Here is a 62,461-nt window from a genome sequence, read left to right as displayed (position 1 = left end):
CTCGAGTGTCTTGTCGGTTGCCAATGACATAAATTAATTTATTTTTCTAACGATCAATTACACACCCTGCTTTTTCTTGATGCTTAATATGAGGATTATGACAGAACAAATTTTTAAAGCATTTTTATTGCTCCTTCCAGCTGTATGAAAATTGTGATTTTAAGGCTCAGCACTGTGGCAAAGAGGAAGCAAAAAAGCTGATTCCCTCCTCCCCCCCCCTTGCCTCGGCAAAGCACGCACACACTTGATTCATTGAGTCTCAAGAAAGAAGTAGTGAATCTTAGACTCCAAGAGCTCAGAAAGTGGAATCTGGATGATCCGCTGGGATCATCTGCAATCTTGGCAGGGTTACCACAGATCGTGCAAAGCATTATCAGTTGCTAATTTAACTATATAACATCTTCTGTCTTGTGCAGAACAACTGAGCATGTTTTCAAGATCACAGATAAAAAGCCCACCTTTACTTTTCTCAGAGGCTTAGTGTGGGCAACAGGCTAGGCAAAACATCATTCTTGCAGGTTCTTCTTGCCCTTGTGCCTGCAGCCGCACATGGTAAAGCACATCCAGCTTTTGAATACTGCTGGAGGGGAGAAAAAAAACAATATTTGACACTGGACAGCCCCCACCGCAAACAGGATTATTCTGAGTAGAGCAGTGGAATCCAACAGAAGTAGAAGTAATTCCCGTTGTGTTCAATATAGCTCATGCCCTCAGTGCTCTTGCAGTGCAATCCTAAACAGAGTTGCACCTTTCTAAGTTCATCAAAGGCTTAGGGAACAGTCCTAAGATTTCAATGAGACTTACCCCTAAGAAAGTGGGAGCCTTAGAAGTGTAATACACAATTTGGTCTCGTCGCTTTGAGGGCTTTTTTCGTTCAGCTGTGCCAGCTGCTACTGTATACCAGGGCTATGACTAGGGTAGCCAGGTCCCTCTTTGCCACTGGCGGGAGGTTTTGGGGATGGAGCCTAAGGAGGGTGGGGTTTGTGGAGGGGAGGGAATTCAATGCCATAGAGTCCAATGGCCAAAGAGGCCATTATCTGCAGGTGAATTGGTCTCTATCGGCTGGAGATCAGTTGTAATAGCAGGAGATCTCCAGCTAGTACCTGGAGGTACCCAAAAACCTCCCGCTGGTGGCGAAGAGGGACCTGGCAACCCTAGGGTGCCATGAAACCCCAGATATTTGGATAAGCTGAAAAAGGGCCTCACCTCCATATGCCACTTACAAGTGTCCTAGATTTCATGGGCTAGATCTAAACTAAATTTTCCATTGGCAGAACAGAACTTTGCAGCTTCCCTCCTCCCTCTGCAGCCCACTGATCTGTACAAACTGCTGCTGCTGGGGGCCAGGGGGTTCTGAGGAATGACACAAGGGCTGTTTGTTTGTTTACATTATTTATAGTCTGTCTTTCTCACAAGCACTCAAGGCAGATTACATATAGGACACTTTCACACAGCCCAAATAATGCACTTTCAGTCCACTTTCACTGCACCTTAACGATCGTTTGCAAGTGGATTTTGCCAGTTCACACAGTAAAATCCACCTTCGAAGTGCATTGAAAGTGGATTGAAAGTGCATTATTTGGGCTGTGTGAAAGTGCCCTATAGTTTTTGGCTGCACAAAGAGGGAATTGGTGGAAATGTCCAGTTTAGTCAGGATCCACCCCCATGACTTAGCCTGGAGAGGAGAAGACAGAGGTGATATGATTAACCATTTTCAAGTACTTGAAGGGCTGCCATATAGAGGATGGTGCCGAGTTGTTTTCTGTTGCCCCAAAAGGTCGGACCAGAACCAACAGGTTGAAATTAAATCAAAAGAGTTTCCGTCTAAACATTAGGAAGAACTTTCTAACAGTTAGAGCGGTTCCTCAGTGGAACAGGCTTCCTCGGGAGGTGGTGAGCTCTCCTTCCCTGGAGGTTTTTAAGCAGAGGCTAGATGGCCATCTGTCAGCAATGCTGATTCTATGACCTTAGGCAGATCATGAGAGGGGGGGCATCTTGGCCATCTTCTGGGCATGGAGTAAGGGTCACTGGCAGGGTGGGGAGGAGGTAGTTGTGAATTTCCTGCATTGTGCAGGGGGTTGGACTAGATGACCCTGGTGGTTCCTTCCTACTCTAAGATTCTATGACTTGAAGCACAATGCTATATAGACATGAATAATTTTTTAAAACATTTGATTCAGGAAATTGGTTCTTACACTGAAGATTTCTACAAAGGCCGAGTCAGCATGGGTGAATTGGGGGAATACAGGTTGTTGTTTTTTGCAGTGGGGAGGGGGGGCAGCAAAGGGAATCCGCTAAGCTGCCTATAGCTCCATCTGCAGAGTGCATTTTCAAAGGAACCCTAAGCGGCCAGACTTCTCTTCCCCCTCCCTGCCCAGCTCCCCCCCAACACATTGTTCAAATTAGCATCTCAACGAAAAGTATATTGTTGGTTCCTGTGCGGAGATAATAACCTCTGGTAGCGCCGGGAATTTCACCCATGCAGAGAGAATTTACCAAACTATTTCGGCCCTTGCTCCGTAGCCCTTGCACAGGGATCCATTTACTCTGCGGCCCAAACAACTTAATGGAAACAAACTCACCACCAGGAAGTACGAATTTAGGGTGGAATGTTGCTATAATTGCTAAAAGCCCATGTTTCCGCAAATCGAAAACGGGCAGCCGTTCCTATTCCAAGTCTATAGCTACAAAGTAAACATTGCCGGGCCAAGCCAGAAGATCTCGATTCCCACCTCGACCCCTTAAGAATAAAACAGGCACATAGGGAGGGGAGAAAATGAGGACGGAGGAATCAGAAAACAAAACACAATTAAAGGAAAATGTAGGGCACTGGAGATCTGCCTTCATTTGGCAGGTTTTTCCTCTGGTAGCACTCCCATGCCTTTAATAGGTGTATAACAGGCAAATGTTTAACAGACGAACTTATCTGGATTGAGTCATATGGCTCCATTCAGCAGTCTGAAGCCTTCCTGCAGTTTAAGAAGTCCACCAGAGGAAGGATACGTAGGCTGGAGGATGGCTTCAAACTTTGCTGATACGGGATACAGGCCACTGTGGATCCATCCGTGCAACCTGAGACATTTAGGGTGAAAATACACGCTACATGTGACACAGGTCAGGTCACAGGTGCCAAGGTGACTTGTAGCCACATGTCTGATCAGGGGAACTGGTAGGGTTGCCAACCTCCAGGTAGTAGCTGGAGTTTTTCCGCTATTACAACTGATCTCCAGGCAGCAGAGATCAGTTCCCTGGAGAAAATGGCTGCTTTGGCAATTGGACTGTATGGCATTGAAGTTCCTCCCATCTCCAAACCCAGCCCTCAGGCTCCAGTGTGGAGAGCCGATGTAGTGTTTAGGAGCAGTGGACTCTAATCTGGAGAACCGGGTTGGTTTCCCCACTCCTACACATGAAGCAAGCTGGGTGACCTTGGGCTGGTCACAGTTCTCTTCGAACTCTCTCAGCCCCACCTACCTCACAAGGTGTCTGTTGCGGGGAGAGGAAGGGAAGGAGATTGTAAACCGTTTTAATTCTCCTTAAAAGGTAGAGAAAATCAGCATATAAAAACCAACTCTTCTTCCTCTTCTTCCACCCCCAAAATCTCCAGGTATTTTCCAACCCGGAGCTGGCAACCCTAACACTTGTTGGGTTTTTGGACTTAGTTTTGGTATTTTCCAAGGATACCACTGCGCTGCCTTTTTTATTTGTTAGGGTTTGAAAGATTCGGCAGCCCATTTCCCCGTTGCTTGGTTTTTTCTGCTGACTTTCATTTTTTACAGTTCTTTAAGATTCACAGATGCGGGTCACAATGCCTTGTTGAGGCAAAGCTACCTTAATAAACCTGCTCGATCGTCTTTCATGCCCCTGATCAGACCACAACATTCTTGTAAAAGTAAAGCTCTAAAGAACTGGCGTTGTCAGACTGGAAGAGTGACTCGGCAATTTTAGGCAGTGGGGTGGCTTATAAACCCAACCTCATGGTGCCTTGAAAGACTTATTTGCTATTCAAGCCCCAGGTGCTTTTCCTGCCTCCTGCAAATAAATGAACTTGCTGTTGGACACACACACACACACACACACACACAAAATGAAATTAACCCATGATATCCCATGTTAAAGCTGGAAATACTGCTGCTGTTACTGCTACTAACCAGTAACCTGAACACAAGTACTGGGCCAGGATCTATACAGAACACAACATTGCTCAGAGGGTGTAGAATCATAAACAAGATGGCCAGGCAGTAGTGATGTCAGGATTCAAAACTGGATAATGGTAAGGTGGTTGATGGGAATCGTAGTTCTGGACAGGGGTTGTGGGCTGTCTAACAGATGTCTCAGGACTCTTGCAAAACGACAACTCCCAGTGAAGTGCCCTGGTTGTCTTATAGAGTCCAATGAAGACAACTAGGAGGAGGTTAAAAAGAGCAACAGTTCTTTATTTAGCTAAACAGAGACCCTGGGGTGAAATAACCCACAAATAAGATGCAGAGTTACCCGAGAAACAAAGGAAAGTCAGTGTCATTTATGCATTCGCATGGGGCAGGCCCATGGCTGCTGACAAGCAGATTGATACACAAAAGCACCAACACAAATTAAGTGTCTACTTCACTCTAAGTAGCATAGCCATAGATATTGGCCAAGGCGTCACTTAGTGAGTGCCTGATCTTGTGAGCTCGGTAACCAGAAACCACATTCCTGAAGATGAACGTAATTCAGAGCTCTCTACTGGTGAGAGGCCGTACCAGGCACAGAGAGCATGATTTGTTGGTTCATGGCTCCCGGATGCCAACTGCCCAAAGCTTCCATGTGTGTGCGTATGAATACATAGTGTTCTAAACCAGCCCTTATATCTGGGCATTACACCAGCAGGTTGCCAGGTGACCACCTGGAGATTCCTTCTATACGTGTAGTGTATTTATTGCATGCATTACAATGAAACAGCCTGTTGCCCCCTTTAGCATTTGTGTGTGTTGGTTTAGTCCCATGTGGTGGAGTCTTTGCACATTTGTTAGTTAGAATTGCAGACTGCATGACAGTGTTGCCAATTTTAGGTTTGGAATTTCCTGGAGAATTGGGGGTGGAGACTGGGGAGGGCAGAGTTTGGGGTGTTTAAAACATTTTCTGCTATTTTATTTATTAAAACATTCAAGCCCCACCTTTCTCCAAGAACTCAAGGAGTTTTACAGATGGAACACAAGATTGCAAAGAGAGAGAAAATCAGCAACATACATAATAATTTAAAACAGCACCTAATACTCATCAACCCTTTGTAAACTTCTATTAAAAAAACTTTTAAACAAGACTCTCCAAGGTAGAGAACTGTGTATGCCGGAAATCAGATGCATCCGCTACTACCCCTTCTAGGTAGGGTTGCTAGGTCCCTCTTCACCACTGGCAGGAGGATTTTGGGGTGGGGAGGGACTTCAGCGCCATAGAGTCCAACTGCCAAAGCGGCCATTTTCTGCAGGCGAACTGTTCTCTATCGACTGGAGATCAATTGTAGGAGCAGGAGATCTCTAGCTAGTACCTGGAGGTTGGCAACCCTACTTCTAGGGACCACAGACTGGTAATAGACTTAGGGTTCCCAGGTCCCTCTTTGCAACCGGTGGGAGATTTTGGGGGCTGAGCCTGAAGAGGGCGGGGTTTGGGGAGGGGAGGGACTTCAATGCCATAGAGTTCAATTTCCAAAGCGGCCATTTTTCTCCAGGTGAACTGATCTCTATTGGCTGGAGATCAGTTGAATTAGCAGGAAATCTCCTGCTACTACCTGGCAGTTGGCAACCCTAAATAGACTCCTGATGAACTCTGAGATCTCACACTAGCAACACAATTTCAAAAGACATCCCTGTTAAGGGGAAATGGAGCAAAACAAAGACAGGTGCCTGAAAGAGACTGTCCTTGATAAATTGGGACAGATGGAATTAAGGCAATATCCATAGGGCTTTCCTTTGGTATCTTCACACGAACCCTGCAAGGAAGGTCCAGAGGACCTTGGAGGCTAAGCAAGACCACTCTCAGCACACTGCGAGGGTCCAGATGTCTCTCCTCACTATTCCTAATGGGAAATAAGTGTGTGTATGCATGTGCGTGTGCAAACCGAGGAGATCCTGGTGTTTATCTTCCGTTGTCCCTGTTTATTTTTACAGAGAAGCCAAGCACCAGGTTCATTATTCAAGGGGATGGGGGAGACGACCACGCTATGCTTTAGAAAGTACCCTGAGGCAAAATTGCCTGGGACAAGGTATACTCAGCTCCCAGGCCACATTCCTCAAAGATCAACTTGCTTGTGAAAGTTGTTATTCTATTTTATTCTTCTCGACAAACATTCAATAAGAAAGGATTTGCAGGGATATTTTGTATCATCCCGTTATTGAAAGGCCTTGTTACGTGTGTTTTTTGGGTGCATGGACGCATTGGGGAAGGGACACTGCTGAAACAGAATACACAAATACAGAGCCGTTAACTGTGGACTGGGGTGGGTGTAGGATTGCCAACCTCCAGGTATTAGCTGGAGATCTCCTGCTATTACAACTGATCACCAGCCGATAGAGATCAGTTCACCTGGAGAAAATGGCCGCTTTGGCAATTGGACTCTATGGCATTGAAGTCCCTCCCCTCCCCTCCCCTCCCCAATCCCTGCCTTCTTCAGGCTCTGCCCCCAAAACCTCCCGCCGATGGCGAAGAGGGACCTGGCAATCCTGGGTGGGTGGGGTGTCCGCCGCCATGTTGTATCATTCAACCTTTTCAGACCAACAGTTTGATTATCATTCGGTCTTCAGACTATGTTGAGTTGACCCTTGTAACTAGGGTTGCCAACCTCCAGGTAGTAGCTGAAGATCTCCCGCTTTTACCACTTATCTCCAGCCGATAGAGATCAGTTTGTTGGATGCAAAAGCCAGACCCCGTTCAATGGCCCAGACCCACCAAGAACGGGGACGACTCAGGTTATTTTTTTTGGAAGCAAGAGGTAATTTATTATGCCAGCAGGAAGAGTCTGTCTCATGACAGCCAATAACACTCTTCAAAGATAACATGCAACACATGGGAGTATTTATACATTTTTGAGTTCTTTGTCTATCTTGCTGCTCTTTGCGCATGCCCCATGATCTCACCTGGATGCTTCTACGCATGCTCCATGATGTCACCTTACCAATTAGCTTAATTGGTGCAACTCTTTGGCCTTATCTCTACCACATCTTCATTTCTGTGCCAGCCTCTATACATTTGAAACTGGCCAAATACCCATACTTAGCTCATCTTGCTTTAGATACGTGAGGCCTACCTTCCACCCTCAATTTGGCATGCCTTTCCCAATTAAGCTGTTATCTTGGCATGCCTTCACCGTGTGTTCTAATCCTTGGAGTGGCTTCTAAACTTCTATTTTTCTAACGAACTCCTGTATTTGTGCTGATCTCTACCTTTTCTATGAGGCAAGCCAGACCCCTTCTGCCTATGTAGGTATATCTAAGGCTTATACATACATTCTCTTAAGTGTTCCATAGATTTCTAACATATCTCAGTGAAGTAGTAATAGCTATACAGTGATATCTCCATAGTATGGGTGCTCATAAAGTCTGAATAACATATGGTTGCACTATGGTGAATAACTTGTCTTTCCTACAAACTAGGTTTTTAGCTTGTGCTTACTAGATTCTAACTTATGTGCTTACTAACCTCATAACTGTTGTGATACACGGTGTAAGCCAAACATATTGAGATTTTACACTTCCTTCAAGTTCACCTGGAGAAAAAGGGCGCTTTGGCAATTGGACTCTATAGCATTGAAGTCCCTCCCCTCCCCGAACCCTGCCCTCCTCAGGCTCCGCCCCCCCCGAAATCTCCAGGTATTTCCCAATCCAGAGCTGGCAACCCGTCTTGTGACTCTCTGTCCAGTTGTAACACTGTTGTGTTAAAGGGAAGCTTGTAAATTCACTTGTAAGGTAAATATTGTTTTCAAAAGCTGTAGGGGGAGAGACTTTCCCACCCTCACTCTCACCTCTCTCTCTGTCTTTTTAATGTAACACCTCAGCAGAAAGTTACCTGATAAACAATGAGACAGTTATTTGTTTAGAACACTGGTTTCCAAACCAGGGGTCCGCGGACCCCCAGGGGTCTGCAAGAACTAAATTAAGGTCCGCGAAACAAAGTTATAAACCCATAAAAAATTAATATTTTCAATTAAAAGCTCTCTATTATAAAAATATATTCAAATATTATTCTAAGTTTAATGTTTAACTAACAGTTATGATTAAAAATTTATTTTCAAATTCTCGGAATTTTTATTTTGAACCTTGGGGTCCCTGCACCGAACAAAAAAGTCGTAGTGGTCCCTGGTCAAAAAAAGGTTGGGAACCACTGGTTTAGAACATTTATCTGCTAGGATTGCCAATCTCCCAGGATTATTACTGACCCCCAGACAACAGAGATCATTTCCCCTGGAGACAATGGCTGCTTTGGAGGGTGGGCTCTATGAAATGGTATCTAGGGCAGTACCTGTCGAGGGGGGAGTTTGGAGGCGGATTTCACTTAGAATCCGTGGTATATGATTAGGGTTTCCAGGCACAGCCTGGCAACCAGCAGGAGTCAAGGAGGGGACGGGGACATGGGGGCCAGTAGTGGCATGGTGCGACATCACTTTCAGGGAAAACTGAAAGTAAAGTCATGCCTCTTTAGGAACTGTCAGAAACTCTATGGTTTTCCATAAATAGCCCAACAGCCATTTTTTGGGCAGGAAACGAGAGCCAGGGATAAGAGATCCCCCGCTCATGGCAGGAAGATGGTAGACCTATATAGAGTTTGCTCTCTCTAGCTGCCATTTTCTCCAGGGGAACTGATCTCTGTAGTCTGGAGATCAGTTGTAATTCCAGAAGACCCCTAAGCCCCCCATGGAGGCTGGCAACCCTAGTCCTTTTTTTGTTTTGTTTTTTGCTGCCTTATGGTGACCCCATAGGGTTTTCAAGGAAAGAGACATTCAGAGGTGGTTTGCCATTGCCTGTCTCTGGGTAGTGACCCTGATATTCCTTGGCGGTCTTCCATCCAAGTACTGACCAGGGCTGACCCTGCTTAGCTTCCCAGATCTGACAAGATCGGGCTAGCCTGGGCTATCCAGGTCAGGGCAACCATAGTCCTTCTGCCTCCTCAAATCTATTGCTAGAGAACATTTGTCTTCTTCTGGATTTTTATCCATGCTGCTCTTGTCTTTAGATAGACTGATAATCTTTATTACGGTCAATGACCAGCACAAGTAATCCTATAAAAGCACCAGTTTACATAAATATATAATATCTGTATATCAGAATAAAACATGCTGATTCACTTATTAACATAAATACAATCACTTCAGTAAAAGGGGAACACATATCATTAGAGCTGTCACCCCTCATTTCAGAACGGTGGATTGGCGCGGCCCCACCTCCGCTGTGCATCCATTGCAGCAGCACAAAATCTAGCCACTGAGTATGTTATATCGGAGTTTACGTCTTGTAACAAGAGTCGGAATATAGGTATGTTCCTCATATCCAGAGAATTTGTGAATTATTGGCGAGAACTCTTGTCTCTAAAAGGACTGAATCTTGTCTATCCACATGACTAGATTTCCCACCTCTTCTTGCCTTCCTTGAGCAGACAACATTAGGCATTTATTTTTTCTAAAAATGGAGTTATAAAGGGAAAGATTCACATAAGTCATCCCCACTCCCCTCCCCTCTGCGTCAGCAATTGTAAACTCGAAAGAGATGCCGTACAGCTGAAGAATTCTGATTTTTTAAAAGTGGCTGTGCCCCAGATCTCTTATCCCGGAGGGGGAAAGAGTTAAGATTTAACTACATCCTGAAAGAAACATTCTTCCTTCTCATGGGGAGAGGCCACGCGATATGTCCAGAGATGATTTATAACTTCATCAGGCAGCCTGAAGAATTCCTTCACTGCCTTGTATTCTCGCCCATCGCCTCCAGTTCCTCTGGCTGGGTGGTTCCCTTCTGTACCTTCTCCCTCACAGACAACAGGGGTGGGGAATAAAGACCCATATTTTCGCCCCTGTGTCCTGGGAGGCCATATTATGGTCAGAAGTGGACACATTCAATGTGACTCAGCAACATGAGGGGGTTCTTGGTGGGTGATTTGCCTTCTGAACAGACCCTTCATGCGCTGGAGCACTTCTATTACCACACACCTAGCAAGTTGGACGTCTGGGCATATTTGCCTAAGGTAGCAGCTTGCAGAAAGCTCCAGACCAGGCCACGTAATATTGTGATTTGAGAAATGGGATCTGTAACTGAAGGCCCTTTACCCAAATCTCTAGTCCCTGACAACTGCTGCCAAAACTCCCAGTTTGTAACCAAGGCTGTTTTCATATGAAGATTTCAATTTTGAATGAGTGCCCAACTATATATAGTGGCTAGGGTTGCCAGCCTCCAGGTACTAACTGGAGATCTCCTGCTATTACAACTAGGGTTGCCAACTGCCAGGTAGTAGCAGGAGATCTCCTGCTAATTCAATTGATCTCCAGCTGATAGAGATCAGATCACCTGGAGAAAAATGGCCGCTTTGGCAACCGAACTCTATGGCATTGAAGTCCCTCCCCTCCTTAAACACCGCCCTCCTTAGGTTCCGCCCCAAAAATCTCCCACCAGTGGTGAAGAGGGACCTGGCAACCCTAATTACAACTGATCTCCAGCCAATAGTGATCAGTTCCCCTGGAGAAAATGGCCGCTTTGGCTATTGGACTCTATGGCATTGAAGCATTGAAGTCCCTCCTCTATCCAAACCCCACCCTCCTCAGGCTCTGCCCCAAAAAACTCCTGCCGGTGGCATGGAGGGACCTTGCAACCCTAAATATGCTTCTGCATCCATGCAAAACCAGCATAGGACTGAGTGTTTTTCAGCTCCCTGAGAATCTCAACGTACATTTTTCCTTTAAAAGGCAAGGTTGTAGTTCTTAATGAGACTGTTTGTGACCAATGACCAGCCTGGAATCTCAGAAGCCAGTGAGGAGGCACAGTGAAACTTCTGGTGCCTAAGGTAAGCTGGCTGTGCCCTGTAGCTAGGGATGCCAACTCTGAGTTGGGAAATTCCTAATAGTGGCAGGTACCCTACCACTCCGCTCAGCCAGTGATGAAGCCTCCCTCCCATTTGAGTGGCTCTTTTGCCTGAGGAATAGCGATTTAAGTGGGAGGAGACAGACTTCAAACTTTGATGTACAGAGTAGTAAGATACAGGCCACCATAACTTCAACCCTGACTGGTCCACAACTGGTCTCACAGATGCCAAAAACTTCCTACCATGAACATGGGGGATTTCTGAAACTCTTTCCTACGCTTTGAGGTATTCATTACAGAATCCAAATAGGCACATGGTCCCTGGAAGCATCCACAGAATTAGGCTTTCAGGAAACTAAATTTAGGAGATATAAAAACGTGAAGGCGATTTTGGATTCGGAGATCTTTTCTCTTCAAGTTTTATCCCCTTTGGAATGGACAGATGTACCTACTTCCTGCTCTAAAGATTTAAGGAGCTGAGGAATCCACTTTTCCTTTTTGTTCTTCCATAGCAATCAGACAGTCACCAGGAAGCTTTGGAGCCAAGGATCTTTCTCCCAGCTGTTTGTCTGCTCCCTAATAGCGTCTCTGCTTTTTGCAAGTGGGCATATCACCATTTTTATGATGTCTTTAAAAGCCAGATATTCTGACTTAATTGGCAAAACTGGCCTGTTGCAGGCATGGGGCTGCCCATTGGTCATGTTCTTACTGGACACTGATTGGCAGCCGTCCCAGCGGCTCTGTGGATGTGTTAATTTGGGTTGGGCTAAATTATATAGAAGGGGGATGCCTGATTATCATCTTGCCTTGGAGAACCAGTGGGCTCAGAGCAGAGGAATTCCATTAAAGCTCCAGGAGGCTCCAACATCCAGCTGTGCATCAATGGATTGGTTTCAGGCCATGTAAAAAATGGTCATGTGAATCAGCCTTCATTTGGAAAAGTTACAGAACTTCAGATAAAGAAAGGCCTGGAACAGAGAGGTCCATCAGTTGGAATGCAGCTTGAATCCTATAGAGGATTTCTATGGATGGAAGGGGATTGGTTCCCCTCCTCCTGCCGCAGACCACCGACTTCCCTAAGCTATTCCTGGGGATCCCCTGTGGTCTCCTCTGCGGACAGTAGTAGTAGAAGAGTTGGTTTTTATATGCCGACTTTCTCTACCACTTAAGGAAGAATCAAACCAGCTTACAATCACCTTCCCCTCCCCACAACAGACACCCTGTGAGGTAGGTGGGGTTGAGAGAGCTGTGACTAGCCCAAGGTCACCCAGCTGGCTTCATGTGGAGGAGCGGGGAAACCAACCCAGTTCACCAAATTATCCTGCCCCGCTCATGTGGAGGAGTGGGGAATCAAACCCGGTTCTCCAGATCAGACTCCATCGCTCTGAACCACCGCTCTTAACCACGACACCACCCTTCTATCAGCAGAAATCTTCATGAATTCGACATGACCCAGGTAGTGATGTACTGAAACCTTCAAATGTTCAGGAGTACTATTCCTGTTTGCATTTTGGCCATCTTCCCTTTCCCCAGAAATTTTCAGATATTTTAAGAAGTTGTATTAGATGTAGGGTTGAGCTTCCTATAGATGGCCAATTTCCTGATACTGATAAAATTGATGTACTTGAAAACAGGTATGTGGGATCATGCAGGAACGGATAGCTCCTCAACATGACTTGAATAGTTTCTTAACATGATTTCAATTGTTTCTCTACACAACTGCTTTATGGGCCAGGTGGTAATGTTGAAATCCTGCAATTCTTTATCCAAGCATGTCACTTAGCTCCTAATGGAGAGCTTTGTTGATTTGCTCACTGCCATACCCTGCTTTTGGTGAGCAGCAGAAAGTGAGAAGCAGAAAGATCCCAGTTCGAATTGTACCCCTACCGCATGAACACATGAAGCTGCCTTATACTGAATGAGACCCTTGGTCCATCAAAGTCAGTATTGTCTACTCAGACCGGTAGCGGCTCTCCAGGGTCTCAGGCAGAGGTCTTTCACATCACCTACTTGCCTAGTCCCTGTAACTGGAGATGCCGGGGATTGAACCTGGGACCTTCTGCATGCCAAGCAGATGCTCTACCACTGAGCCACGGCCCCTAGATGGTCTTGAGTAGCTACTGTCCTCTTATTCAGCCTTACTGCTTTGAAAGCTCTATTGTGCTCGGTTATCGCAAAGTGTGTCTTTTATTATTATGCATCCCTCATTACTTAACACAGAGCGTGTCTCCTACGGTTCATTTGGGAGGCCCATGTCAGGCACTCAGTGCCAAATCGGTTAGGTGGCACAAAGGGAAGAAATTGTATCCCATCTTTTTGCCAAATTGCCCAGATTGAGGGACAGCAGTGGCTCTGGGAGTTTTATATCCGCCAGTACCTCCAGATTGACCTGACTTCCCAAACCCAGAGGATTATGGGCTACAGCAGGGGCACCATTGTGGCGCTCATGAGTGCCATGGTGCCCACCAACACCTTTTCTGATGCCCACCAAGTGTTTTTAGGAAGTGGGTGGGACAGGTAGGGCTTTTGCCCAGCAAGACTTCTGATTGACTATTGGAGATTTGATTGACTGTGCAGATTTTTTTTTTTAGAACGTTGCTTTGGCAGCAACTGCCACCACAGCACAAAGATCTACATTGTGTTAACTGAAGTAAAGCTGTGGCAATTATTTTGTGGCTGGCTCCGCCTCCTGTGGATGCTATTTTGTTGCTGTGCCAACCATGTTGTGGCAGAATTTCAAATGTGCCCACAGGCTCAAAAAGGTTGGGGACCAATGGGCATGAATGTACCAAATGGCTCTGTAAGGCCCTCTTTTATTGTGCAGGAAGCCATTTAGACTATCTACAAGTAGGGTTGTCAACCTTCAAGTGGTGGCTGGAGAGCTCCCTCTATTACAACTGATCTCCAGGCGATAGAAATCAGTTCTCCTGGAGAAAAAGGCCGCTTTGGCAATTGGACTCTATGGCACTGAAGTCCCTCCCCTCTCCAAACCCTGCCCTCCGCAGGCTCCACCCTCAAAATCTCCAGGTATTTCCCAACCTGGAGTGGGCAACTTTATCTACAAGGCTTCCCATTTGGACCTGGTTGGTGCTGGACAATCTGGTTGATGCATATTATTATTATTATTATTAGCATCAGTAGTAGTAGTAGTAGCGATAGTAGTTGTAGACAGATCAAAATTTCAAGAAAACCCCATCAATAGCCTCCCTGAGATGCTTCCATCAGTGATGATCTTTGAAGGGTGGAATTTCCCCCCTCTCTCCTTGCCCCTGTGTTGTGGCTTTTAGTTAGTGGGCACTGTTATGCATCATGTCTTGGGCTTTTAATGGTTGAGAAATGGAAAGAATGTGATTAAGGAAAACATTAAAGGGAAAATGACTGTCATTTATCCTGCTGATTTGGCTCCCTGAACCCAGAGGTTCCCTGCTGTCTCTCTCTCTCTCTCTGCAGGGCACTGGAACTGTAGAAGAAGAAGAAGAGTTGGTTTTTATATGCCGACTTTCTCTACCACTTAAGGGAGACTCAAACCGGCTTACTTTACAGGGGCATAGTAGTAGAAGTGACATGAGCGTCGACATACCCATGTTTGCTTGCTTTTATTTTATCCCAATTACGTCCTCTCTTCCTAGGTGTCCCAGCTAGTGGGGAGCACTTGAATTACACATCTGCTTAGCCTTTAAGACCCACTGTGAAAGGTGCGTGCGTAGAGAGAGAGAGAAAAAAACATCACTTGCAGTTGTAGTATTTATGCCAATCCTGCAGAGATATAAAGAGAAAATGTGCAGACAGTATTCTGTCATGCTGCTCAGTAAAACTGGTCCCACCTTCTGGCCAATGAGTACAAGTAAGAGGGTGATTGTCAAGCAATTCGGTATGTTCCCCCCCCAACCTGGAATTTTTGCAATATATTAAAATCTTCCAATTAAACTGTTTAAAACGTTATTTAACAACTTTCATTCGGAACAGGGACGTTCTGCTCTGACTTGCCCTGTGCCTCTGCTCTTTCCAGTGTATTCTTAGCCCCTTCCTTGCAGAAGTCCTCGCTGTGGGCTTGAAGCTGCTTGATAGCAGTGAATGAGTGAAACGCCTCCTGTTCCCTGCTCTATCTTTATGGACAATAATCAGGAAGTAGAAGCCCAGGTGCTTGCACAGGCGGGAGAAGCCCAACCAGGCAGCAGATCTCTTAGGAAAGGATTCTAACTGGCCTCCGACATCTCTTGGTAAGGGGAAAAGAAGCTTCTCAGGGGTTTGGTGATCATGTTCAAGGCAAGAGAGTCAGAGGGAAATGCGTATTTGGGCATCTGCTTTTAATTTGAGTAGCCTGCATCAGCAAAGGCTCCTGGAGTCTTAAGCGGCAGGCGGAGGCCCCGGCGGCTATGGAATCCCAAACAGGGGCCCTCCTTGGTCCCCGGTCCGTAGCGGTCCAAAACATCTGCTCCTGGTAGAGTGTGCAGGCAGAAAGCTGAAGAGGCTGAGGTTGTGGCTGCTTCCTGCTCTAGGAGTAAGGGCATCCTGTGGGAAAAGATCCCCCCCCCACAACCGGCTGTACATTTTCAGTGTTGTAGCACCCAGGGAGAAGCACGAGCAGCTGTCAATGCACCAGGTTTGGTCTGTGCCCACATAGCTTGGTGTAATGGTTAAGCCAGTGAGGTGTAGTGGTTAAGAGCGGTGGACTCTATTCTGGAGAACCGGGTTTGTTTCCCCATTCCTACATGTGAAGTCTGCTGGGTGACCTTGGGCTAGTCACAGTTCTCTCTGAACTCTCTCAGCCCCACCTACCTCACAGGGTGTCTGTTGTGGGGAGGGGAAGGGAAGGTGATTGTAAGCCGCTTTGAGACTCCTTAAAGGTAGAGAAAAATGGGGTATAAAAACCAACTCTTCTTCTTCTTCCTGGTCTGATGGAAGACTGGGAAACTGCGCCTCATCTTTCCAATTAGGGTTGCCAGGTCCCTCTTCGCCACCAGCGGGGTTTTTTTGGGTGGAGCCTGAAGAGTGCGGGGTTTGGGGAGGGGAGAGACTTCAATGCCATAGAGCCCAAATGCCAAAGTGGCCATTTTCTCCAGGTGAACTGATCTCTATCTGCTGGAGATCAGTTGTAACAGCAGGTGATCTCCAGCTAGTGCCTGGAGGTTGGCAACCCAGGATTGCAGCCCTCCTATGCCCCTGCTCCCAACCTTTCCAGTGGCACTGGCAGCACAGCCTGGCAACCCTAGAAAACACAAATGTTGTAGTATTATTGGGACAGAAACATCATACATTCACAATAGGTTTAACAGCATATTTGGATATCAAATTAAATATTCTAAATTGAAAACACTGAACTCTAATAGCGTATAGTGTTTTCACCATACACATTGTAGCCTATTGTGGACAAAATTAGTTACACTTAATAAGAATATTCTTGAAAATATTGCAACATCCATGTATACACAATAATTATCATTATGTAATGCTGTCAACTGCCTTACACAAACGTCTTCATACCGCACATTCTGAGTAAATCAAACCTTATTTTAAAAAGCATCCCACTCAATCTCAAAGAGATAATTTTTAAAGAACTTCCTCAAATTTCCAATTTTTCCCTTGGAAAAAAACAGAAAGAAAAAGGTCCTCAAGGGGGGCGGGAGTGGGTTTCTCCCCCTATTCATTTCCAGGGTCTTCATATCTCTATTCTACTACAAAATTTCACTTTTCCATGCCCACCATGGTCTCTGCTTAAGTAATGTCAGGATTTGAACCCACAGCAGGTCTTGAGCTGTTGACTATGGAGACATCAGGTAGGGATTCAGCCTTTCCGTTGGCACCACACAGTTCAGACCTGCCAAGGATTTCCTTCGACCAGCAGGCCAGAGTGGATCATATGATACTCCTCGGACCCAATTAATTTTTCCAAGGCAAGCTGGGTCAGTGGTCCAAGCAACTCGGAGAACTAGTTTTCCTGGCTACATATCACATTGGAGATGTTCTGCATCTTCACAGGAGCTGAGTCTAGCCAGTGATTTAGTTTGGGGGGCGGGGTTGTTGTAGCATTTTAAGCTTTATTTGTTTATATTTATTTAGTAAATATATATGTTCCTTTTCCATGACAGGCAGGTCCAAAGATAATAGAAATCTTTTTTTAAAAAAACCATTAAACACCATAAAATAGTATTAGTGCAACAAGCCCCCATTTATATTCCTCTCTTTTATGGGCTCACCAATCATGTTCCATCCATAATAATTGTTTCTTGTATGCAAATAGTGCCTTCATTCATGCAGTGAAGATCTTTGAGGTGTGGTGGTAGCTGCGCCCAAAGCAATATTTTTTTTAAAAAAATCTGCACAGCCAATCAGATCTCCAATGGCCAATCACAAGCCCTACTAGGCAAAAGCCCCATCTGACCCCACCTACTTTCTGAAAACACTTGAGGGTCCCCAAGTAGGGTTGCCAAGTCCCTCTTCGCCGCCGGTGGGAGATTTTGGGGGCAGAGCCTGAGGAGGGCAGGGTTTGGGGAGGGGAGGGACTTCAATGCCATAGAGTTCAATTGCCAAAGCAACAATTTTTTTCCAGGTGATCTGATCTCTATTGGCTGGAGATCAGTTGAATTAGCAGGAGATCTCCTGCTACTACCTGGCAGTTGGCAACCCTATCCCCAAGAAAGGTGTTGGTGGGTGCCACGTTGTCACCCACAGGCACCATGTTGGGGAGCCTTGATCTGTTGGGAGGGTTCTGTGGATATTACCATATTTTTTCATCCTGTTCAAATATTGCATGCTGTGTGAATAGGGTTGCCAGCTCCGAGTTGGGAAATACCTGGAGATTTGGGGGGTGGAACCTGGGGAAGGCAGGATTTGGGGAGGGGAGGGATTTCAATGGGGTATAATGCCATAGAGTCCACCTTCCAAAGCAGCCATTTTATCCAGGTGAACTGATCTCTGCCTCCTGGAGATCAGTTGTAGTAGTGGGCCCGCCTCCAGCGGCCACCTGGAAGTTGGCAACCCTGCGTGTGCATTATGTCAATTCTTGCGCAAACCTATAGCCACATTTTTTGTGTAATGATGAGGGGACAAGGATAGGCATTCATTACGTCATTGTAAACCAGCAAGGATGAAAAGACTACAAAACATTTAACTCCTGCAAACTGCAAAACATTTAGTTTTAATCAAATTTAAAATATCTGAGCTGTGGAACTCATCATTCAGAATACTGAAAGGAAGGGGGCTGGTCTCTACATGCATCACTGGTGGCTTTTATCTGTCTGTCTGTCTGTCTGTCTGTCTGGGCCCCCATTTCAGATGGTACATAACTAGGGTTGCCAACCTCCAGGTGCTAGAAGGCGATCTCCTGCAATTATATATAGGGTTATGTATTTGCAGCATTTTTAAAAATGCTGCAAATTCAAGGAAGGGGGCTGGTTTCTACATGCATCACTGGTGGCTTTTGTCTGTCTGTCTATCTGTCTGTCTATCTATCTATCTATCTATCTATCTATCTATCTATCTATCTATCTATCTATCTATCTATCTATCTATCTATCTATCTATCTATTCCCACTTTCAATCCCCAGCCGCAGCCAGGTTCAGGGTGGCTAACAATGTATTCAGATACAATAAATATAAAATATAATAAAATTACAATAAAACAATGTATTCAGATACAATAAATATAAAATATAATAAAATTACAATAAAACAATGTATTCAGATACAATGTATTCAGATACAATAAATATAATAAACAATGTATTCACATACAGTAAATATAAAATATAATAATAAAACAATATAACTCCATAAAATCAACAAGTGGCACTCCTTTATGAGCACAGGGTCCGCTATAGGGCTGAGGAGGCAGTCAGGGCCCACATCTCAGGTGGTACATAACTAGGGTTGCCAACCTCCAGGTGCTAGCAGGCGATCTCCTGCAATTATATATAGGGTTATGTATAGGGTTGCCAGGTCACACTTCGCCACTGGCAGGAGATTTTTAGGGTGGAGCCTGAGGAAGGCGGGGTTTGGGGAGGGGAGGGACTTCAATGCCATAGAGTCCAATTGCCAAAGTGGCCATTTTCTCCAGGTGAACTGATCTCTGTCGGCTGGAGATCAGTTGTAATAGCAGGAGATCTCTAGCTACTACCTGGAGTTTGGCAAACCTATTTGGGCCGGAGATCACTAGTAGATTGCTATTTGCTGTGTGCAAAGTTCTCTGAGGGGTGTACCAAGAGAGGTGGTCCCACCCTCCTCACCTTTGGCCCCTTGGTCATACATCAGATATTAGCTTCCAAAACCAGTCATGCCACTGATAAGGTTGACCAAGAGGGGTGGGAAAGTGGGAGTCCAATGGAAATCAAAAATCAAATGCAGAGGCAGACTGGTCTTTTAACTTACTGGGAAAGATCCTGGGAGGCTGCTCCCCTCAAGAGCGACTAGCAGCCAGTATAGGGTTGCCAACCTCCAGTTACTAGTCGGAGATCTCCCACTATTACAACAGAGATCAGTTCACCGGGAGAAAATGGCCGCTTTGGCAATTGGACTCTATGGCATTGAAGTCCCTCCCCTCCCCAAATCCCACCCTCCTCAGGCTCCGCCCCAAAAATCTCCAGGTAATTCCCAATCCAGAGCTGGCAACCCAAGGCCAGGAGCACGCTGTGCTAAGTGGCCTCTGGGGTGGTGGCAGCACCACAGGGCCCGTTAAGCTCACACCTGGTCTACAACGACAACGGCGGCAGGTGCCGGCTTGCCTGGGGCTGCTCGGCTCAGTTTGCTCCGGGGCTGTTTTAATGCCCCAGTCCTACCCTGGTCATGCCGAGCAAACTTAGTAGAACACACAGCTGAGGAATCGTGCTTTCGCTCCCTTGCTCAGGAACAGCATTGACTCAACTGAAGCGTGGAGCTCGTCCCCTCCCCTCCCCCCTCCCCTTTCAATTTCCTAAACAATTTCCTAATCAGACTTTTCTGTCTGGAGTATATTAGCGATTCACAGAGCAAGAGGAAATGGTGGGTTTTTTTCTTTTCTTTCTTGGACTGTGTGCTAATGGAAGGGAAGGAGCTGCCCTCCAAGTCCTTCTTTTGTAGCGGAGCGGCAGATAAAACCACAGCGGAAATCTCTAAAGGACACCAGGCCTTCTTCTTGGCAAGCAGCATCTGCTGGAGTCCAGACAAATCTTCCATTCTATCCTTCCACTTTTTTTTTTATTTTTTTTAGGAAGACAGGGAGTTAAGAAAGCAAAGAACACAACGGAATCATCTCTTTTGACCAGGTCACTTAATACCAAAAAAAATAGTTGTTTTTGTAATCTGACTTTACCAAAATGGAGAGTTGGCTCCTTGCAGGGCTGTGGGGTACCATGCTTAGGGTTGCCAACCTCCAGGTACTAGCTGGAGATCTCCTGCTATTACAACTGATCTCCAGCCGATAGAGATTAGTTCACCTGGAGAAAATGGCCGCTTTGGCAATTGGACTCTATGGCACTGAAGTCTCTCCCCTCCCCAACCCCCCCCTTAGGCTCTGCCCCCAAAACTTCCCACCAGTGGCGAAGAGGGACCTAGCAACCCTAAACATGCTTCTGCATCCATGCAAAACCAGCATAGGACTGAGTGTAATTTTCAACTCCCTGAGAATCTCAACGTACATTTTTCCTTTAAAAGCCAAGGTTGTAGCTCTTAATGAGACTGTTTGTGACCAATGACCAGCCTGGAATCTCAGAAGCCAGTGAGGAGGCACAGTGAAACATCTGGTGCCTAAGGTAAGCTGGCTGTGCCCTGTAGCTAGGGATGCCAACTCTGAGCTGGGAAATTCCTGGAGATTTGGAATTGGAACCTGGGAAAGGTGGCATCTGGAGAGGGAACGGACCTCAATGGGGTATAATGGCACAGACACCACCCTCTGGAGCTGCCATTTTATCCAGGGGAACTGATCTTTGTTGCCAGGAGATCAGTTGTAATTCTGGCAGATCTGCAGGTCCCACCTGGAAACTGGCAACCCTATCTGATTGCCCTTCATAGGCCTACTGGCAGTTGAATTAATGTAGGCTTATACAGATAAATACAGAATAAAGTTTAAGAGGAAGTTTGTTTCTACAACAACATTTTTGTTTCAATGTACATGCAAGGATGATTTTTAATATTTTGTGTTTTTGGTATTTGTCAGTACAGATTAAAAAGGAATGTGTCATGTTTCATTCAGTCTCTCCTACTCTGTCCCAGCATGAGTAGAATAATTTGGGGGGGGGGGAATGAGCACCAAGGTGGTGGGATGTATCCTGCAAACTTAAGAAGAAGAAAAAGAGTTGGTTTTTATATGCCAACTTTTTCGACCCCCACAACAGACACCTTGTGAGGTACATGGGGCTGAGAGAGTTCTGAGAGAACTGTGACTAGCCCAAGGTCACCTTGCAGGCTTCATGTGGAGGAGTGGGGAATCAAACCCGGTTCTCTAGATTAGAGTCCGCCACTCTTAACCACTACACCATGCTGGCTCTCTAGGAGGGAAGTAGGGTGGCCAGATGTCCTCTTTTTCAGAGGATGCTCCTCCAAAATATCCAAGCTGTGCTTCTGTCCAGCAAACATCACATGAGCTGGCTGATTAGGCTTGATTCCTCAACAGCTATGGGGGTCCTAGAATGACCTGCCATTGGAAGAAGGATTGCTCATCCTAACCAGAATTCACATGGGGTGAATTCTAAAGGCTGGTTCTTAAGGAGGGAGAGCAGGAGGGGTCTTGAGAAGTTCTGCAGCCACAGTGAACACATTGAGACCAGACAGAGTTGGCACTTTGGGGGAACTGTATATTTATTTTAAGGATAGTAATTAGCTGTATGCTCTGATCTGTATGCCCTAGTCTTCTCAGATCTCAGATCTCAGAAGCTACATAGGGTTAGTACTTGGATGGGACACGAGCAAGGAATCATAGAGTTGGAAGGGTCCATACAGGCCATCTAGTCCAACCCCCTGCTCAAGGCAGGCTCAGCCTAGAGCATCCCTGACAAGTGCTTGTCCAGCCTCTGCTTAAAGACTGCCAGTGAGGGGGGAGCTCACCTCTTCCCTAGGTAACTGATTCCACTGTCGAACAACTCTTACTGTAAACATTTTCCCCCTAATATCCAGCAGGTACCTTTCTGCCCTCAATTTAAACTTATTATTGCGAGTGCTGCCAACGTTAACAGCTCCCTGCCCTTCTCTAAGTGACAGCCCTTCACATACTTAATGAGAGCAATCATGTCCCCCCTCAACCTCTTCTTCTCCAGACAAAATATTCCCAGCTCCCTCAGCCTTTCCTCGTAGGGCTTGGTCTCCAGGCCCCTGATTATCCTCCTCGCTCTCCTCTGCACCCACTCGATCCTGTCCACATCCTTTTTGAAGTCCAGTGTTGCTACACAGAGGCAGGCAATAGCAAACCACCTCTGCTCATCTCTTGCCTTGAAAACCATACAGGGTTTCCATAAATCAGCTACAACTTGATGGCCCTTCCCCCCACCAATTATCTGTATGTTTGCATCTATAGAAATAAAATTAGTGCATGCAAACATTGTCTTATTCGCCCCCTCTTCTATCCTCTTCTTTTGGTTCATCTGTAGATGAGGTGAAAGATGTGCTCCATTTCTTGCCTCGCATCCCCCATCTTGATCCTAAAGCAACCATAAATGCATTCCAGACCTCAAAGAAACAAGAATGCCATAAGATGGCAGGAAAGGGGTGATGGGAGCGGTGACCGCAGGCACATTTTTTACTCCACTGGCTTTAAAAAAGAGTCATCTGTGGTTACATAACGTCGGACAGAGATTGCTTTGTATGCTTCATTGTATGAGTAACCTCCTTGTTTGCCTCTGTGGGCGTGGCACTCTCTTCTTTGGGGCACAACTTTTGCTTACCATAGGTGTGGCCATCTGCTTTATGTAACGGGATTTATGTGGGTCAAGAGGAGAAGCCTGTATTCGTATCTTGCCACAAAGCTCATGGATAGTAATGCTACGATCCATCTGTGAGGTTCTCAAAACTTTCTGACCCATCATTCGGAACCTATTATAACCGGAACTTGGATTATAGGGGAAAGTGATGTAGGATGCCCATAATGAAATTCACAAGCCCTTCTCCCCACCCTCATACTGGAACACAGTCAAACCTTAGCACCCCCCCATGTCTAAAAAGCAATAGTTATCATAAAAGGCAGTGAAGGGGGCTATCCCATGTCCCCAGGACAATAGGACTTCTTCTCCAATGACCCGGCATCTCCAGTGAAAGGGACTAGGCAGGTAGGTGATGAGAAAGACCTCAGCCTGAGACTCAGAAGAGCCACTGCCGGTCTGAGTAGATAATACTGACTTTGATGGACCAAGTGTCTGATTCAGTATAAGGCAGCTTCATGTGTTCAAGTGTTCATGATCTTTAGGCGCCAAGTTACAGTGGTCCTCACTGGGGCTGTATGTTCTTATACATTCTTATACATTCTTCTGGTGCTCTGCTTTATTTGTTGGTTTATACCCCACTTTCTTTCCCCGTGAGGACCCCGAGAGGTTTATGCCATCATTTCCCTCTCTTCCATTTTATCCCCACAACTACTCTGTAAGTTGGGGTGGGCTCAGAGAGAGTGAGTGACTGGCCCAGGCTCACCCAGCGAGCTTCCGCGGCGAATGGGGATTTGAACCTGCATCTCCAAGATCCTAGTCCAGCATTCCAACCGCTACACCAAGCTGGCTCTCTCTTTAATCACACTGTCAATTCTGTTGATTTGCTCTGTCATGATTCATTCTTGAAGTTTGATATGTTTTGTTGGTTTTCACATGGGTGATTTGAATTTCGTTTGGTTAACATAAGAACATAAGAAAGGCCCTGCTGGGTCAGACCAAGGCCCATCAAGTCCAGCAGTCTGTTCACACAGTGGCCAACCAGGTGCCTGTAGGAAGCCCACAAACAAGACGACTGCAGCAGCATTGTCTTGCCTTATGTTCCAAGGCACCTAATATATTCGGCATGCTCCTCTGATCCTGGAGAGAACAGGTACGCATCATGACTAGTATCCATTTTTACTAGTAGCCATGAATAGCCCTTTCCTCCATGAACATGTCCACTCCCCTCTTAATACTTTCCAAGTTGGCAGCCATCACCACATCCTGGGGCAGGGAGTTCCACAATTGCTTCATGAACTAGTTGAAAGCTGGGATGTAAACAAATTAATCACTGGAAATGAAAGATGGGGGTACTGACATTCTCCTGTGCTTCTGTGGCATATGGACACTAAACATGACTGGTATTCTGCGCAGACTAATGAGTCTGAGAGGAGATGGGCCCCAGTATGTCGAAAGCTGAATCCAACATGGCCACCGCCTCTGTAACTAGGAGCCTCAAGGAGGCAGCTACCTCTCTGCGGGTCAGTTGCCGGGGCTCTCAGCTACATACCTCCCACCCCTCCTCCTCTCTCTGTTCATGTGGGATATTGTCCCTCCTACCCTGGGAGACATTTCTCCCCCTGTTTTCAGCCCATTAATAGGCTCCTTTTGAGCTACCATCAAATCCTGGCGCATTTACCAAATGTGTTTACAATTAAACAAAAACACCAAACCGTCTGTAACCGTAACAACAAGCCCAAGTCAGCAGCAGGGCAACTGGGGGCTGGAGGTCAAAGCATTGTTTACTTTAATTTCTATGAAAGCTTTTTGGGAGATTTCTCTAACTCCCCTCTTGCTTTATTAAATTCAGATGAGGCATTCGGGGAGAGTTAAGTTACAGATGGTTTGGGGAAGGGTTTTTTCTTTAATTTTTAAATTGAAGCTTTAACCCGTTGGTGAGGAGGATGAGTCTATTGGGACTACATTCCAACTTTTAACAGGTTTCCCGATCTACCTGACCTCCAGGTCCCTTTGATGATGACTGAGAGATGCTGACAACACCCTATCATATCTGAGATAGACTTAGACTCTGTAAAGGTCTCTCAGAGGAGGATGAAGGAGAATGGATATTTCTCCGGAAGATGGACCCCGAACTTAGGGTTGGTGGCTTAGATTAAAGAGGGCTGTGGCTCAGTGGCAGAACATCTGCTTTGCATGCACAAGGTCCCAGGTTCAACCTCTGACATCGGCAGAGGGTAGGTGATGTGAAAGACCTCAAACTGAGAACCTGGCAAGCTGCTATCAGTCACAGTAGACACACTAAACTCAATAGATCAATAGTCTAACTCAGTAGAAGTCAGTTTCATGTGTCCACATGTGTGCTCCACCAGCCAACTATCAATTGGGATTGTCCAATCTCCTAGAAGTCTCCAGTTGAGGATATAGTAGACACAAACCAAAGCTATCTACTGGTGCCAGAATGTGGCACCTAGCCAGAATCCTGGATCTTCAAATTCCTCCATCTTGGAAGGCCAGACTTTGGCGGTCATTTGAGACCTAGCCTTTGTTGATACAACATTGCTAAAGCACTTATAGCCATTGACATGAATACAGGATGGTACCTGCACCACAGATTCTTAGACAGCAAAATAAGAGGTATCCATCTCTTTGGTGTATCGGCCCATCTAACCCTGATCTTTGACTTCAACCTGTTGCCTCTTGTGCTGTGAGAGTCCAGTTGAGGCTTATCCCAAAATTTGTGGATTGGTGTACCAGCCTGTATATTGCTGCCCTAAAACCCAGACAATTCTGGCTTTATGAGGGGCCCAGGAATCCTCTCAGAGGTCTCTGACCACGTCCACTCTTGCTAAACTCCAGAAATAGCTATGGTAGTTGAACAGATTTAAAACAGCAGCCTGCCTATATTATACTTGGGTACTGGAAAGCTTTCTTGAGCGACAAAGTTAGGGTAGATGCCCCTAATAGATTTACAGTTAGAAATCTATTAGAGTAGTAGCCCTGGTAGATTTACAATTAAGGCCTTGTGGAACTTCTGTTTTATTTCAGGGATGTTATACAAGAGAACTTGGTTGTGAATTATCACATTCCTTCCTCTTTGGTAACCTGATGGTTACCCAATCTAGGGTTCACCCTGCCATGGAAAGGCAGCCTTTTTATAGTGGTCAAGCAAACTGAAATAGTGGTGGTAAATACAGTAAAGAACTGCTTAATAGCAAGAGCCAAAGGGAGGCCGAAGAGGCTTGTTGAGCCTTATCTTAGAGATTAGGTTATTTTGAATTTGTTTTGGTCTAACTACTGCAGGGGGCTTCTCGACATGTAACATTCTCATACATGCCTGCAGTACTTATAGAACTCTTTATAACATTTTAAATTATAATTTTAAAAAATAAAGTGGAATGACTGGCATACTTTTGTTTTGCTGTATATTTATATCACTATGTGAGCTGCCTTGAACCCGGCTTCTGCTGGGGAGGGTGGGCTATAAGACTAATAAAATAAATAAATAAATAAATAAATAAATACTTGATGAACATACACATGAAGCTGTCTCATATCATCAGACCAGGGGAGGATGGGCTATAAGACTAATAAAATAAATAAATAAACAAATTCTTGATGAACATACACATGAAGCTGTCTCATATCATCAGACCAGTGATCTACCAATGTTAATCTTGTCTACTCAAACTGGCAGCAGCTCTTCAGGGTTTCAGGGTGTGTGTGTGTGTGTGTGGGGGGGGGAGTTGTGAGTTTCCTGCATTGTGCCGGGGGTTGGACTAGATGACCCTGAAGGTTCCTTCCAGCTCTATGATTCTATGACTTTATGATTCTACATCACATATTACCCAACCCTTTTAGCTGGAGATGCTGGAGGATTGAACTTTAAACCTTTGCCATGCAAGGCAGATGCTCTGCCACTGAGCCAGGGCCCTTCCTCGTCCACATATCCTCATAAGTATTCATGTGGCCCTTAAAAAACAGTTTAAGACCCTCTCCGTAGGTTTCTCACTATTCAAGATTTAAAAAAATAATCTCAAAAAGGAAATTGATTAGACAAGAAGCTGCATGCTACCTGATCAAGTTAATTTCACCATGCCATTCATTTAGACAAGCAACTGTAAACAAGAATGGAGAGGAAAACTGGATCAGAGTACTATTGTGATTCAATATCCAGATCAAACAGTCTCTGATAATGTCCAGCCTGTGCAATCACTCCAAGGGAAAAAGCTGGCTCTTACTAGCCTACCCATCCAGTCCTGCTGTTCTCAAGTGTTGGAGGATGGGATGTCTAAAAGGTTTCTGAAGACCTCTGTCTGAACAGCTAGACAAGCTTCCCAAGGCAATCCATTTTCTTAGGGGATTCCCATTAGAGAAAGCAGAGATCATAGTCCAACGCCTCCAAGCCAGATAACTATCCCTTTAAATTCTCTACGTCACTTGTAGGCGGAGTTCTGATAGTTTTTATGTTGTGGTTGGCTATACAAAGGCTCTCTTTTGTTTTGGACTATAATAGATCAACATCTGCCTTCAGTAGGAGCTCTCCGTGGTCCTGCAGAACCCAAGCCCAGTTCTACTATTATTCATTTTGGGGACCTGCTAGCTGTTTCCACTGCTGGCTGGCTGTCACTGAAATTTAATCCCCTCTAGACCTGGCTGCAACAAGACACAGACAGGCCACCTCAGCCCTACCTAGAGAGGCTTTACTCCTTATGCATGTCCAGTTTTCAACTGTATCAGATGCTGTATTAGAACCAGGGCTACAGCTTTGGTAATGCCAAAGTAACTCTGCTTGCTACCTACAGGTTTTAAATGGCCACTTTGTAAAAAATCCCTTTCAGCGACCACCTGTGTGAATATGGAGTTGGTGAAATTGGAACCCTAGGGCATCTGCTCCTTTTGTGTGTGTGCGCAAAAACTGGAATAAAGAGAGAACCAGGTGGATCACACCCATTCTAACAAAGTATAATCTTCCTTTAGAATTCTGGATTGTACCTTTTCTCTTATCAGACCTAGAGGTGGACACTGAGAAAATTTATGTGGCAAAATACTTAACTCAAGTAATGGCTTTCAAACTGTCCTGCTAAATGATACAGGTATTTGGCCCCAAGAGATATTGCTGAACTAGTATAATTTTATAGTGTGTTTTTATGTATTTTATATGTTTATATGTATTTGCTTATGATCTTGTTAATGAACATAAACTGAAACTGATCTACTTGATTCCCTTTAGCTTTTCATTCCCTATTGTCTAAGGCGTTAAGTATCTGCTATCTGTCTGCTAAATGAGTCTCCCTTAAGTGGTAGAGAAAGTTGGCATATAAAAGCCAACTCTTCTTCTTCTTCTCCTCCTCCTCCTCCTCCTCCTCCTCCTCCTCCTCCTCCTCCTCTCTGGAGCCATCTTCTAGTAACATATCCTCCTGAAGAGCTATCTCAGCTGTGGTGCACATTATGGTCTCCCGCCCCCTGCTTGCTGGGCACTATTTTTTTAAAGGATAATGTCAATGTCAAAACTTTATTGGCACAAACAACATCCGGCGAGAATGTAATTGTCCAGTTTCACTCAACAAACTTCACTTGTTCCTGTTTACAATAGCATTCACAAATCCTCATTGCTTGCTGCAAAAATTTGGCTATGTAGTCAATTGTGGCCACATCCTTGGTAGACATAAGAAAAGCTACCTTACGTTCATCCGGTTGCCTCTCCCTACTAGTAGAAGAAGAAGAGTTGGTTTTTATATGCCGACTTTCTCTACCACTTAAGGAAGAATCAAACCAGCTTACAATAACCTTCCCTTCCCCTCCCCACAACAGACACCCTGGGAGGTAGGTGGGTCTGAGAGAGCTGTGACTAGCCCAAGGCTTCATGTGGAGGAGTGGGGAAACAAATCCAGTTCACCAGATTAGCGTCCCCACTCATGTGGAGGAGTGGGGAATCAAACCCAGTTCTCCAGATCAGAGTCCACTGCTCCAAACCACCACGCTTAACCACTACACCATGCTGAACAATGGATTGATAAACTTAAGGCAAATTATCTGATAAAGGGGACAGTGCAAATGAACATGTGCAACCGATTCTGTATGGTTCGTTCCACAAGGGCATAACCTTACTGTGTGTGGTATTTTTTAAAAATCTCCCCTATAAAATTGCTGATGGTAACACATTAACAGCCCATTCCTGAAAATCGGTTTGAAAGGCCTTAGGAGGCCGACTCTGGCCTCCATGTGCTAGGCCAGGTCGTCTCGGGTTACTGCCGGCTACTGGTCTTGAGAGCAGGCTGTTATCTCAGTAATGCAGGAATCCGGGGGAGTCCTGCCAGGAGCTGGAAACCAAAATAAAGTCGGCATGCAGAGGGGAAGTCAAAAGTCCGGTCCAAGGGTCAGAAGTCTGTTTATCAAAGTCTAGGAGCGTCAGCAACAAAAGTCAGAGATCCTTTTGCAACAATTGCTTTCGCAACGTCTGTCTGTTCCAAGCCTGGGTTTAAGCTGTTTCTCTTTGCCTTAGTTCTCATCCTCAGACAACTCACAGTCTTGGAGCCGTCTCCTTAGTGCCTGTAGACGCGCACTTCTCCTTTTACTTTGCAACTCCATTCTTCCTTTTTGCCTTTGCTGTTGTTGAGTGGCTTCAGGTGAGCTGGGTGGGTCCTGCTTCTGTGGAGTTACAGCTGCATCTGGTTGTGGCGAAGGAGGTGATTCTGTGTTTACTTCCAAATCCTCAGCAGGGCTGGTGTTTACTCCTACCTGTTGTCCTTCGCCCTGCCCTGCATTCTCAGCTGCCTGAGGTGCAATGCCCGTTATTTCTCCCTGCTCAGGCTCTTCCTTTGATGATGCTTCGCCTGTTGAAGCCTGGGCCATGACACTCCGCCATCGCAGGGGCCCACACCACCAGCGCCCGGAAGTCACGTGCTGGCATGAGTGGCTGCCGCAGCCAGGGACCGGTGTCCGGGACTGCATGCCTGCGCTGGGTGTGGCGGTGAGCCAGGAGGCGTTCTGGCGCCGGGCAGGGGCAATGTTAGTTGGCCTCCTGAGCCAATGCCCCTTTCTGTTTTTTAAAAGATACACCAGCTTTTTGCTGGCGTATCTCCCGTGTTAGGGTTGCACGGGTTTTTGGCAGCGGGAAGAGGCCGCTGGGTGACATCCTAAAACCGGCGCAAGCATTCCTTTCAGGAATTCGCTGTAAATCTTGCTAGCATGTACGCCCTCCTTTGTTTCGGATCCACAGGTGAGAAAAATAGATTACTTCTGACTGTTCACGTTTTACCATCCCCGAGTTCACACAAGCACTATTCCTTACTTGGCTGCGAAGACCTTGCACAAAGAGAGTTAATTGGCACAGAGACTGAATAAAGTGTAGACGTGGTTTGAAACGCAGCAAAAACAGCTCATACTAGGAGGTTAGACTAGATGGACTTTAACTCGCCGTTCCAGGGCTTCTGATTTGGCCTCATGTCTTCTTCTGCCTGGCTGAATTCCCATTCTAACAAATCCCGCATGTCAGGCAAGCTTTGAACTCCCTTATTCATCCTTCCTGGCGGAAAAGGTTAGAGCAACAGACTCTCGTGACATCCTCTGACGTCATCAGTGTGCGGAGTGGGGTCCCGGGGCCTCTGCTGGGACCAATTTTGTTCAAAGGCAGTGGCACGTCAGACGGGACTGGTTAATGGAAAACACCGCCGATGAAAAGCAGGTGGGCACAGTCACACGCACGAAAGCCGGATCAGGTCTCGAGCGGAGCTGTTATCTGTTGCATAGCAAATAACGCGTCTGAATTTGGGAAGCAGCTGGCTCTGTTCTCACTAAGGCTGCTGGATCAAAACTGTAAAGAGGAGGAAAGGAAAGGAAGGGCATTTTGGAGCTGTGGATTTATTCAGAATGCTGATATTTTGAAACAAGAAGAGCAAGGGAGGCAGGAAGACAGTTGTGGCAGCCACTCCGGCTTCTAACTGGATTCCCAGCCAGGTTGAAGCTGCTAGCTTTGGATTTGGAAGCTGCACTTGTGATAGGAACTGCAGATCTCCGGGGTGACCTTTTCCTATGTGACCCCCCCATGACCCTTCACTGGGATGCCCCACCTATTAAAGGTGCAGAGTGTGTCTCTGACTGCCCCTTTTGATTTGATTTGATTTTACTAGTTAAAATGGATACTAGTAATGATGCATACCTATTCTCACCATGATCAGAGGAGCATGCCGAATATATTAGGTGCTGTGGAACACAGGCAGGATGGTGCTGCTGCAGTCATCTTGTTTATGGGCTTCCCAGAGGCACCTGGTTGGCCACTGTGTGAACAGACTGCTGGACTTGATGGGCCTTGGCCTGATCCAGCATGGCATTTCTTATGTTCTTATGGGTGGTGGGAAGCTGGAGGAAATGTTAGTTTTTAAGATGCTTTATGGATTTAACAGATTTCTGTTCTGCTCTCTCCACTTCAAAATCACTCCAAGTGACTCACAATAAAAACAGTCACGAACAATAACCACCCAGTGTGAAACAAAGTGAAACCAGAATATAATCTTATGCTTCAGAAAGTGGTTGCCTCCTATATTCATGTTGTTATTATATTTCTGGGCCACAGTCTCCAAATAAGTACAGAATACAATGCAATATTTGTGGTTAAAAATGTGACCGACTGCACCTGGCACTGGAAAGAGATTAATGTAGTCCTCTGTTAAATCTGAGCAGAATCCCTTGCAGGTGGGAAGAACTGAAGGCCTAAATACTCTTGAAATCTCTGGATGCTGATCTTCTGGGTTTTCCTTGGCTCCATTGTGGGTTGCCCCAATCCTGCTTTGGTATGATCTTCCCTGAAAGATTGTACCAAAAGTTGGTTTGGGGAAAAGTGTGGATGCCCACAACTAGCACCACATTCAGTGACATCCCTATGGGGGGGGGGCTTTTTGATGAGGTTTTTAAATTCTGATGGCAGGCATATTGCTACCCCTAAATATGTTTTTTAAAGGTAGGTAAAGGTAGTCCCCTGTGCAAGCACCAGGTCATTCCTGACCCATGGGGTAACGTCACATCCTGACGTTTACTAGGCAGACTATGTTTATGGGGTGGTTTGCCTGTGCCTTCCCCAGTCGTCTACACTTTACCCCCAGCAAGCTGGGTACTCATTTTACCAACTTCAAAAGGTTGGAAGGCTGAGTCAGTTGTGAGCTGGCTACCTGAAACTGACTCTGGTCAGGATCGAACTCAAGTCGTGAGCAGAACTTTTGACTGCAGTAATGCAGCTTACCACTCTACACCACAGGGCTCTAATATGTTTTTTAAATCTGGCAAAAAGCCATTTATGGTGAGGAGCAGTAGTGGGCAGGAGAAGAAAGCATCGAGCAAATCAACTTGCGGAAACTGTTGCCGTGGCCGAACGCCTTTGCATTCACGTTGGAAATGAGAGGGTAACACAGAATCACCCCCATGAAAACACACGTTCAATATCTCAGATACTGGAGGGAGGCTGAGATAACCTGCCCCTGAATACACACCAGGGGCCATTTGCAACAAGAACATCCATATTTAGTACTTGCTTGTGCCCTCAGCAACATACCAGAACCAAAACTTTACTTGCAGTCAGTACTCTGCATGCTTACTCTGAATGAAGCTCTGCTAAATTTGCTAGGGGTTACTCCCCAAAAACTGTGCAAATGGCAGAAGCCCGAGATGATTAAAGGCAGACACTACAAGGCAAGCAATTAGGGTTGCCATCTCTGGCCTGGGAAATTTCTGTATGGCCCAGGCTAGCCTGATCTCATCAAATCTTGGAAGCTAAGCAGGGTCAGCCCTGGTTAGTACTTAGATGGAAGACCACCAACAAAGTCTGGGGTTGCTATACAGAGGCAGGCAATGGCAAACTACTTCTGAATGTCTATTGTCTTGAAATGTCTATTGTCTTGGAGTGGAAAAGTAGGAGAGGTGTCCTGGCTACCAGGCAGGAGGCAAGTCCCATTAACCACAGAGTCTGACAGCAGGGATTCTCAAGTCACAGTTCAAAAGTCACAGTCCAGGGTCCAATAACACACTCAAAGGAAAGTCAGAAGACAATCCAAAAGTTCAGTTCAGGGTCAGGTTACATACTCCAAAAGGCAGAGTCCAAAAAAGCTGTGCAAGGGTCAGGTAACAAGAATGGCTACAAAACAGGCCCAGCAACTGGTGGAGTAGACGAAGAAGAAGAAGAGTTGTTTTTTATATGCCGACTTTCTCTACCACTTAAGGAAGAATCAAACTGGCTTCCTATCACCTTCTCTTCCCCTCCCCACAACAGACACCCTGTGAGGTAGGTGGCGCTGAGAGAGCTCTGAGAGAGCTGTGACTATCCCGAAGTCACCCAGCTGGTTTCATGTGGAAGAGCGGGGAAACCAACCCAGTTCACCAGATTAGCATCCGCCGCTCATGTGGAGGAGTGGGGAATCAAACCCGGTTCTCCAGATTAGAGTCCACCACATTTAACCACTACACCACGCTGGCTCTCAGCAAGACTGCAGATGAGTTGGTCCTATGCTGGCTGCAGCATATATAGGGAGTTTCCTTACAAGTGCTGCTGGTGCCCACTTTATGTTCTGATGATGAGGACTCATCCTCCCATACTACACCAGGGTGGTCTGGGACAGGAGGGGAGGGAGCTCAGTAGGGCTGTGATGCCACAGAGCCTGCCCTCTGAAGCTGCCTTTTCATCCAGGGGAACTGATCTCTGTAGCCGGGAGATCAGTTGTTATGTTGGGAGAACCCCAGGCTTCACCTGGAAGTTGGTGGTCATACAAGCAAGGGATACCCAACTTTGTATTTCCCCTGAAAAGCAAATGTGAAAGCAGACTGGGGGGGCATGCAAGGAGTAATCCTACAACCTCCTAATTTCTCATTTCCCCACTCCTACTCATGAAGCCAGCTGGGTTTCCCCACTCCTCCACATGAAGCCAGCTGGGTGACTTTGGGCTAGTCACAGCTCTCTTTAGAGCTCTCTCAGCCCCACCTACCTCATAGGGTGTCTGTTGTGAGGAGGGGAAGGGAAGGTGATTGTAAGCTGCTTTGATTCTTCCTTAAGTGGTAGAGAAAGTCGGCATATAAAACCCAACTCCTACTCCTCCTCCTGCAAATCTCTGCTACCTACTTTTAATATGGCTTTCCCCCCAGTTGGGCTCTGAAACCAAGTTAGCCCACTAAGGGGTGGGTGAGATTGACAAGTCAAGCTGCCAGAGCAAGCTGGACTTGCTCTAACACATCTCATTAAAGGAGCTGAGGAATGGCCTTTGCAGCATGGGAGAGAGGCCCCGAGGCCTCAAGGACTCTGCAAAATGTGACAGTTATTCTGCAGAGTCTTTTGGCTAACCTCTGCTGGGTTGCAAAGGAGGGCGTACATTCTTCTTGAGGTGCACAGGGGGATCTGGAGGAGATTATGGAAGAAATCCAGCATAGTGTAGTGGTTAAGTGCGGTGGACTCTAATCTGGAAAACCAGGTTCGATTTCCCACTCCTCCACATGAAGTTTGTTGAGTGACCTTGGGCAGGTCACAGTTGTCTCAGAACTATCTCAGCCCATTAGGATGCAGGCACTGGCAAAGTACCTTTGAATGTCTCTTGCCTTGAAAACCCCATGGGGTAGCCATAAGTCAGCTGTGACTTGACAGCACACACAGAGACAAGGAAGAAGCGGGAAAAGGGAGTGGGCTGTAGGGTTTCCAACTCTGGGTTGGGAAATACTTAGAGATTGGGGGTAGAGCCTGGGGAGGGTGGAGTTTGGGGGGTTGGGAGCTCAGCAGGGATTTGATGCCATAGAGTCCACCCTTCAGAACTGCCATTTTCTCCAGGGGAACTGTTCTCATCGAGAGTTAAGTTGTAATTCCAGAGGAATACCAGGCCCCACCTGGAGCTTGGCAATTCTATTGACAGAAGAGAGTTGGCAGCTCTGAGAAGGATGAAATATTCCCCCTCCCTTTAAAAATGATGGACACGGGAGCCCTCCAGAGATCACCAAGTTTGCAGCCTAGATTGTCCAGATGATTGCATCTTTCGTCTTCCTTTCAGGCAGTTTACAGTAAGAAAATGTTGAGTAATGAGGGAGGATTGGCTCGTATCTTCTTTCCTGTGAATCTGAGGGTGGCAGCTGTAGCCTGTTCCATATTAAGGGTGCTGAGGATGGGCTTCTTTGGTCGATTGAGCAAGGAAAGTTTCATAACATATCTCATTCTGAATGGGCCCATAGAGTGTGGAACAAAAACCCACACAACGGGACCAGAGATAGACAGGGAGTAGTACTGTTCTATAAAAGCACTGGGTCATTTCTGACCCATGGGGTGACATCACATCCTGACGTTTACTAGGCAGACTATATTTATGGGGTGGTTTGCCATTGCCTTCCCCAGTCATCTACACTTTACCCCCAGCAAGCTGGGTGCTCATTTTGCTGACCTCAGAAGGATGGAAGGCTGAGAAGGGGCCATGGCACAGTGGTAGATCATCTGCTTGGCATGCAGAAGGTCCCAGATTCAATCCCCAGCATCTCCAGTTAAAGGGACTAGGCAAGTAGGTGATGTGAAAGACCTCTGCCTGAGACCCTGGAGAGCCGTTGCCGGTCTGAGTAGACAATACTGACTTTGATGGACCAAGGATCTGATTCAGTATAAGGCAGCTTCATGTGTTCACGTGAGTCAACCTTCAACCAGCCTGGGAGAACCCCCAGGTTTGCAGAAAAATACGATTTTTTTTTAAAAAGGCCTCAGTTAGGGTCAATGTGGGGAGGGGGGGAGAGAGAGACAGATGAAAGAAGTAAAAGATAGGAGGAAGGGAGACTGGATGGAGGAGGGACAGAAAAGGTAAAAAGGAAAAACTGGAGATGGGAACAGAAAACGATAGGTGAATGAGTGAGTGCGTGAGAATACATGCTGCCAGGGATGAAACCTAGAAACGTAGCTAGGTGGGTGAGTGGGAGAAAAAGAACGAGGAGAGGCTGCAGAGAGGATGCTAAGAAGAAAAAACAGAGGGAGAGAGGAAATGGGGAAATGAGACCCTCCATGACTCCTCACCCCCCCCACACACACTTTTTCTTTATACTGTTTTGTCGGGACTGGAGAGAAAATCCTTAGTGCAAGGATGCACACAAACACATCCCCTCTTCCCCCCTCCTACTGATTGCATAAAGTACACATGTTATATATTCCCTCTGTCCCCAAGCTATCCTAGATTCTTCATGGGTGGGGAGGGGGTTTGGCTCTAATGTCCTGGAAAGCACACGCACAAGGCTTCTTTATGCCCAGCGCATCTCATGTGACCCTGCTCTCTGGTGCGCCCCACATTCTTTCCCAACATCTGGCCTCCTGCCACAGTTTCCCTCTTTTCGTGGAAAGTCGGTGAACACCCTCCAGGGGGTTTAGAAGCCATAAGAGGGCCTTTGAGAGTGTATGGGCAGGGGTGTCTCGAGGGAAAGCAATAAATGTGGGGAAGAGTGTGGGAGGCAGGAAGGGGTTTGGGTAGTCGACAGGATGCTGGCCAGAAGTTGGAGCGTACAGTTGAAACAGAAGGACACTGAACCAGACCACTGGTGGTAAGGCTATCGCAGGACTGTCTATTCTCCAAGAGATCTTGCCTGAGATCTTTGTAGCCAAGAATGCCAGGCATTAAACCTTCAGCACTCAATGCCACTGAGGGCCCCTATCTAGAACTTCATGTTGAATCTTCCATAGATATTATACCACACTTTCCCAATAGGGATTAAAATTGACTTACAAATACATGGAAATAGCCGTGAAGTTAGAAATCCTTTTCTTCTTTCCTTCCCCCAAATAATTTTTTTAAAAAACACATAGAAAAATATCATCTTAATAATAGCTAGGCCCTAGTCTGCCTAGTAAACATCGGGATGTGACGTCACCCCATGAGTCAGGAATGTCCCAGTGCTTGCACAGGGGACCTTTACCTTGTGTGTGTGTGTGTGTGTGTGTGTGTGTTAAGGGCTGTCAAGTCGCTTCTGACTCATGGCGACCCTATGAATCAATGTCCTCCAAAATGTCCTATCCTTAACAGCCTTGCTCAGGTCTTGCAAATTGAGGGCCGTGGCTTCCTTTATGGAGCCAATCCATCTCTTGTTGGGTCTTCCTCTTTTCCTGCTGCCTTTAACTTTCCCTAGCATGAATGTCTTTTCTAGTGACTGTCTCTTCATATGTAACTATCTTGCATATGGTCAAAGGCTACACCACTAGCCAGGAAGAGAAGAAGGAGAGAAGTTACAAACATTATGTGGGGGAAGACCAAAGGAGATATTAGATATTGCTCAGGTCTTGCAAATTGAGGGCCGTGGCTTCCTTTATGGAGCCAATCCATCTCTTGTTGGGTCTTCCTCTTTTCCTGCTGCCTTTAACTTTTCCTAGCATGACTGTCTTTTCTAGTGACTGTCTCAGGAAGAGAAGGAGGAGATAAGTTACAAACATTATGTGGGGGAAGACCAAAGGAGATATTAGATATTGCTCAGGTCTTGCAAATTGAAGGCCGTAGCTACCTTGATTGCGTCAACCCATCTCTTGTTGGGTCTTCCTCTTTTCCTGCCGCCTTCCACTTTTCCTAGCACGTTTGTCCTTTCCAGTGACTCTTGCCTTCCCATGACGCGACCGAAATACGACAGCCTCAGCGGAGTCATTTTCGCTTCTAGGGTCAGTTCAGGCTTTTGTGTGTGCGAAGTGCCGTCAAGTCGCAGCCGACGTATGGCGAACCCTTTATGGGGTTTTCATGGCAAGAGACTAACAGAGGTGGTTTGCCAGTGCCTTCCTCTGCACAGGCTTTTAAGGTAAGGTAAAGGTAAAAGGTCCCCTGTGCAAGCACCGGGTCATTCCTGACCCATGGGGTGACGTCACATCCCGACGTTTCCAAGGCAGACTTTGTTTGCGGGGTGGTTTGCCAGTGCCTTCCCCAGTCATCTTCCCTTTACCCCCAGCAAGCTGGGTCCTCATTTGACCGACCTCAGAAGGAGGGAAGGCTGAGTCAACCTCGAGCCGGCTACCTGTACCAACTTCCGTGGGGATCGAACTCAGGTCGTGAGCAGAGCTTTTGACTGCAGTACTGCAGCTTAACACTCTGCGCCACGGGGCTCCTACAGGCTTTTACCCAATGTAAAATGTATAATGTATAAATGTATAATGTATTGTGACAGCAGGTAGTCCCCTGACTATGGAAGATCCACTGCTTTAGCAATTTGTAATAATCTCTTTTCCTTTCTGTAAATGTATTAGGACAGCAAGGGAATAGCTTGTTGCTGGGCAGGATATCTGTGTGTGTGTATGCCTGTGTGCTAAGGAATTGGGGCAAGAGTCATGGAGGGTTACAGTAAACCATAACAAGAACTGGGTGAAACTGTTATTCTACTGTTACTCTTCTGCCGCCTCGATGTCTAGAGTGTTATCAGCTCTACCCTGAATGTTGACGGGTTGTCATATCTTGAATTTGGATAAATATCCCTTCCTCAGTATGATCGGGGCTCAGAGATTTCTGCCCACTAGGGCCTCTGAGTCAGCAGCTGCAAATAAACTGTTTTCTTGAAATAACGATCTCAGGTCTCTCTCTCCCCCCAAGAACCCTTGTTTACCATATCAGTATAATGTATAAATGTATAAAATGTATAAAATGTATAATGTAAAATGTATAAAATGTATAAAATGTATAAAATGTATAATGTATAAAATGTATAATGCATAATGTATAAGGGGCCCCACTTCATCAGGGGCCCACAGGGCCCGCTCGCCATGGGGCAGGATGACCCCCATGGCCAGTCTGCCGCTGCTTATGTCTTATTGGCAGCCGTAGGTTGCACGTTGTGGCTGGGGGGGGAGGCGGCAGGGCGGCTTCTCCGCGCGCCCATCCCCGCGCGCGCCCATCCCCGCGCCCAGGCAGCCGGCGCCGCTGTTTCCCATCCCGCCCAGCCGGCCGCCCTGCGCGGCTGCCGCGCGAGCCATTCGCTTCCCACCAGCCTCGCCCTCCCCCGACCCCCCCCCCCCGGTGCCAGCTGCAGCAGCAGCAGCAGCCTTGGCTGCTCTAGGAAGCGGGCAGTGCGTGACGCGCTCCTCGCTATTTCCGTCCTCCGCCCGCTCGGCGACAGCGACTGCAAAGGCGGCCTGAGCGCCCCCCTCCTCCCCGGCCCCCTTGGTTTGCAGCAAAGACTCCAGCGGTGAGTGCCCGGTGCTGTGGAGCGCGCTGCAGGGGGGGGGGGGCGGCCGGAAGCAGAGGGAGGGGACGCCACAAGCTTTCCCTCCCGCGGCGCGCTTCGGGCGTGCTGCGGCTCCCCTTCCTCTGGGGTTGGCGGCGGCTGCTGGGAAGAGGATCCTTCCCCGCCCCCGCGCATTGGGCTTGAGGGGTACATGGATTTGCATGCAAAAAACAAAAACAAAACACGACTCCTTGCTTCCCCATATTGTGTGTGTGTGGCCATTTATTCATGGAAGGTTTTGCATTGGATTTGTCACTCCATAGATGCACATTGTCCCCATCTGAATTCTCGAAACTCTGCATGGCGGCTTATGGTTGAGTTTTGAGAATATGGGTGGGGGGAAAGCGCATCTAAAGAGTGGCAAATCCAATGCAAAACCTTCCATGAATAAATGGCCTGTGTGTCAAGTGCCATCAAGTCGCTTCCGACTCATGGCGGCCCTATGAATGAAAGTCCTCCAAAATGCCCTATCCTTGACAGCCCTGCTCAGATCCTGCAAATTGAAGGCCGTGGCGTCCTTGATTGAGTCCATCCATCTCTTGTCGGGTCTTCCTCTTTTCCTGCCGCCCTCCACTTTTCCTAGCATGACGGTCTTTTCCAGGGACTCTTGTCGTCTCGTGAAGTGACCAAAATACGACAGCCTCGGTTTAGTCATTTTAGCTTCTAGGGTCAGTTCAGGCCTGATTTGATCTATAACCCACTGATTTGTTTTTTTGGCTGTCCACGGTATCCGTAACACTCTCCTCCAACACCACATTTCAAAGGAATCTATTTTCTTCCTATCAGCTTTCTTCACTGTCCAGCTTTCACACCCGTACATAGTAATAGGGAATATTAGCATCTCGTAAAGATCCACGGGGTATGATGGAGGAGACGCAGGCAGTGCTGAGGATAATGTGCTGGAAACCTACCAGGTAGTGGGAAAGGAGGCTGCCCCCGCCCCGCTCCAATCTGTGCCTTTGCTGGCATAAACCCTGGCTTTCTGGTTTTCCAGTTCCTTTCTGCTGGCCTCTTTCCGCTCGGACTGTACTGGAATCAGCTGGGTTGCCGCTGAGAAACCTGCTTGGCTCTTTCTATGGGTCTCCGTGTTTGGGAATCTGCTTGAAATGCTGCATTTCCTAAGCCTCGTCACCATCTGTTCAATTGTCCCCCTAGCTGCAGCTTACCCCCTTCCTCTTTCACAATCCCCCTCCCCTAGTTTTGTGCTTTAAGCCGCTTAAAGGAGATGGACATGTGGCAGTTTGGGCAAGGATTGTGACGGGCAAAGGTGGGCCGTCAATATTTTTCCTGCACCGTCCTGTAGGAGATGTCCTGAAAATGTCCTGATTTGGGGGGGGGGGCACCTCAAATTGCTACCACTCTCTTGACCAAATCTTTCCAGATTGCCTCCAAGGGCAGACAGCCTTTAAAAAAAATAAAAAAAAAAGTCAAACAGCAAAGTGGTCAGATACTGTCTTTTTAAAAGACCTTGTATGTATTTTAATAAGAAATATATTACATGTCTGCGTCACAGTTATTGGCCAATGTTTCACAGCCAGAGATGCGGCTGTTGTAGTATTTCTGCCACAATGGTACCACTGGCCTGCCAGTTTAAAAAGGGCAGGCATTTTCTGTGGATATTTTAACTAGATGTTGTCATTATATTAACTTCAAAGAGCTCTGGGTTCAGTAAATGGTTCTCTCCTTCCCCCTATTATCTTCACAACAACTCAGTGAGGTAGGTTGTACTAAGAGACAAGTATCTATTCCCAGGTCATCCAACAAACATTATGTCAGAGTAGGGTTTTGTACCCAAATTTCCCAGTTGCTATTGTTATTGTTGTCGTTATTTACTTCATTTATGCCCCACCTTTCTGCCCCATGTGGACCCAAAATGGCGTACGTTACTCTCATCTCCATTTTATCCTCACAACAACCCTGCGAGGTAGGTTAGGCTTAGAGTGTGAGCTTGGCCAAGGTCACCGAGCAAGCTTCCTTGGCAGGGTGGGGATTCAAACCTATGTCTCTAGGATCCTAGCTTGACATTCTGACCGCTACACCACACTGGCCAGCCTAGTTTGACACTGTAACCAATGATGTCTCCACGGTCTCACAAAACTGTTTACCATCCAAACAATCCAGTTGAGGACCATTTCACACGTTATGGTAAGCAAACCACAGTGATCCATCATGTTGGCCGATCCCAGTTGGCATATTAGTGCAACTGTACAATGTACAGGTATGGATTTGGGGACAAATGGCTGATGCTCTACTTTTTTATGCATGTACATCAAATATTGTACCCCCTGAGAAGCCCTGATCTGGTTAGCCCAGGCTGGCCTGATTTCATCAGATCTGGGAAGCTAAGCAGGGTTGGCTATGGTTAGTATTTGGATGGGAGACCTCCAAGCAAACCCAGAGCAGAGCAGGCCAGCGGTTCCCAAACTTTTTTGAGCCATGGAGCACTTTTCAGGAGAAAATTCATCACGGAGCACTAATTTTCACCTAGCACCTATATACTAAACCAAATGACAGTAGTATTTTTCTTTCCAATCTCTTCACGGAGCACCAAGAGATGTTTCATGGAGCACCAGGTGCTCCACGGAGCACAGTTTGGGAACCGCTGGAGCAGGCAATGGCAAACCACCTCTGTTTGTCTCTTGCCTTGAGTAGACGCGGGGTCATCTGCTGAAGCTTCCTAGAGGCACCTGGTTGGCCACGGTGTGAACAGACTGCTGGACTTGATGGGCCTTGGTCTGATCCAGCATGGCTTTTCTTATGTTCTTATGTGGCTTTAAAAAACAAATATAAATAAAAAACTTGCTTTGGGCCACAGATTGGTGTATATCTGTCACTGCATTTTGTATGTGTGTGTACCCTGGTTCCAAGGAATTTCCCTTCGGATGATACCATGATAAAATAATAAAACGAAAGGCTCCCACCTGTGCAACAGCATGGTTATCTTCATGGAATGTCCAACTGAAGCCAGATATTTTAAAAAAATTGATGGTCCGTTGATAATATTTGATCAGTTGATTGACAGGTATTCCAGAGCTGCAGGAGAGTAGTAAATATTAGACTTCAGAAGACACCGATAAGATTGCTGGTACTTTTTGGCAGGACACTTACACACTTCTTTCCTGTATTTTTCCTTCTCTCTCTCTCTCTCCCTCAATAGGAGGGTGGACGGATGTTTGCCATGTGCCAACCAGAGGTTCCCCTCAACCCACTTTTCCATGAGGCAAACTCACAGCTGGACACAGCCTACCTTGTTGCCAGGGACGGTCAACCAGACAAGAACCTGAACTTCATGGGCGAGGAGGCCTACGACAGCAATGATAACTGGAGCCAAACTACGCCAGGGGAGCCAGAGATGCTGGAGGGTAATACTGTTCAGGCACCGGATAATCAAGCATTACTTCTACACAGGCAGAACACAAAGAGCAGACCTAAGGATGTCCCACAGGTCCTAAACTCAGACGGTGTGTTGCTTGTCTCTGAGGAAGAAGAAGACATCCGCAGGCCTCCGGAGGGGGCTGAGGTCAGTGGCTTGGAGCAGGAGAAAACCACTGCTGAGGAAAGTATACAGCTGAATGAGAAGGTGGCCAGCTCCCCTTTAGAGGACAACGGTTATGCCAGCAGTTCCCTCAGCATTGATAGCCCTGACAGTGGGGGCGCCGGTGCCTGGGACGCGCCTCTTGTTGCCACTGAAGACCAGAGCGGTCATTCGGAGTCAAAGCTGCCTGATGCTGACCCTGGAAAGACCTCTCCAGTTTCTGAGGCCTTGTTCCCAGCGCTGGCCGAGGCCTTCCGGAACCTTCAGGATAAGAAGAAGTTCAAGGAGCGGGAAAAAGAGAAGCACCACGTCCACTTGGTCATGTACCGCCGCTTGGCGTTGCTCCGCTGGATCCGCAGCCTCCAGCAGAAGGTAGTTGACCAGCAAAACCGGCTGCAGGAGAGCTTTGACACCATCCTGGACAACCGCAAAGAACTCATTCGGTGTGTCCAGCAAGGCATGGTGTGTGCCAAGAACCCAGCACAGGCTGAATTGTGAACGATGCGCTCCATCTCTGTCTGTGGGCTTCACAGTGCTGCTCCTCCTGGTTACCCAAGCAAGAAGGCGCTTACAGATTTCCAGATCAGCCTGCATCCTGCGGGGGAGGGTTATTTTTAATGTTCAATGTTCTTCCTACGCTATGCAAGAGCGTCACCAGATGATAATGCATGGGGACCCCAAGGCTAGCAAAATGGCCCATAATTATTTATGAGTAGACGTGTCATAATCACTTGTTTCCCTCGTCATTGTGGTGCACGGCTTCTGCTAGTGAATGCAAATGGTAATTGGGGAAAAAAAGAAAGGAAAAGATGATCTGAATGATATGATCTCACACGTTGTAGAGAAGAACCTGGAAAGACATTGGCTGCTTCGCGTATATGCTTAAGAAGCTGTGACCTTGGGCAGATCATGAGAGGGAAGGCATCTTGGCCATCTTCTGGGCATGGAGTAGGGGTCACTGGGTGTGTGTGTGGGAGGTAGTTGTGAAATTCCTGCATTGTGCACGGGGTTGGACTAGATGACCCTGGTGGTCCCTTCCAACTTTATGATTCTAAGCTGGGGGAGGGGGCTCAGAGCCTGTTGGGTTAGCAAGCTGGAGGAAGGAACCACAGGTGGTTCAAAGCGGGGTACTATATTGCAACTTCTCCCTGTCCTGGTCATCAGGTAATCCAGGGAGCAGATTCCATGCCACGGCTTGTTGCATAGTTCCTAGATCTGATGCACTTGTTGTTGAGGGAAGCCAGTGGACTACCCCTCTGTGCTTCCAGATTGCTTCCCTGCTATCTGCCTAGTGGTTCTCCCTCCCACCTCAGCCTCCTGAGTTCCTTCTCTCACCCTTTCATGCACTTTTGTCTCCCAAAAGATTGTTGTGTTTCTATTTGGGTGGTTTAGTGGTTAAGAGCGGTGGTTTGGAGCGGTGGACTCTGATCTGGAGAACCGGGCTCGATTCCCCACTCCTCCACATGAGCGGCGGAGGCTAATCTGGTGAACTGGATTTGTTTCCCCACTCCTACACACGAAGCCAGCTGGGTGACCTTGAGCTAGTCACAGCTCTTTTAGAACTCTCTCAGCCCTACCTACCTCACAGGGTGTCTGTTGTGGGGAGGGGAAGAGAAGGTGATTGTAAGCCGGTTTGAGTCTCCCTTCTCCTTCTCCTTTGTATCTGTAGCTGCTTCAGGCAAGAGGGCCTAATTCTGCCAAAATTGGGCATAGGACACTAAAGAGGGTCTGGTGGGTTTCAGAATAGTCTGAATGTGGTTGGTTCTCATAATAATTTTTCTGCTTTTTCAACCACCATTGGGTTTCCCCCCCCACTGATCTGAGTTGACTCAGCAAGTTACTGAACAATGGCTCAGAGAACAGATCAACCTGTGTCTAAAAGTGAGTCAGCAAATCAAAAGTTGTGAAATCTTCAGACTTAATCGCCCATCATGTGTTGAACCATCCCACAATATCAGTTCTTCATTTAACCCCTCCCCCCAAAAAACTACAGTGTCTTCCAAGCTTGTATCTTCTCAAACACACTGTTTTTTTCAAATTATAATTGGAAATATCTTTTTGGCATTTCATGCAAAATTCTTACATCTGTGAAAGTAAGAATAATCTGCCCTCTGGTTCAGCCTACATATTACATACAGTTGTATGTAACCTTTTCCTGACTTTCCTGACTAGAAGCAGCTTTGGGAGTTGAAGCAATGGAATGGTAGGAGGGAGGGAGTGACTTCTTCACCCTTTCCCTTCTTGACTTTTTCCTGCTCAAAATCTACCCTCCCTCGGTTGCTTTCTGGGGAGGGGAAATGATTCCGGTACCTCATCTTTGTGACCCTCAGTTCCTAATCCACCATCTTAAAATACTATTGCTCCATTTTAGCAAGTCTCAGTTCTATTTCCCCTTTCTCATTGGCTTACTGGAATGAACACCAAATTGTGCAAAAAATACACACGCACAGCCCGTCAAGAAAGGGATAGCAACATGTGCAAACAAGTGAAAACATGTCAGATGTATGCAAAAACCTTGTTCTAGTCACAGAAAGTTGTTTTTTTCTTGATTGTGAGACACAGGATATTTTTTTTACTTTTCAGAGTTTCATATCTTGTGTTTCCTTCAGTGGAAATAGGGACTAACACAATCCGGAAGGAGAAGTCTAGGAGTTTAGAACCATTGTGAATGTTTTTTCTAAGTAAGTTATGCCAAATCATATAACTTTTACCTTTTGCTTTGCATGCAAAGGAAATAGTTTGGGTATTGGTTCCAAAGGAACTTTCGGGCATCAGTGCAATTCACTTGTTTATTATATTTTGTGAGGTCATGCACAAGTGCAAAGCATGCAGCCTTGGGTCTGTGGCCATGTGCATTGAACAGTGGCAGGCACATGACTTGGCGTCTGCTAAATGTGTGGGAGCTGCAGCTGGTTGGCGCATGTGTCTCATGCTTTGTATTGCTGAAGCAGCAGGTCCCTGGCTCACCCTGTGCTCACACATGTTGGAAGACAAATGGTTTGGAAGAGAACAGATTGGACATGTCTAGCCTGCCCTAGAAGAATGGGCAAGAAGGCTTGTCTCTCAGGCTGAAATCTCTTGCGACGTGCGAAGATCACGGATGCCGGAAGTCCCATCTGGTAGAAAAGACTGGCGCATCCGAAGAGCAAGATTTGTCCTTGTCCGTCTTTCCCTATGGGTTTTTGTCGTGGACATTTTGAGTACCGCTGCTACCGTATTCGACATACAAAGAATGTGTGGTCTTTTGATGTGAAGGATCGAGTACACCCGAAGAAGGGTTGAGATGTGAGTCAGATTTTATTAATTGTGGTTGGACGCTGGTCAAACGTTGTTGAGTATATCACAAGATCAAGACGATCCCTTTGCAAGGGATGCTTTCATCTTTTTAATTGCCTCAGATAGCAATGGCAGGAATGGATGTCCCTTGTTTAGGGGTTGCCAACTCTGGCTTGGGCAATTCTTGGAGATATGGGGATGGAGCGTAGGCAGGGGAGGGTTTGGGGAGGGGAGGGAGCTCAGCGGGGTATAGAGTTCACCCTCTAAAGCAGCCATTTTCTCCAGGGGAACTGATCTCTGGGAGATCTCCAAGCTCTACCTGGAGGGTGGCAACTCTACCCTTGCTCCCCGGCTCTGAAGGAATTAGGGTCTTGCACACCCCTCATTCGGGGTAGGCACCTTCTGCCCAGCAACCATTCCTCTCCCAGTTAGGGTTGCTGACTTCAGCTTGGAAAATTCCTGGAGATGTGGGGCTAGTGTTTGGGGGGGGGACGACGGTGGCATTTGGGGAGGAGAGGAGGGAGCTCGGCAAGGATGAGATGTCACAGAATCTGGCCTTTGAAGTTGCCATTTTCTCTGGGGGATGTGAGGCCTGTAGTCAGAAATCAGTTTTAATTCTGGGAGGACTCCAAGCCCCACCTGGAGAATGGTAACCCTGCTCCCGACTAACCTGCACGATCTAGTTTCCAAGCAGGAAGACAGGACTGGGGAGGGAATGTTAGCTGGCATCAGAGAGACATTTGGGCAATTAAATCTGGCTGTCATATTTTTAACCACATGGTTTCCATTTTTTCCTTCTTCCCCAGAATGGCAGATGCAATCTGATACTATGTAGCCACACACTCTGTGAAGTCAGCTAAGCACCCTACCTATGATACAGGGAGACAGGCCATAACACCACGGCCTGAAAGATATATTTTCTGGGTGGGGTGTGTGTGGAGGGAGAGTGCCCTTAGGGTTCTTGCAAGGCTTTAAACACTGGAATTGTTTTATGAGGTTCTTTTTGCCATTAGCCCTCGTGTATGTATAAAGTGCTCTCAACTCATAGCTGACTTACAGTGACCCTCATGGGTTTTCAAGGCAAGAGTTGAACAGAGGTGGTTTGCCATTGCCTGCCTCTGCGTAGCAGCCCTGGATTTACTTGGTGGTGTCCCATTAGGGTTGCCAACCTCCAGGTACTCCAAAACAAAACCCTATGCTGTAATTATCTATCTATCTATCTATCTATCTATCTATCTATCTATCTATCTATCTATCTATCTATCTATCTATCTATCTATCTGATACACAATAATAGGGGAGGGGCTGTGGCTCAGTGGTAGAGCATCTGCTTGGCATGCCAAAGATCCTAGGTTCAATCCCCAGCCTCTCCAGTTAAAGGGACTAGGCAAGTAGGTGATGTGAAAGACCTCTGTCTGAGACCCTGGAGAGCTGCTGTCGGTCTGAGTAGACAATACTGACTTTGATGGACCAAGGGTCTGATTCAGTAGAAGGCAGCTTCATGTGTGTTCGTGTGTGTGACAGAACGGACACCAAAACGTACATCAAAATATGGTCTAATTACAAATGCACCCCTTTTATAGTCCAAAAACAATATTTGAGCCAATACTGGCCGTTGTAAAGGCACCCAGTCTCCGATAACAGAATGAGAAAACTCCTCCGTTGTGCTTCATATTAATTGAGAGAACCCTTGGTGGTCGTTCAGAAGATTCTAGGCTGAAGAAGCCTCACAGTGAAACGTGATTAAGTACCTGGGATACACGTTCCTTTGCCATTATTTCTTGCCACCCTTTGTGGCTATTGTTTGATCACCCCAGCAAGATAAGTCCAGACTGCTTGAAGGGCACAGCTTTATTAGAAAAACGTTAGAAAACATCAGACTGTGCTATGCTAAGCCAGAGGCGCTCTTCGCCAGCTGAATTGTGGCACGGTGACAACGGAGGAGTTTTCTCATTCTGTTACCGGAGATTGGGTGCCTTTACAATGGCCAGTATTGGCTCAAATATTGTTTTTGGACTGTAAAAGGGGTGCATTTGTAATTAGACCATGTTTTGATGTACGCTTTGGTGTCCATTCTGTCTTATTGCGTATCATGTACCTAGATAGGTAGAGTAAGATTGTCTTTTTGTTCATCACCTTGTATTATGCTGTATGTTTACTTTACTTTGTGAAATAGAATTTGCTAATTGGGCTACGTGCTGTTATTTTTGCAAACCTCCAGGTACTAGCTGGAGATTTCCTGCTATTACATCAGATCTCCAGCCGATAGAGGTCAGTTCCCCTGGAGAAAATGGCTGCTTTGGCAATTGGACCGTATGGCATGGAAGTCCCTCCCCAAACCTCGCCCTCCTCAGGCTCCGCCCCAAAAACCTCCCGCCAGTGGTGAAGAGGGACCTGGCAACCCTATGTCCCATCCAAGTACTAACTAAGGCCAACCCTGCTTCGCTTCCGAGATCTGAGGGGCTCAGGCTAGCCTGGGCCATCCAGGTCAGGGCAATTAGCGCATATAGGAACAAATCCTGTGTATGATATCCTGGGCTCCTTGTTTAGGCTGAAATATGTTAAATATGGGAGTTATGGGAGACATTGGTCACTATTTACGAATTAATGCTTCGAACACTTTAGTGTTATTTAACAACATTTGACCAGTATTAACAATTGTCAACTGGCAGGTTTTTTTGTGTGTGTGTGTGGGTGGGTTATCAAATGCCAAGCTTAGCATGAAGCCATTCTCCAGCATGAACATTAATGGTATCTCCCATTTGTGTGAAGCTCCATGCAGAAACGGGGCCTCTACTGATCACATGTCCACAGTCTGTAACATGTCCATGTGCATGCACTTAACATTACTGACCTCAAGCTGGTTTAAACTGCATGCAAATTTTATTCACTGCAAGCAGATTTTTTTTTTTGAGGGTGGAAATGAACTACTTCAAACATATATTTCAATACATTTGCAGTACCGTCTTAAGCAGGGTTACACCCTTCCAAGCCGATTCAATGGACTTAAAAAGGGTGTAACTGTGCTTAGAATTGCCATGTTAGTGTCTTATCAGGAAGCAAATATCCTTTCCAAATGGGGTGGGGATGGGGGAAAGATTCAGTCTTAAAATGGAAGGTGAAGAGAATGCAGATGATGTAGCCAAAATCAAGGCAAAGATGGACTTTGTTGAGAATGTTATGTTGACTGTATGTTATTTTTTTACCAAATGGATTTATTGCATAGCATATAGCATATCTATATTGGGGAATGAGAAAATGCTTTAGATTAGAACACCACTAATCAAATGGAGAGAGGGCCCCGTGGCTCAGTGTGGTAAGCTGCAGTACTGCAGTCAAAAGCTCTACTCATGACCTGAGTTCGATCCTGACAGAACTCGGTTTCGGGTAGCCGGCTCAAGGTTGACTCAGCCTTCCATCCTTTCGAGGTCGGTAAAATGAGTACCCAGCTTGCTGGGGGTAAAGGGAAAGATGACTGGGGAAGGCACTGGCAAACCACCCCGTAAACAAAGTCTGCCTAGTAAACGTCGGGATGTGATGTCACCCCATGGGTCAGTAATGACCTGGTGCTTGCACAGGGGACTTCTTTTACCTATTAGGGCTGCCAGCTCTGGGTTGGGAAATTCCTAGAGATACAGGGTTGGAGGGTGTGGTTTGGGGAGGGGAAAGACCTCACTGGGTGTATGATGCTACAGAGTCCACCCCCTGAAGCTGCCATTTTCTTCAGGGAAACTGATCTCTGTGTTCTGGAGACCAGTTGTAATTCCATATCTCCACCACCCCCCGGAAGTTGGCAACCCTAATTGCCATCCACTTTTTCTCCACCCAAGTAAGTGGAGTGCATTCCATAGGTAATTTCTAGCCACCTTTAAACAACCCACGAGCTCTACGAATGCTGAAACTGGTGGGTATAAATATACATTTAAAATAAACGTGCAAATACATTTTCCCATCCTTGCCCCTCCCCCACTCTGCCATTTTGTTATCTTAATTTTTATTCCAGTTACCTTCTTTTTCAAAAAATCTTTCCTCTGTGCATTCCCCTTGGGCTAGAGCCCAATCATCCAGGCAGATTTAATTTTTTTAAAACGAAGAAGAACTGCCCAGCATGGAGCAACAGCCTAAATCCTAGGGGATGTCTGTGTGTGCATGATGTGTAATTGCGCCACATGAAATTTTTTTTGCTAAGGGGCATGCCTTAAAAGAGAAACCTTTGTGGTGTAGGTAGCAATTTGCACATGGACAGAGAAGATGGCAATTTGCACATGGACAGAGAATCGCCATTTAGAAAAGTCACAGTGTTACTGAAAGTATTGCAGTCTCGCTACCCTGAATTGTATCCATTAACTGGATGTTGTCAGCTCTTTGGCCTGTTATTGCTGTCATTCATCCACGATATATAATAAAGGTCCTAATATATGTATGAATAAAGTCTAAAGAAACCAATGTGTGTTTTACACGAGTTGTCTATTTTTCCTTTACACTGTCAAAAACTGCCCAGGCCTAGACTCTACATGGGAGGAAAACTCCTTGGAGTAGAAATATTGTCGAAGGCTTTCACGGTCAGAGTTCATTGGTTCTTGTAGGTTATCCGGGCTGTGTAACCGTGGTCTTGGTATTTTCTTTCCTGACGTTTCGCCAGCAGCTGTGGCAGGCATCTTCAGAGGAGTAACACTGAAAAACAGTGTCTCTCAGTGTCAAGTGTGTAGGAAGAGTAATATATAGTCAGAAAGGGGTTTGAGCTGAACCCTTGGAGTAGGGTTGCCAACCTCCAGTTAGGGCGGGAGATATTCTGGAATTACAACTGACCTCCAGAATAAAGAAATCAGTTCCCCTGGAGAAAATGGCTGCTTTGGAAGATGGACTCCACGGCATTATACTCTGCGGAGGTCCCTCCAGTCTCCAAACCCTGCCCTCCCCAGGCTCCACCACCAAATCTCCAGGAATTCCCAACCCAGAGTTGCCCAACCCTATCCGCAAGGGGGAAAGAGCCCTTCCATGGACCCCACTATGCCTAGGCTTTGTTCAGCTTGGAAGCTCTACGGGGAGACCCCCTGCCTTCACCACAGCAGGCTTCTTCCTACAGTTCTTGGAGAACAAGCAGACCATGGACCTGCCAGAGCGGGCTGATCCACCTCCGCCACCCCCCAGAGTCTACCCTGGGACACCAGGAACAAAGGCGGAGGGGGGGCAGAGCTAAAAGCACAGGCACCTTGAGGCCTCCCACATTCTAGTCATGTTCAGGATGAAAACACAACTCAGTAGATCTTTACAGGATCAAGGAACAACTTCTGGCTACAGGAAAAGGTGGGGCTATCAGTTCCCCATATAATCCTTCAGTTGCATTCCGTCCTTGTCTAGTTCAGCGCCTCCTGACCTAGAGAAACGAGCTGTGTTTCAGCCTGCATGTTGTCTTGAAGAGGGTCTTGAGGCTCCTGCTGAAAGTAAAGAAAGGGAGGGGAGTGTAATGATACAGCCCAAGTCAATAAACAATGAAACAGGACTAGGCATACAAAATTTAGTCTGAGCAGCAATGAGAACAGCAAGCAGCTTATGGCAGAGGTATTGTGTAAGCGACAGAATGTGGGATCACAAGGTATAAGACGATGCAGTAAAAGCTGGATGGTATCTAATAATAGAGAATACCATCAACAATCATTGCAATGGAGTACAGACTGTTCCCATCTGAAAGTGTCCTTCCGGACTGTTCCATCTTAATATGGTTCTGATTCCATTATAAGAATGCCCTCCTGAACGTTTCTGATAGAGATCAGACTCAAATCTGATCTTTCCCTAGGGTTACTAACCTCCCAGTGGGGACTGGAGATCCCCTGGAGTTACAGCTGATCGCTAGACTATATAGAAAGCTTACTTATTGATTTAAAATGTTAATTCCACTTCTCCTGGAGAAAAAATGGCCTTTTGGGAAGGTGGACTGTACAACATTATACTCTACTGAGGTCCTTCCCCTCCCTAAAGCCCACCCTCCCAGGCTCCACCCTCAAATCTCCAATATTTCTGAACCCAGAGTTAGCAACCCTATCTCCCCCTCCCCAGAGTGGATTCAATTAATCCATCACAGAGTTATTTGATGAGGTCTGTGCATGTGTGAATCTTCTCTTGGAGGAAACTTGGGCATAATTATAAGAAGCAGGTGGTGGAACAGGCTCCCAAAGAAGTTGTGGCTCTCACCGATTAAGTTCTTTAGGTTCTTGGACCTCCACCTGCTCTGGAGCTGCTGATTAGCATGATTAGATGGGTGCTTACTAGAGGTGGCTAAAACCGCTTGAACTGTGGCTGAAAGTGGACTCTAAGGCTTTGCAGAGATTAAATTCTTCTGAACTTGGCTTTCCCTTCTTCTCCTCTTCATTCGTGTTGGAATTCAGGACTACTAAAGCCAAACACGCAATCGATATTTGGAGTGATTTTGAATTTGAACCGCATCATCCCAAGAGTGGAGTTTCAGGGTCTGGTCTTCAACATAACATGAGCGGAGGTAAAAATGCTCACTTGTGAGACTTTCCACTTACACAGCAGTCCCAATCCAAGCAGGGGCACTGCATGCTTGGGAAAAATTCCTCTGCACCTTGGATTGCCAGGAAGGGTTGACAGGCCCCTCTTCACCACCGGTGGGAGGTTTTTGGGGTGGAGCCTGAGGACGGCAGGGTTTGGGGACTTCAATGTCATAGGGTCCAATGGCCAAAGCAGCCATTTTCTCCAGGTGAACTGATCTCTATCAGCTAGAGATAAATTGTAACAGCAGGAGATCTCCAGCTAGTACCTGGAGGTTGGCAACCTTATTGACAACCCTAAGTTTGGGCCTAAGTTGCATCTGGGAACTCCCACATGCACATCTGCTGACAGGACTGAGGTGACCCAGAGATAGGCTTGCCAACCTCCAGGTACTAGCTGGAGATCTGCTATTACAACTGATCTCCAGCAGATAGCAATCAGTTCACCTGAAGAAAATGGCTACTTGGGCAATTGTACTCTATGACATTGAATTCCCTCTCAAACCCCACCGTCCTCAGGCTCTGCCCCCAAAACCTCCCACAGGTGGCAGAGGGACCTGGCAACTCTACCCGGAGAGACATCCAGGTACAGTGCATTGTGGAGTTGAGCCCCTATCTGGATGACTGTTGTCATATTTACAAGGCTTGTTAAAATGTATATTTCACTGCTTACAGCTGTTGAGCCGGGAGCCCCTTAGACGAAGTTATCTTGGCCCAGAGCTCACAGAAGGTTGGGATTTCTCTGTTTGTCTTGGTCAAATACTCAACACAGATACTCATTTCCAAGCCAAATATTGTGAGAACCCAGGTTATTTTCTCAAGCAGCCAAAGAATAACTCGGCAACAATATCAAAGGGGTGGAAGTGCTTCTCTAAGCAGCCAGCTTCCTTTCTCGATTATGACTGAAATCCTGTCTGTTCCTGCCTAGAATATTGTTTATGGACTCCTGAACTTGAATGTGTGTGTGGGGAAATTTCTTGCCCACCAACTTCCTACCTCTTCCAAATGACCGACTGGATAAGACACTCCTCAGAAGAGAAAATGGTAAGGCAAAAACTCCACTCTGTAAAACAAATTTCCTTGCTCGCAGAAGAGATTATTGGTGCATTTATTAAGCAAAGGTTTAACCTTTCGTCATTACTGATTTATTTCCCACCCACCCCGGGCTAATACAATTTTGCTTTTACTTGGTGGAGAGAACAACAAAGCCCTTATAATTTTTGGGACTGTAATGCTGCCCAGGAATGGGAAAAAATGAGCTTAAGGCTGGGATGTGACTGTATGGGTGGAAAAGGATCAGAGAGACCCAGTGTGGCCCAACAGCTTAAGGTAAACGGATTCTGACAGTTTAATACTAGTTTAACTGATATGGTAGTTTGGTGATGGTGCACCACCATCTTTCTCCCCTTGTGCAGAACTACAATTCCGAGGGGTTCCCAAAGGAGAGAGGATGACAAAGATTATTTATGTCTGTAGTGTGGGTATATACGTCCTGAGAAGTTAGGCTTGCCAGCCCCCAGGTGGGACCTGGAGTTCTCCCTTAATCACAACTGATCTCCAGATAGAGCTCAGTTCCCCTGGAGAAAATGGCAGCTTTGGAGCCAGCGTGGTGTAGTGGTTAAGAGCGGTGGAGTCTGATCGGGAGAACCGCGTTTGATTCCCCACTCCTCCACATGAGCAGCAGAGGCTAATCTGGTGAACTGGGTTGGTTTCCCCGCTCCTCCACATAAAGCCAGCTGGGTGACCTTGGCCTAGTCACACTCTCTCAGCCCCAACTACCTCACAGGGTGTCTGTTGTGGGGAGGGAAAGGGAGGGTGATTGTAAGCCGGTTTGATTCTTCCTTAAGTGGCGGAGAAAGCATATAAAAACCAACTCTTCTTCCTCTTCTTCCTCCTCCTCCTCTATGGGATCACATCCCTGCTGAACTTCCTCCCCTCCCCAGACTCTGTACTCACCAGGCACTGACCCCAAGTCTCCAGAAATTTCCCAAGCCGGAATTGGCAGCCCTATAAGAAATAATTGTATAGAGCTTCAGACGAACATCCTGCTTAGCTGTGAAATTGTTTGGATGGTGTGGGGCAAGCCTCTCTCAGCTTAATGTACCTCATGGGATTGATGTCAAAGGGACAGATCATGCTACTCAGTGAGGCTTGCCAACCTCCAGGTACTCAGCACAGAGATAACTGTACAGAGCGAACACACAAGTAACGTGTTTAAACATATATTCAACCAAAGTGCAGTGATACATATAAGAAACATATACAACTATGTACACAAATATACAATGTTTTTTCTAATGCAGTCTTTGTGCAAAATTTTTTTCTATTGTAGCAGTAGTTGTAGAAAAATTCTTTAAAAGGTCCACAAGGTACTTCTTAATAAATATTCAAATCTTCAGAAGAAGGCAATGGCTGGGGGACGGCCGTTTCAAGAAAATTTCTTCAACCCCCATTCATTCAATCTTACAATGTTATATATCCTGCATTCAGTTAGCTGGTTCCCGTAGGATACCTCCAAGTGTAAAAGCTAAGCTCGCTTCTGAAGATTTGAATACTGCTACAATAGAAAAAATTTTTAGCACAAAGAATGCATTAGAAAAAACATTGTATATTTGTGTACATAGTTGTATGTGTTTCTTATATGTATCACTGCACTTTGGTTGAATATATGTTTAAACACGTTACTTGTGTGTTCGCTCTGTACAGTTATCTCTGTGCTGATTTCCAAACCGTGTGGTAATAGCACAGGAGTGCTCTTTTTTGTGGTTTGCTAAACCTCCAGGTACTAGCTGGAGATCTCCTGCTATTACGACTGATCTCCAGCCAATATAGATCAGCTCCCCTGGAAAAAATGGCCACTTTGGTAATTGGACTTTATGGCATTGAAGTCCCTCCCCTCCCCAAACCCTGCCTTCCCCCTGGTTCTGCCCCCAAAACCTCCTGCTGGTGGAGTAGAGGGTCCTGGTGACCCCAACTCCCTGTGATGTGAGGAATCTTCCTTGCTGTGCGTGTAAAATGCTGTCGAGTCGCAGCCGACTTATGGTGATCCTGTAGGATTTTCAACGAAAGAGATGTTTGGAGATGGTTTGCCATTGCCTGCCTCTGCATGGGCTGAGAGAGTCCTGAGAGAACTGACTGGCCCAAGGTCACCCAAGCAGGCTTCATGTGGAGGAGTGGGGAATCGAACCTGGTTCTCCAGATTAGAGTTCCACCGCTCTTAACCACTACAGCACGCTGGCTCTCTATCTTCCTTAGGAAAGCAAAATTTCTGGCATGGCTGCTATGTTATAAAATATCTGGCGAGGATCCTGTCATTGAGCACAGAGCTGTTTTGGTGAGATGTTGTGCTGGCAAGAACTGTGCCTGGTGAATGTCTGCCTCACAGCCACTAGCAGCCCAGGAACCTTCATGGACCTAAAGTTGGCAATTCCTTGTTAATGAGGGTAAAACAAACTCCCCTTGAGGCTGCCTGGACTTCTCTAGAAGATGTGCAAGATACAGTCCTGGGGGAAAAAATGGAAGGGAAAGTGTGGAAACCTTCTCTAGGCAAGGTGAAAAAGGGATACATCATGAAGCTGGAGGAGAAACCCAGAGCCAGGCAAAGCATTCAAATGGCATTTGATCGACCCTTGAATTTCTCTTTGTTTTGTCTGAGCTTTGAAGTGGCCTCCCCTGTATGGCTAAAGCAAGGAATAAATTAATAGAGCCAGGACCCAAACAGGCGCTGAGGCCTAGAGCAACGGCCTGACCAGGGAGCAGCTTCGCTTGAATTTTTAATGCACTATTTGCAACTCAAATCAGCCAGAATGTCAACCTTGCTCTTGTCTTCTTTGCTGCCGCAAAATGGCTTGAAGGGGTTTTGTGTGCGGTGGGGCTATATTTAGCTTTTTTCTGAGACAGAAGTCACTGCTGCAGAGCGAGAGACAGAACTATGAGCAGGATCTAAAGGGCTATGCATGGCAACCAGGGTTGGGGGTGGGGACATTGGCGGGGGGGACAACGTTGGCTGCCCCACTATGGGGAAAACCCAAAAGTGACGTAGGGTAACTCTAGGAACCACTGGAAACACTATGATAAAACCATGGAGTTTCTGGTGATTCCCAGAGCTACCTATGTCATTTCTAGGTCCTTACAATATAGTGGCACAGGCACCATCACCATTAAAAAAAAAAATCCCACACCACCGCTTGGGTGGTAGCTGGCAATTAGAGCTACCAGCGAGAAGCCTATCACCATAGGGGGAGGCCTGGCAACCTCTAGATGCAGCCTGATCTCCTGGAGTTACAGTTGATCTTCAGACTTCAGAGATCAGTTCTCCTGGAGATAAGTTGCCAGGTCCCCCCAGCAACTGGAGGGGGCCAGGGAAACTTACCAGCAATGGGGGGAGGCCTAGCCCAGTGTGGCAGCAACATCACTGGTGACACAGTGATGTCACTTCCGGTGCACACCAGTAGTAATGTCATAATGTCACCAGTGGTTAGGGATGCTCTGGTATTTGGGCAAAAACTCTATGGTAGAAGCTGTTTTTACCATAGAGGGTTTTTTTAGCCAAATACCAAACTGTCCTACATTGCTGGCAACATGATGATGCCGTTTCTGGAGCATGCCAGAAGTGACGTTGCTGCAGTGCTGGTGACTTTGCTTGCATACTGGGCTAGGCATACCCCCCCTCACTGCTGGTAAGCCCCCTGCTGGCCAGCTGACTGGCATCGGGGGACAATAGCTGGGGGCAGGGGATCAGCAGCCCTACCTGGAACGAATGATTGCTTTGGAGGGTGAACTCTATGGCATTATACCCTACTGAGGTCCCTCCCCTTCCCAAACCCAGCTGCCCCCAAACTGGAATTTCACAACTCAAAGTTGGTAACCCTATAAGAGGTTCAGCCCTTTGCTGAAAACCTGTGGGAGTTGGGGGAAGCCGTCACTGACTAAATCCACGTTGCTCAATACTGTGATGTCTGGGTGTAAACTCAGAACTGACATCACTGTGACATTCTAGGAATTTCCTGGAACTCTCTGATAAAGACCAAAGAGATTAGGGAGATGTGTAGGCAGTTGCTCAGTGCATTGACATCACTTCGAGATCATAGAATCATAGAGTTGGAAGGGGCCAACCAAGCCATCTAGTCCAACCCTCTGCTCAATGCAGGATCAGCCTATAGCATCCCTGACAAGTGTTCATCCAGCATCTACTTAAAGACTGCGAGTGAGGTGGAGCTCACCACCTCTCTAGGTAGCCGGCTCCATGATGTCACCATGTCACTGTGTCAAATGATGCTGACCACCCTATATTCCTCAACCACTCCAGAGTGTGTCAGTGGAGGTTTCCTGTCTCAGATAGCAGGCAAATGGCAGCACTCTTGGATTATCATCCACAGTTTACATGTACACAAAAATACTTTACTAGCTTTTGCCAGTAGGCTTCTTCAAAAAGACATGCCTGCTTTCTTCTGCTTCTATTTGTTTATACTTTCCTTATAAACAGGTGTACGGTCCCCCTGAAGTTAAATAGAGTTATGGGGGGTTATCCCAGCATTTTCCTTTACTTCCTTTCTAGAAAGCAGAGCTGTCTTTCTAGACAGGCATCCTAAGGAGTAGTGCCAAGGTCTCACTCTGTTCACATTATCCTGAGTGAACATTTTAGAGAGGGGAGAACCTACCTGTGTGTTGAAGAGCTGAAAATTGGCCTACACCATTCCTACTCTTGACAGATACTTTAGGGATTTGCCTTTTTCTGGTGGTTTTTTTTCTTTTAAAGATGTTTGCTAAATGGTTCTTAGAACCTGACATGTGTCGTCATCTGCTATCCTTAAAAGATCAGTAATATATGTTCAGATAAACAAACTAAGGCAAGCTACTCTCTCTCAACCTCAACCTACAATATGACTCCCCAGTATGAAGAGGGACATTATTGATCTACCTAACAAGACTAGTGCAAAGATTGCTTTTTTTTTAAGCCATCAAGTGGCAGCTGATTTATGACAACCCCGTAGGGTTTTCACGGCAAGAGACGTTGGGAGGTGTTTTGCCATTGCCTGCCTCTGCGTCACGACCCTGGTATTCCTTGGTCTCCCATCCAAATACTAGCGAGGGTCAGGGCTGAGAATGTGTGACTGGCCCAAGGTCACCCAGCAAGCCTCCATAGTGCAAGTGGGGGTTTGAACCTGGGTTTCCCAGGTCCTAGTCCGACACCTTAACCACTACACCATGTTCGCTCTCAAAGATTACTGCGATAATGTAAATGGTCCTTTGAACAGCTAAAATGTACTACATGGAGGGTTTATTAGTGGTGGTGGTTCTAGATTTTAAAATCCTGCACCTTGTACTGTTGAGTCCTATTTTCTTTCTCCATAGCCATTTGCCCCTCAATCTTCTTTCTTAGAAGAATTATAATTTGGGAGATACTGAGTTCCTAACTAGGCCGCAGTATCTGATGAAAACACTGTTTGAGCTTGCCTGCCTTAATGATTCCATTTGAAACACTGTCACATGGGCAAAAAGACCCTTCGGGGGAGAATATTAAGCAAGAGCAACTTGGCTGGAAATTCAGATTGTTGCTTTTGTGTGTGTGTCTGTTTTCATTTACTATCTGGTGATACCCTTTCAAAAATTATGCTTTTTTTTTGTGTGTGTGCCACGCAGTTCCACAGCAGCAGCGCTCCAAAAGCGAAATATGGTGGCTTCTTCTGCCTCATGTTCAGACTTAACTTTTCAGTGGGAAGTTGCTGGCAAATTCTTTTCTTCTTCCAGTGCTTTCTCCTCTCCTTTCCATCAATGGGCTCGCCTTGGCGACAGCCTAGTGATGCTTCCTTTGAAAGAGAGCAGTCTGACACTGCTGAGCTGGAGAGATGTTCAGTACTGAGAGAAAGTTGTCACACTAATCCTTGTGAATAGGGACCAAGTCAGGGCTTTTCCACAGGAGTTTTTTCCGTGAGCCTCTGGCCCTGCAGTGCTGATATTTCCTGATTTCCACATACATTTATTGTGCTTTTAATTTTAACTTCATTTTTTTTGTTTCCTGCCCATTTTTTCCCTGGGTCTTTTGAGGCCACTTTTACCCAAATGTTTTTCTGGAAGCTGATTTTGAGTCAGCTTTTTCCTAGTGCGTAATGTGGTGGTGCAGAGGTTTGGAGTTGTGGACTCTGATCTGGAGAACCGGGTTTGATTCCCCTCTCCTCCAAATGAGCGGCTGAGGCTAATCTGGTGAACTGGATTTGTTCCCCCACTCCTACGCATGAAGCCAGCTGGATGACCTTGGGCTAGTCACAGCTCTCTCAGACCCACCTACCTCCCAGGGTGTATGTTGTGGGGAGGGGAAGGGAAGGTGATTGTAAGCCGGTTTGAGTCTCCCTTAAGTGGTAGAGAAAGTCGGCATATACAAACCAACTCCTCTTCTTCTATCGGATTTCTTTGTCCCACCTGCCTCCACCCCACTTTACAATGATTGGACTGTTGTCATAATTAAACCACTCCCCCCCCAGAAGAATGATTTCCATTTTTTAAAAGGCCCTAGAATAGCGATATAATGCTGCAGTGTTACAATGATAGTTTAAGCAAGTTCTCTGAATTCCCAGCTTTCGTTTTTTTAAAAAGTAAGTTTCTCTTCCCTCACAGAGATATGCCTTTTTGCTGATATTTTTGCGAAGGCAGGAGATAAAGACTTTTTTTTAAAATGAATGATGGGAATTCAAAGATCCTGCTTAAACTATCCTAAACTGCTTAAACACTGCAGCATTATATCGCTATTTTAGGGCCATTTAAAACAACAACAACAAGGGGGTTGCTCTGATGCCACCGATAGTGACACTGACGATGATAGCCCCCTCCCTTGAAAATCCTCATTATTTAAGCCATGTGCAGAAGAAAATGAGCTGATTCCACATGCACAAAGGGGCAGACATGCAGCAGAACCCTGCCCAAACCAATCCCATTGCTTGCGGATCGACTCCCAAGAAAATCAGGAGTAATTCCGGTGTGCGGAAAAGGTCCTCACGCTGGGCTTACTACTTAGGACTAAGGGTGACCTAGTAGGTGGGAGATCCATGATTGGATCTCCTGATGTATTTCAATGTTTAAAAAAGCCGAGGAGAAGGAGTTGCAGCAGCGGGACCTCAGTGGTGTATAATGTTGTAGAGTCCACCTTCCAAAGCAGCCATTTTCTTTGGGAGAATTGATCACTGTAGTTGAGAGATCCGTTGTAATTCCGGGAGATCTCCAGGCCCCACCTGTAAGTTGGCAACCCTAGATCTGCCTCCTCATCCTGATACTTTACTTGATCCTCCTGGCAAACCTGAGAAAGGGGCTAAACCTCTGAATCCCTGAGACCTAGTAACACTAACATACATCATATAAACGTAGAGTGTTCCCCCTTGGGGAAAAGGAAGGACCTGTAACGACTGTCACAAGGTGAGAAATGCCCAATACGTAGAGCCTTCTTTGCAGAATTCCTAAGTTTTATCTAGTAGTAATCTAGGGTTGCTAGCTCCCTCTTCATCCCCGGCGGGAGGTTTTTGGGGTGGAGCCTGAAGAGGGTGGGGTTTGAGGAGGGGAGGGACTTCAATGCCATAGAGTCCAATTGCCACAGCGGCCATTTGCTCCAGGTTGAACTGATCTCTATCGGCTGGAGATCAGTTGTAATAGCAGGAGATCTCCAGCTAGTACCTGGAGGTTGGCAACCCTACCACAATCTGAAACCAGGTCTCTCCCCATCCAGTATGCCGCTCTGGCTCACAGAAATCTTTTGAGCCTTTAGGAGCAATGTCCTTGTGCACCAGCTATGAAAAAAAGCACCAGAATCAATGGGAAATTTTTGTCCTACCTGTCACACGGGCTGTATGCACAATAGGGTTGCCAGGTCCCTCTTTGCCACTGGCGGGAGGTTTTTGGGGCAGAGCCTGAGGAGGGCGGGGTTTGGGGAGGGGAGGGACTTCAGTGCCATAGAGTCCAATTGCCAAAGCGGCCATTTTCTCCAGGTGAACTGATCTCTATCTGCTGGAGATCAGTGGTAATAGCAGGAGATCTCCAGGCAGTACCTGGAGGTTGGCAACCCTAATGCACAATAGGATGTGGGGTGGGGTGAGAAGGGCATTTTCATGTGCTACAATGCCAGTCTGCAAGACCTCCCCCCTCCTTTTAATTTGTTTGTGTCGAAGCAATCTAAAGCGGTCCAGAAAACCAAAAGGGCTCAAACCCCTTAACTAAACTGAGAAAAAAGAGTACAGACATTGACCCTAGTATGTCTAGTCAATATACAGAGGAACGCTTTTTTAAGGAAAGCAGAGAAAACATTGTTTTTTATAATTTCCCGGGTGTTTAGGTGGGAACAAAAGAGCATGAAAGGCAGCCGGTAGCATCGAGACGGAGTCTGTTTAGTGTTGATACTGCATAGAATTGAGTCACGTCGGTCTTACTTGTGGCTGGAGGGTAGGAAAGAAGTCCCAGTGGAGACGGAGACCAGGCTGAGGTGAGCGATGTTAGGCTTTGGATTGATAACCTACTTCAAGCGGGAAGGCGGGGAGCGCTGGGGCCTGCCTGTAGCCCCCAAAGCCTGCATTTATCCTGGTGATAGTAGCCAAGCAAGAGAGCTCCAGGCTACACAAGGAAAAGCAGCTTAACTCCCCCCCCCCAAAAAAAAACCCTTCATTTGGCTAAGGTCGAAAGGAGGTGGTGGTGGTGGGAGCAGCCTGGAAATCAGGCTATGAGCGAAGACATCAAAACCATAGAGTTTCAGTGGAATCCTAGGTCATCGCCTTGATTAGGGTTGCCAGGTCCCTCTTCGCCACCGGTGGGAGGTTTTTGGGGTGGAGCCTGAGGAGGGCGGGGTTTGGGGAGAGGAGGGACTTCAATGCATTATTGTCCAATGGCCAAAGCGGCCATTTTCTCCAGGGGAACTGATCTCTATCAGCTGAAGATCAGTTGTAATAGCGGGAGATCTCCAGCTAATACCTGGAGGTTATACTCTATGAACACCGCAGTAAGGCTGGCAACACTAGCCTTGACACAATAGTGTCATGCTGATTTCCTTGTCCCTTCCCTCACCACCCCTGTATTATTTTACCAAAGAGTTTTGCAAATCCTAGAGCACTTCATGACGTCCCTTCT

At 46.6% G+C, this 62,461-nt stretch overlaps 1 protein-coding gene across 1 annotated transcript; it reads left to right on the top strand.

Annotated features, from left to right (window-relative positions):
• Positions 1-42,200: 42,200 nt before the first annotated feature.
• On the top strand, positions 42,201-43,136 carry C3H1orf216 (chromosome 3 C1orf216 homolog). Its single transcript, XM_056847444.1, has one exon. It carries the CDS (start codon positions 42,207-42,209, stop codon positions 43,068-43,070), a length of 864 nt encoding a protein of 287 aa, XP_056703422.1. The 5' UTR covers positions 42,201-42,206; the 3' UTR covers positions 43,071-43,136.
• The last annotated feature ends 19,325 nt before the right edge of the window (positions 43,137-62,461 follow it).

This window comes from Euleptes europaea, chromosome 3, assembly GCF_029931775.1.
Source record: "Euleptes europaea isolate rEulEur1 chromosome 3, rEulEur1.hap1, whole genome shotgun sequence".
In the NCBI taxonomy this organism is placed as follows: domain Eukaryota; kingdom Metazoa; phylum Chordata; class Lepidosauria; order Squamata; family Sphaerodactylidae; genus Euleptes; species Euleptes europaea.
The sequence above is the reverse complement of the archived record's forward strand: the minus strand, read 5'-3'. Positions and strand labels throughout refer to the sequence as shown.

Bases quoted from the DNA above. Each gene is read 5' to 3' on its own strand.
- C3H1orf216 (XM_056847444.1), top strand. From the start codon at position 42,207: ATGTTTGCCATGTGCCAACCAGAGGTTCCCCTCAACCCACTTTTCCAT.